Here is a 69,558-nt window from a genome sequence, read left to right as displayed (position 1 = left end):
GAGATCACTTTTTAATTTGACTGATGATTATCGTGTTTATTTTTTTTCCTTATCGAACCAAATAATACTCGCAGTGTTCTTTTAGAGCACTTTATTAATCCACTTTGCTTTTTGCCGTCGGCAATAATCGTTGATATAAATTTTGGGTAGAATTTTGTCCACTTCTCAGCCCATCCGCCTGCCTGTATTACGCAACCGAGGGCCCTTAAAGAGTTAACCATCGTTAAAGTGTTGGCAAGCAATTCCGAGATCTCAATAGTCCACTCACATCAAAACGTTTAGCGTCTGCCCAGCTGCTGTTTCAACAAGGGTTTTTATACCCGTACTCAAAAAAGAGTCAAGGGGTATATTAGATTTGTGGTAAAAGTGGATGTGTGTAACGCAGAGAAGGAAACGTTTCCGACCCCATAAAGTATATATATTCTTGATCAGCATCAATAGCCGAGTCGATATAGCCATGTCTGTCTGTCCGTCTGTCTGTCTGTCCGTCTTGTTGAGCGCCTAGATCTCAGAGACTATAAGAGCTAGGGCAACCAAATTTGGTTTCCAGACTCATGTAATATCACACTGCTACAAGTGTATTTCAAAGTTTCGCCCCGCCCCCTTCCGCCCCCACAAAAACTAAAAACGCATTGTCGTAGAGAATGCCCATATCTACCAGACTGCTGAATCAGATCGGATCATAATTATAGCCAGAATGAAGAAATTAATTTTCAGTTGCTTCCCCTGCCCCCTCCAGCCAACGACCACTCAACGCGACTCAACTTGTATACCCGTACTCAGTCAGTATATAAATTTGTGAGCTTATGATTTTGACACAGGATTACGGTCCAGGTGCAAAATCAGTAAGCGTCAGCTAAAATACAGTGCCAGTCACTTGTCTAGACAAACTAGACTACAGTTACTTGCTTACGTTCTGACTGACAAGTTAAGTGCGAAACTCTCACTCACATACCAGAAAGTTTTGGAACAAAACCTTCCTACGGTCACATGCATTGAAAAGAGGGGTTTTTGGGGGGATGGCGCAGCGTTAGTTTTGGGAGGATCTGGCATTGGTGATGCGGCCGCAAACACAGTAGGACGCGCAAATATTTATACCGAAATGCTAGACACTTTCACGCAGGCAGACGCGACAAATACAATTGGGGTCAACATAATAGCATTGATTGGCAAACTTTTTGTGTCTTCCAAAACCTGAGTCATAGGCTGTTTACATTGGGACTGCGTCATGCTTCTTTGCGTCTTGGCGAAGACGCAGTTTTTTTACATAGGTTAATCATAGGGCCCTAGTGGTGGCAAAAAGTTGCGTCGGTCTCTGATTCATGTGCGTCTATTCGATATATTCGATTGCTTTTGCGCTTAACTGCACATTTTTGCACTTTTCTGCCTATCAGCGCAACTATCACCTCTAAGAACAACAAAAAATTTGTAGTTAAAAAATCAAATTTTGGCGCTAAAATGAATGGTTGTGCAAAAAGGTGAAAATATACATAAAATCATGAAATAAAATACTTGAAACTGATTGTATTATTATCATACGACATTTTTGTGATCCCCTGATGCCATTATGACACTGCTGGAGACGAACTTCGATGGTTTTCATAATTTTAAGAAGAACTCCCACAAGCTCTACAAAGAAATGTCTGAAAATAATAAATAAATATAAGAATAAATTCTCTTTCGTCCATTTTCTTGTCGTCTTGCATAATTCTGTTGATTTCTCAAAATTTGTTTACTTTCCTTGTCATCAAGCACCCAAAACAAAATTCAAGACGCAAATCTGCCAATGTAAACGCCTTTTCTGCTTCATTGCGTCTATTCCGATATCGATAGCAGACGCGCCCAGTGTAAAAAGGCTATTACAGAATGAAATTTCTGCCGAAACTTTGAGAATCTTGACCAAAAAAAAAGACGTCGATGTGAAAAAAAATTAAATTTTTCATCAATCAACCTTATGTAATAAGTATATGAACGCGCTTGGCAAGTTCCGTTTTATTAATGAATCTTTATTGATTTAAAACTTATATTTATACAGAAATCATAAAGGCGAGTTGCCCCCATGCAGGTGTATTGACGTGGGAAACAAAGCCTCGTTACGTAAGGCTCCCACGGTCAATATGCAATATGAGGCGTCGGATTTCGGACGGCGGCGGTAGCTGCGCAATGCCTGTTACGCAAGGTTCTTGGTCTGGATGCAGACGCATCACTTTTGGGCAATGCCAGCGACCGCCGCTGGGCCCGCGTCATATTGCAATTTGTCTCTAGAGTGGTGCTCAAATTGATTAGCCCAAACACACTGCATGAATATACTACACTTAGTAGGCACTTACGTGCCTACTAACAACCGAATTCTTCCATTTAATCAGAAAATCGGAGATAGAGAATCTACGTTTTAGATTTAGATGAAGATAACAAACAGATATAGCAAAAATATTTTATATCAAAAGCTCACATATGTATATTACTGACTGAGTACGGGTATAAAGTTGAGTCGCGGCAACAGAAGCGACTCACAACGTTCCTCCTCGTTTTTATTAAATTCAAAGGGACACATAAGCTATCTGGCCATATATATTTGCAACGAGTAACGTACATTTTATTGATGACCATCAGTGCTTCTAAGTATGTATGATCACCATTTCATGGAGCATAACCCAATGCTAATGAAGTTGGGATTTGGATGAGATGCCGCAGCTATAGCCATATATATAACCATAATCTATAGCCACAGGCAACTGGCAGGCCTTCTGCCCAATGAGGGGGGTCTTGGGCCTCCAACTATGTCGCAGCTCAAACGCCACCTGATGCATGTGCTTGGCGTGTGTCTAATTAAAAATGTCATCAACATGGCTTTATACAAATTTAATGCCTTTTTAAAACACTCGTAAATGAGCATTGCTTTGCATAAATATTGCAAAACTCTGTTCAATTCCATCAAAGGATTGTACCATTTAACATATGTACATATGTCTGTTTAACAAACAAATTAACAAATCATCCAACCTTGAAGTATTGCCAATTTTAGCTAATATTTATGAAGTAAATATGCCAATAAAACTTTCAATTAAACGATTTATAAATCATTCAATAAAGACAAAAACTTAAAAATGTTAAACGCTCAATACAAGTGTATTAACAAGTGACTCATGTTACTCATCTCTGTATACCATTACTTGATTAGATATCATGGACAGACATGTCTATATTGACTTGCCTACTGCAACTGTAACTGCAACTATATTTCCTTGTGTGTGTTACCACTTCCCTTAACTCTTTGAGTACGGGTATAAAAGGATAGAAGTAAATCCAATATTTTGTTAGACAATGTTTTCAAAATCTCTTTCCCAGCGCCGTCAGTGCATGAAATTTATGCTTGTGTGCTTGACCTCTGTGTAATTTCTATACTTTTTTTGTTTGCTATTTTTTGTTTGTTTTCTATTGCTGACAAATTTAAATAGCTGCTTTCGTCAGCTGATTATTTTCTGCAGGTATAGATAATGTTATACCTTTTTTTAATGCAAAAACATCTCACAGGGGAGGTGCTATGATTTTATTTTTTTTCCTTACGAATGTACTGAATTTCCCGTCTTGAATAAATATTTTTCTAAACCCCCTCGGCTGCAACAGAAAGCACCGTTCCGACTTTGACGAAAGTGCTGGGATGTGACGGATGTTAGTCAGCCCCGTTCGACCCAATAAAACGAAAGCTTCTTGCAGCGATAAGCAGTGTAATTTATGGCCCATGCAAGTGAGACAAGTACTCGATTTTTAACTACCCCTTTCCATTACGATTAATGACTCATGTTGATACGATCATTGTAAAGTTTTACACGAACTTAAAATTTGTTAAAGTCAATAATAATAATGGATCACACCCTTAAAAGATTTAGTTGATCTATTCGCAAAAACCATAGAATATCTTTTTCCACAGGGTATATAACTGCAAGCGACAATTCATAAATTAACGTTGCATGTTCGGTTGGTTGAAATTTTCGACAGAGCTGTTCAAAAAGCGAAAACATTTTCAGGTCATTTCTGTGCAAGTGTAAATGGAGCAGTTGGGGTAACAAACTGTGACCGTTAGATATATACTATACACAAATTGGTGTGCACGTACGTATGGGCTGCCTTTCTATACTTTCTTTGCAGCAATTGTTGACTTACAGTTAAAGCAGATATATCCGGGGATCTTTTCTTCAATTGGCACTTATTTTTGTAGATTAACAGACCTAAAATACGATTAACAATGACATCATACCAAAAAATTGCTCATAAACTTACCGGCCACTCCCAGACACATTCGGTAAGTTGAGAATTTCCGTTGATTTGAATCTGACATTTGTACTCGCATGCAGCACAGATCGGTAGAGTTGAAAAGGTTTTCCATGTCACAGCTCATTGAGTGCACAAAAAGCCCAAGCCGCAACAAATCAATTTGACATCTGCTCCAGCAGATCATGAGCAACGGCCCGAATGAATTTTGGAGCAATTGTGGAAAATGGAAAAGTCTATTGAATGGAAAAGGAGACGGAAAATCCGCCGCATCAATGGCCTTCTATCATCATCAGCAGCATCAGCTCTAACGATGCTTCAGGCCCCTGGGGAAATATTACTTTGCCGTAAGTATCTGTTAATTACCATTTAATGTACGGGGCTGGCCTGGACTGTTCTGGGGACGCGTGTCAGTAATGTACCGCCCCCAATAGCCTCGGCTTCTTCCTCCGTCAAGGTCGTTTGGTGCGCCGGGTGCGTTTTCATGATGATCTCATAGTGCACACATGGTCTGTTCTGGGGAAGTTACCTGCTACCAGTTACCGACTACCAGTTTGTTTTGCATTTCAATTGTCCCACAGCACTGTGGGACGTATATTAAACATGGCAACCAAGAAGAAATTTTTCAAACTAAACCTAGTTGTTGTTCGGTTTTTTAGAAACTTGTCAAAACACTTAAGAAAGCAAAAATATTACAGTTGAAGCTTATCACCCACAGTGCAGTTGTCGGATTAAGTGGCCAGTCATTAACTATATTTTCAAGAGGTGTTTGAAAGTTTTGCAAAACTCACAATCGGCATATGACATGGCGTATGATACAGCAATGAGGCACAGACCGGGACCCGCCCCTATTCGCAATCATGACAATGAGTGGATAGGCAGACGCCTGACACAAGCCAAGCGAGCTTTACATATTTTATTTAATTGAGTACTTTTGATAGAAAAAAACCAAACGAAGAAGCCAGCACTAAACAAGTCACGTTGCAGCATTCAGAGGGAATGATGTGCATAATCATGACGACATCGGTGCCATAAGTAATTATGGCTTCTAATCACAAATCAAAACAATAAACGCAAATCAAACAAATGAATTATGTATTGCCGGAGCTGCTCCAAGCACCAAATATCAGCACCGACTGATTTTACTCCTTAAGTACATGTAGAATCGCAATCGATGCCCGATTAGCATTTGCATTAATTAAATTACCGCACGTTTATAGTGATGTATGGTTTAAATATTTGTTTGATATCGAAAATGGGCATTTCAATTCCCCAAAAAGGGTATATTCAATTTGGGTTTGTATTAGTTTGCATTGGGATGTCTTTATTGTGTAATTAGCCATGTTTTTATATGGTTTTATGTGTTGTTTTTATCTAAAAGATTTATCAGATTATTAACTTACCTCGCTACAATAATACCATTAAATATATTAGTAGGCCACACAACCAAAATATGGCTATATATGTATGTATGTATATGTATTGGAAATGGCAAAATTATCTTATCAAATGTCTATCCAAATATTGAACAGTCTACAAGACACACGTTCTCTAGAGATAAGAACGGTCTATCAACGAATTCGCACAAGGCGAATACAGCGCCGTGCCAAGGCCCGGGGTGAAGTCTTAAAACGGCGCCCCAGCAATTTTAAAGTTAAATTGAAATATTTGCGTTCTATTAATTTATCTTAAGCTTAATGTGTATTTAATTTATATATATTTGACATATTTAAATCAAATATTTTCATATTAATTTAAAAATGAAAGTGAAATTTCATACCTCGTGAGATATTGATATAAATTTGTTTTCAAATTCAAGTGTAAATATTACAGGCCTTTTTTATCAAAAATAAGTTTTCCTGTCGATTAGATTAGGCTGCCCAAATAATACTCAGGGTAACCAACAATTCAATCAACTTTTATTGCTAAGTCAAGTAGTGCAAGTAGTAGATGCTTACTTGTTTAAGTAGAACAACCCCATAGGGCATATCACAGTCTCCTATGAAAACCCATCCAGAACTAAGCTTCATCGTGCCCACATGCTTTTGAAGTTGCAATTTAATGCCATTAAGAAGATAGATTGTTATTTGCAAAGGCCCCTCCACCACAAGATGGGGCTGACCAGATGGCAGGCACTTTTCAGAGTGGGAGGGAGCGTCATTGATCGAAACAACACCTCGTTTTCCTAAGCCACTTAACACTTTGACCAGCTGACAGTCCGAATGGCTGACGGCTAGGCAAAGTCGTTAACTTTGACATGTTCATAACAATTGGCCGAAAAAAAGACCTGACGACCAATTACGGGGGCCTCTGGCACTGCAATTTATGTGCACTGCACAGGTTGCCGTTTGCCACTATCAGCCTGATGTACATCTTCCTTTAAAATGATTTCCCCTTAACCTTAAGGCCAACTATAGAAATAGAAGAGTACGACCATGGCCACGGACATGGACACGGATACGGACACGGACACTGGGCAACCGAAAAAGAAAAACCCGTTTAGCATATTGGTAAATGTTTGGTATTTACGAAAACCAACCACTTCCTTTACCGCCCACTTCGGCCAGCCAGCCAACATTCGTCCGAAAAGCGAACTCCCAAAATAAAACTCAAGAAAACAAAACAAAACCCATCGATAGAAAAGACCACAGTGTATGATGATGATGGCTCAGCGACCTCTCTGCATTCGTGTCGACTCGGGCTGGGGCACCAAAAAGCAGAATGTTCAACTTTGTGCAGCTGTGGCCAGGGTACACTTAAGTGGAGTAATGAACTTTTCCTCCGATTGTTGCTGTTGTTTTTTCTGTTGTTTGAGGCCATTACGTCAAATGCGCTGCATGCATGCAACTCCTCCGTGTCCCACTCTGATCTCTCTGATTTTCAACAAATTTACAAATGCAACGAGCAAGTTCACCGGAGAGACAGCCAGAGTGCGAGGCCTGGGCCTCTGATTGCAAGTTTAAGGTTAAGGTTTCGATTTTGTTTTTGGTTTTGGACCAGGCCGTCGAAAACAAGGAAGTAATCTAGTCGCCCACCGTTCGATGATAGTCAGCCATTCCGGTTACACAGGGGGTATATGTGTTTCTCGTTGGTTTCATGCAAGTGGATGCTTTGGAAACATGAACTACTGTTTAAGAGCTGTAGAAATGTTGTACTGGGCGCCGAAAATGTAGGAGAAAACATTGTAATATATATTTATGAATTAACCATTTTAATTTAATAAATGAATTTGAACTATCAAAACTCCCTATTATTTTATACATATTTTACAAACAAAATTATGAACTGTTTTGTCGTTTTTACTCTTCTATCTATAAACCGATTGGGTGTCCTAAACGTTGGCCATCCGTTTGGGCATTGCCACATAAATGGTAACCATAGTGATTGCTTATTGAAAAATTTCACTGGCTAACTAGCCTCCAAAGTGAAGGAGCATCAGACTTCTGAATTTACTGTTAAGAATGCTGCCTAATGCGTTGGCCAGCGAACGGAGCTATAGCCAAAGTGAGCTCGTGTTCTAAGTCTTTTGATTTCGAAGGCATTGAAAAACGCCCGCGCATCTTTGCATATTTCCAGATAGAATTTTCCCATGCAATTTGCCACTAATTGCTGCACGCAGGCCCCGTAATACAAGTGGAAGATCTCTGCAGCAGTGCTTTCTTTCTAGCGCCCAAGCACGAACAGAAGTGACCACATTACGTGGCCCAGGCCCGGGTCTGTGTCCTAATTCTGGTTCAGCAGCGAAACGCTTGGGAAAGGGCTTTGGGCTAAACTTGTTTATTTTTGATCGAAAATATTTCAAATATTTCGATAGGTTTGTACCCTAGTTTTGTTAATAATTTTGACATTAATTTATGATCTAGCTATGAGAACCCGAAGATTGTATGATCACGTTTTTCTTTTTTGAATGTACGGATAAATAAAAGGAAACGAATCGAATGGAAGTTCAATGATTCGCATTACTTAGAATCGAATTTTGATAGCTAATAAATTTAACATGGAGAAAGACTAAATACTAACATAAATACAAAATGTATAGGGAAGCATTTCATATACAAGAAGCAGTGAAAAGTTTATTAATTATGCATTGACTTATTAAATAATAGGTAAATATTTATTTATTAAAACTTCGTTTAATGCGATATGAAATAATATTAAAATTAATTGTATGGGGCGCTAGCTCCGGGGCCTTCGGCTCTAACAGGTTAATAAAATTTAGTCGCTTTATTACTATATCTCCCACTAATGCTTAAGACTCCCATTTTAGCAGAAAACATTAAAGCTAGCAAACAAAACTAAAAGTTTCTTGGATTGCAGACATCACTCTATGCGGTGGCAAAGTCCATGATCCGGTGTCTCGTGTCTCTGCCAGAGCCAGAACTTCGGTGGTCAAAGTTGTCACTGGTCGTGTCCGCCTGGGTCGCCACAGCAAATCAAAGTCCAGGCCAGGCCAGGGGTCTGGACACATGTGACAAGAACCTACCGCGTTGTCCCCGTCGAGTAGCTGCATTTGCTACAGTTGCAGCTATTTTAATGGGTTCTTTCGCTTTTTTGTTGCGACTTGAATACTCACAGGCTGCCGGTGGATAGCCATCAAGGAAGCCAGTTTGGCTTTTGTGGCTGCTTCTGTTTCTCTAACGCTGTCGTTTAAATGGAAATCAACGCGCAGGATGCATAAAGTTTGCCCCGTCTGCGTCTAATGAAAGGGTCAGTTTGCTCCGCTCCGATCCGCCTGGATGCTATGAATTATATGCGCTTTGTTTTCCACGGCGAGCCTTCCTCCAGTTTGGTTCTAGCTGCTGTTGTGGCTACTGCACGCGAATTGTTGCAAACAGCAAATAATAAAGTGAGAAGAACAATGCCAATACAATGTTCAAAGTCAACGAACCTAAAAAGTCCCATATTTCCCTGGTACGACTAGCAGTAGCATAAGCAAGCCAACAGCCACAGCAGGAGTATGGGAAGACTCCATGGTCCAAGTGGAGGCTTTGACTTTGTCCAGCTCGAACATTTTTTCGCTCCATTTCAATTTTTCCAAGCATGACGCAAAATTTGTTGCCAACTTTTCCACACACACACACAGCTGCTGTGGCAGTTGCAGCAGCAGCAGCATTTTCACAACCTTTGCACGTACAGGCAGCTAGCGCGGCAACAACTGCTGCAAAAGCAGCAGCAACAGCAGCAGCAGAAGCAGCAACAACGGCAATGGCCCTCCGTGGCATGCACGTAAAAAGTGCAATGGCCTTAAGTGGAAAAAGCAGTAATAGAAAATAAGCATGGACCAGGCATGGCATGGGGCCAAAGAGAAAAAAAAAAATAAAGAAAAACCAGAGAAGAATTGCAGTCAGGAGAAGAGCAAAGCGAGGCAGCAACAGAGGCTGCAACAGAGACTGCAACTAAGGCAGCAGCTGAGTCTGTGGCAGCAACGAAGGCTCCAACTGACTCCCAGCAACAGCAACAAAAAGTTGCAGATCGTAGGCATGGCTGGCTGGCTGGCTGGCTGGCTGAACGACCTCGCTTGCATCATTAGAAGTGGTGCTCCGCAGACACAACACTGGGAAGAAGCAGCAAGTTCTAGCCGCAGTCCATGGTGCAGACAGATACCAAACCCAAAGTGCTGCTACGTGCCTAGGATTCTGCCTTCTTCAATCGAAATAATAAACCCAACAGTTGGACAATTTTCCAGACGTGAGTTCTATACCATGCAATGTTGTTTGTTATGAAAGCCGTATATAGTATGTAAAAGATGTCACAGCAGCAGCAAGAGCATCATTCAGCATCCCATCCTCATGGAGCCGCTGACAAACCAATTGACCTTTGGCTCTTGGCTCTTGGCCATAAACCCCCCAAAGCCCAGGCCCCTTTGACCGTCAAGGTTCAATGCACTCAATCAAGCAATCAATCAATTGTACCATACCAAAATCATTAGTGCCACAGAAAAATGCCGGCCATGGCTTGACCCACAGCCCACTTAAGGCGAAACTTGTTGGAGTCAAGCTCTGGATGTGGTAGTTGTTGTTGTTGTTGTTTTGGATGAGCTGTTGTTGTATGTGGATGTTGTTGGATGTTGCTGTTGTTTTGGCTGTGTTGGATTTGGGCAATCAAAGCACAAATACCGCCGCCATCTCCAGAACATGCGCCAGGCGAATCGGAGACGAGTCTCCAACTCTGACTATGGCCATGGCATTACTCGTATATAGGTGGCTGGGTTAGAGCCAAAGGCTGGGTATACGCCAACGTCTATACACAAAATGTTCGTGAGAAATTCGCACGCTTTTTTATCGCAATTGTTTACGGCGGCATCTGCAACATACAACAACAGCAATGTTGCTTCTGCTGCTGCTGCTGCTGCTGCTGCCGCTGCTGATGATGAGGCAACGGCAACAGTCGCCGTCTAGGTTGTTGTCAATGGCAACACCAAACAAAGCCCGACCCAAAACCCCTCGGAATGGGCAACGTGACTTACATATTTGCCACCTTCATCTGCATCTTCCTTGGCGTCGCGAAAGCCGCCCTGCGATTGTGGGTGACTCCTGGCATGGCTGATTGCAGTTACCAGCCATTGTTGCCCCTCAAGTTGTGGAAATTAGAATTTCTAATGGTTGTTGTGTCTTGACTTTGACTGTGACTTTGACTCTGACACTACCTTTACCTCTCTCTCTCTCTCTGCCTTTGCCATTGCTGGCCTGCCAGTTGTTGCAGCAGCAATTTGCGCGTGTTAAATGCAAACGCCGCTGCAACATTTAACAGTTAAATGTGCACTTGGATCGGCCAGCTCCAGCTCCAGCTCCAGACGCAGACACAGACGCAGACTGTAGGAGAAGGAAGACAATGAGACAATGACTGCAAGTACCTTTTCGCCTTTGCCTTTGCCTTCTCTGAGTGTGCCAAATTATAGTCAATGATTGAATTAAATTTGCAATTGAAAAGACTTGGACTTGGGCTACGCCACGGGCAATGCAACGCCAATTGCGAAATTGCGAGTGTGGGCGGCGGCTGTTAAGCTTGGTTCGTGGCTGGCAAGAAAAGTGTTGGCCCTACTGCAATTTACAAAGCGCATCATTGTTGATGAGGGTTGTGGTGGCCATATGATGTCATATGCACCCAGCATTTTATACGAGTATGCTCTGTTGTTGCCAGATCGTTGTCTGGCACGTGAATGCCCATTTAATTGCATGCAAATGGAAAAAAAAAATGCTGGAATTAATAGAAATAGAAAAAACATCTTCTTAATAAGTTGTTTACCCATGTAATAGCACTATTCAATGTTGCGGTGGCGGTTTTACACATCTGTGAAAAGTCACAGCTTGCGGAGAGGGCTTCGCCCGGGACTTCTCACCCAACCCACTTGTGGCAAGTGCATCGTTCAAGATTGTATGTGAAGGTAAGTAATAAATTATTAAAGCAAATTAAGCAAACACCAGCGCTGGAATCTATTTTTAGTCGAATGTTTCAACGGCCCAGCAATGAACACATCAACCGGAGTGGGAAGATGAGACACGGAGCGATGGACAGCCGGGCACGTAGGTTATTTTATTGATGACGTCGCCGATTGTGAAATTCTCGTACTCGTACGTGTGGCTAGCGGTAATTAATGCAAACGGAACTGCCATGATTACTGGGGCGCAATTGCACTGAGAATCGAATCAGGTCCAGAGCCAAACGAAGGGCAGACAATGGTCCCAGGCTAATTGGCCTGGGACTGGGCGAGTCTCGAGCTGCCCTAAGCCGCTTATAATGGGCTCATAACTGGCCACACCACCACCAGGTTGCAAAGAGTCTCTCAGCCAAATGCTATCCTGGCCAATAAGACTAACAGGGGCTGGACTGAGCCCTAATGAACCGTCTTTGCAGGTATTATTTTTTATGCTAGGGCCGCGAATTACCATTCGAGTGCGGCATTAAAAGCCGTTCAAGGGACGAGTCCAAAAACCCAGCCATAAAAGACTCTGTACACGAGCACCATAAAAACGTTGAATTGGCCCATTGATCTGGTCCTGATTGGCTGGAGATTCCAGTTGACTCTCGTATTTGAATAAAAGAACGAATGATCAGACACTCTGCGGATTTACCAGAGCAAGTGTAGTTCTCAAACACATTACAGAGCTGACTAAAAATAAAATATCATAAAAAGTTATGAATAAAAAAGTCGAGCAAGTGATTAATGCATAGCTATGTAGGTAAATGGATTAAAAATATAGCTACCTGGAAGAGAACTTTCTTTTAAAATCAATATTTTTAAAATTAATTTTTGTATTACTCTTGTTTAAATTTATATAATTAAAATTGAAAATAAAAACTGCATTAAAATATCTTTTGAACGGCGAGGTCATATGTCCTTGAAACACTTAGAGCTTAAATTTCTCTAGCTAAGCTTTAATGCGTTTTCGCTTTTAATTCTCATCCAGTTATCGCTGCAATTTAATACTCAGGAAATGTCAAAAAAAAAGAAAAGATATTTGAAAATTGCTCTGAAAATAGTGAGAAATAAATGGATTGACTCGTGTTTTTAATTGGAGAAAAACAGGCATTAGATTGTTAAGACATTACCAAATTCCATCCACATCGCTGACTTCGATGTAAATATTGTAACCCAACGCTCTTTTAATCCATATAATCCTGAAAGTATGCAGAATAAATTTTAAATGTTGTTTAGTTTTAATATTAAACCTTAGAATCGTTATTTTGTTATGGGTTTCTTGATAGTAATACGAATTCCACCTTGATTGAAGAATTCGAATACGTAATTAGACAAACTTATGCTTAGAAAACTTCAAGTCATCAATCTTCGAGTTTAAGCAGGCCTCCGAGGGCTTTAAGTGCTCGGTGAGAGGGTGCTGACAGGGGGTCTGCACTGTTTTCTAGAGCTATGTAATTAAATGTGCCCATAGTTTAAGTATAACTAAAAGATTCTAAACGTTGTACAGTCGCCACATGTAATTAATTAGGTTTTGTGCACTTCACATGTCCGAACGGGATCAACCGAAAGTCGAGGGACTGCTGGCTGTAACTGCCGCTCTCCGCTAATTAAAATCGCCAAAAGGACTCTCTTCATCTCCACCTTTAACATGCTGGGCGCTGCTCATAAAAGCGCACATTTCTATAATAAGCATGAAATGCAACGGCTATGGTTCACATCCACAAGGCGAACCCCAACACCGACCCCGACACCGACACCGACCATATGCGAGATGCCCTGCAACGAGGCTAGTTCCCTGGTCCCTGGAACCAAAACTATAAATAACGCCATGTCTCCGACTATGACCAGCCATGTACCATGTACTCCGTATTGATGTGTGTCCTGTCCACTGCTTTTTAAATCAAATGATAATAAATCACCGCCAGATATCATAAAACATGTTGCTCATAATCATCGGTTGGGCCGAAGGGGCAACATCAGGACGGAGGAGCAGCGTACCAGGCCATGACACAAAAAGTTCAGGCCACGAGGCAGCAGCTCCAACTTCAGTTCCTCCGCCGTTTGGTGGGAAATTTGCGCCGTTGCTTAGAAGTGGCCATGGATCTTTGGCTTTGGCATCGGCATCAACATCAGTCTGGCCATGGACCTGAACCTGAACCTGGCTCTGACTTTGGCTCAGGTTCTGAAGCTCCTTTGGTCTTCCTCCTGAGCCATTGCCGTTTCCTAATTTGCATAAATGACAATGAGAGTCATAAAACATGCGTCGTTGTTGTCGTTGCTCGATTGTCTTGCCGCTGCCGCTGCTGCTGGGTTTTTTTTTTTTTAATAAAAAATATTACTGGCTGGCTGCCGCATTTTCATCATCGTGCAACATGTTGTATGTTCTTGTACATTGCATAAATTAGATTTCGCGCTGATCTACACTTTTGCTGGCACGACGAAGAAAGTGCAACCCAAAGCGATTTCGCTCTCTGGCTCTCAGGAAAGAAAGAAGGAAGGAATCAGAAGCAAGAGCAGCAGCAGCAGCAACAGCAACAACAGCAACAGCAGAGATGCTGAAGAATTTATATCGGCAAAATGACGGTCAAAAATGTTAAGGGCCAAAAGCGTGTCTGGAAGTTCAAATACGAGCAACAAGCAGGAAGCAGAGGCAGTCATGGCATGCCACTCAGACGACTTGGAGTCGCCCGGCATGGCGAATAGATGGGATGGGATGGGATGTAGCAGCTAGCTCTGCCTGCTGGCTACTTGTGCGGCATAGCAAGGTGAGGCCTTCGTCTCCAGCTTCGTTTCATGCCACTCCAGCTTCAAGCAATCGTCGCCTCCTCCCCTGGACACCACCCCACTCCACAACACACCACACCACTCCACTCCACTCCCATCCTATTCCTCTCTAGGTCTAACACGTCGTCGTCTGTTTTTGTGGCTAGTGGATGTTGTTGCCCTTTTTGAAATTTATCTAAGCTTCGCTTGACACTTGTCGTCGTTGTCGTCGCATTCGTTGTTGCCGTCATCGGTGCTGCAGCCTGGAAATTTCCGCAATCTCGCGCCTTTAAAGTTCCAGCAGTTATCATTAGAGAACGAGCAGGGGCTTCAATTTTCCACCGATTCAACTTAGCCACACACTCGGTCCATGTGTTGCCTTTGTTCCCCAACCCGAGTGTTATTGTAACCTGCAGGTCTACATCTGAAGGCGATTCTCCTCCCTTTTTCTTATTTTTTTTTTGTTAGTACGAGTAGTTGACGCGCGCCTTTTTTTGCGCTTTCAGCCATAACTGGCAATTGCACGAACTATTTGCTGCATTTACCTTGGCCTTAGGAACTGTCGAGGGCTTTAACGTGAGCCCAGAATCCAGAGGCTGCGCTACATGTATTGAGGCATATCTGTACATCAAATAGGGAGGAATGCACCTAAAACGATAAAGATGATTTTTCTATTTGATTATACTATGAAAATTGGGGAAGCCAACTAAATGATTATCATGTTGATGTGTTCAAAGAGTTTAAATCATTGATATAAATCCTATTGAATTAAAATAGTTGGCATGCTGCCAAATCGATAGCGGATTAGTGGCTGTTCTGACTTTCTACAATTAATTTTCCAAAACGCTGCTATAAGCAGCTTGAAAATATTATTCTTAATTCATTTTTAACTCTTTTAATGCTTAATGTCTTTGTTTTAACTCTTGCAATCCCACAATTTACTGTACTAATGTACGACTCCATCGTCATAAGAATTCCATGGCTGTCGAGATATTTAAAGAAGTTTAACTAGAAGACAATCTGTCTTCCTTCTACCTATAAAACAGAAAATACTAAAAGAAATCAAAAAGAATTCGTAGGGGAATGATTCCTTATCTAATAAGCCCACACCATGAATGACTCTCCTCCGTCCACCCTCTACTTTTGTGCAAATCAATTGATCTCCAGCAACTAGCAGTCCCAGTCTATGGGACTTATCACTACATCTCATGGACACCTTATTTACTTTTAATGAAGTGCTGGATGCTGACTGCGGATGTATCCTTCTGCGAATAGTTTAGGGCGGTAATTGCTTGGCAAAGACTATTGAAACGGCTCTGGAGGCAATCCTCGTCGGCGTCGTAGTCGCTGGCCAATGGAGCTGTCAATTTGTTGCACCACTTAATAAGCAGCCCATAAATGCAATATGTAACGCATTTCCCTCAGTGCCAGTGCCAGTGCCAATTTGAGGAACTCAACTCAATTCAGGGTCTGGCAGATGCGTTGCGGCAATTTGTTGCGCCCAAATGCATGCCGCATGCCACGCCACATAGAAACCAAAACCCACAACCCCCAACCCCCTGTACGAAAACGGAGATGGGGCAAGCCCTTTTTGGGGCCCCTGCAAATCATTGCGCACGCTGCGATGCCGAGATTATCTTGTCCGATTGCGTTTACAAGGCATTGGGGGCCTGGAGCTGGAGCTGGACCTGACCGGACTGCGGCCTGTTCTCTCGCCTGGCCATAAACGCAATTAGAAGAACAATTGTTAGACATGCAAAGCGGGGACGTTGCCAGCGTCCAAGGCCCTTTCTGGGCAGCCTCGATTGCCATCTCTGGCTGTGGTCATGGAGACAGGGATAGGGATTGGGATAGCCGACTGGGATAGGGATAGGGACAGGCTTAGGGACACCGCCTGTGTGCGTGTTTATAACTCAAATGAGCAATTACCTTACAAAGGATTTGGCGAGAGGGCTGTGGTGACTGGACGGACGGACGACGCGTCGTCGTTGTTGTCGTGGCTTTTAATAAACTCCTCACGATGGACACAGCTTGAAGCCCAGATCGGTGCACGGTGTTTCGGTGTACTCAAAGAAAAAAAAAGAAAAATCCCAAAATTGTTGTACCCACATATGCCTATTAGATTAACTTACAATAAAAACATTTTTAAGATAAATTACTAGAATTAGCCATTTAAATTATATCCATTGGGTGTGTTTGAAACCATCTGATTTATATATCCCAAGTTACTTTTTTCATAGGACTTAGACCACTGTGCGGTGCTAAAGTGTCTCGCGCTGGCGTTGACTTGTGAGAAAGCTCGGCCGGCAGCGGGAGAAATATTTTAGAATTTTCACAACACGTCACACGACAGCAGCAGAGGGGGGCGATTGAGGCATGCATGGGTTTTGTTCGGGCCCTTGGCCACGTTGAGGGATTAGGAAATGGAGATGGAGTTTGGGCTGGAGATGGAGTTGGAGTTGGAGCTGGAGCTGAAACTGAAGCTGGAGATGATGCTGGAGAGCCGGCACCCGCACGCTCATGGCTTGTATTTGGCTTGTTAACTGCGCTTGTTTACTTTATGTTAAATTAAGTTGAGAATCGTGCAATGCAAATCAGTGCGCAGCAGTAACAGTCGGAAAAGTCAGAGTCCCCGGAGACGGAGACAGAGACGGAGACAGACGTAGAAGGAGACTGAAGTCCAAGCTGCAGCCGCATACAATTTTCCAACTCTTTTCTAATTGCCAAGACAGAGAAAGAGCGAATGCGAGAGATCGAGCGAGAGCCAGAGGAGAAGAGTTCACTGATTGCTTTGCATACGAAATGAATTAATGTCATTGAGGAAGAAGATGTTCCCGGTTGTCTGTTGCCACCGCCACTGCCACTGCCAGGCCAGGCCGATTCTGCAGTAGCTGCAGACGAACACACAACTCTCGAACTCTGCATCTCTGACAGAGTCTTCTCTTCTTTTTCATACCAGTTAACCGAGTAGTGCCAGGGGATGTTGTTGTTGTGCAAATTTATGTAACAGGCAAAAGAAAAGGATTTATTTCTGAGCACATATCAGTGACAATAGTGGAGTTTATAGAGCTACATATACTCGTCAGTAGTAGATCTCGAAGATTATTGCATATAGACATATAATATATAGACTATTATTTAGGAATTCGTCAAAGTAAATCAAATAAATATATCAGTTAAGGTAAATACATTCCTCCCTTAAAGCTTTGCTAGATATTGCCTTTTCATATTTTTACTTCTTATTCCAAGGGAGTTAATAATCCAGTATCAGGTATCTTATAGTCTTTAGCTTTCTGGTCGAGCTTGTCTGGACTGGTACTAATTTGAATTACAGTCCTACCAGCCATACTCAAGACTGGCTTCCTTTTCATTATCTAAGGGTCTAAGACTTCATTGCTGGCAGTTATCAAATGCAGCACATCAGGCCAGAGACACAAACAGACTCTAAGTCAGAGACACAGTTGGAGCTGTAGTTGTAGTTGGAGTTGGAGTCAGAGACAGATGTCTGCATGACTCCCAGAACAGAACTGCCCTCTCTTTCTCTTTCTTCCCAACTGGAGTTGGAGTTGTAGTCGTAGTCGTCGCCGTCACACACAATAATTAAAATCGTTGCCTTTGCCATGATTGCTCCTACCGCTGAGATAAGTGCAACAGCAACTGCAACTGCAACTTCAGCTTAGATAATGCAAAAGTATTCCGTTCTTATGCAAATTTATGAGTGACTGACTGACTCTGACTCTGACGGGCAACTGCCACTGGGCTGGGGCCGAGTGAATGGCATGCCATTCAACCTTTCTAAATTGTGTTATAGTTTGGCATACCCCCGAGTGATGCTGATGCTGCTGCTGCTTCCAGTCTTTTGTTTGTTGTCTGGTTCAATGATCTGCATCTCCATATTCTCTTCATATGCCAGAACTACTGCGTGTTTGTCACTCAGACACGCCTGTTGCAAATTCTAAAAAATTCTCGTTGAAAGCATAATGGTCGTGCTGAAATCTTTGTTCTACCATCTTTGGTTTCTGCCTTTGCTGGTTATTACAATTGCAACAATTAGATCTGGCTCAGCGTTTAACAAAGCCAACTACTTTGCATATTTGTGATACTGTTCAAGATTAATTTATGCCATCAATAAATGAGTTTGTTTCGCATATAAGGCATTTCATCGGCTATCTACGCTATAAATTATGCAAATGCTGGCAAAAAGAAACAAATTTCTAAAAGCATTTACATTTACATCTGCTTAGGGTTTGCATAAGAGTAAAAGTTATTTATGTGGGGAAACAACACGAAGCAGAGCCACAATGAATAAAAGGGAACATCGTCGTGAGCTATTAGAAATGTGGACAAATTGCAGCCCATAAATAAATCACTTTTAATGGGTTTTTGACAGATTTATGATCGTATCGTAGTGGGTCAAACTAAACAAAATCCCAGAACACTTTTCGGTATAGAATTTGGAGCACCTAAAATATTTCTAAAAGACCCAAAATATATTTTCCCTCTTCCAGTTTCCGTCGTTGCATTTAAAAATAACCAATTTGTTGCATGTGGAGCATGAAAGTGCCACATGTTGCATAATTTCAAACTGCACGCAATTTATCAACGCGCTTCTTTGCTTCCTTTATTAATTTATATTTTTTTGGGCGTTTGGATGAACGACACTGGGGCCTGGGGCAAATCAATTTTGGTATCCACCAGGGAGCGAGGCCCCGAAGACGACATTCCATACAAAAGAAATATGATCGAACAGGCAGCAGGAGCTGGAGGAATAACTTGTCTCTGTGGATCGGATCGGTTCTGGTTGCGTTTTGTAAATTATGCCGAAAAGAAGGTTTGCCCCGATCGAAAAGTCTTATAAATTATTCCCATTCCATCGTGCACGGGAGAACAGCAGTAGCGTGAAAGCGGGCGTTTGCCTCCGGTTAATGATGATACCGGATAACCAGCACTTAAAGGATATTTATGCTGCAATGTGAGCCAGTTCGCAATTCCATTGGTTGCCAATGCCAGGGAGAAAGGAACACTCGAGTCGATGGCCCACTCATCGGCAGAGTTTATTTTTGCCCGATTTGCTGGGTCAGAGGCGCTGAGCCTCAAATTCGATGACGAGGATGACGATGGCTGTGCCTAAGCCTCTCCAGATGCGAATTAAAAGTCCATTAAAAAAATCAACGGGTGGCAGGCTGGGACGTAGTGTGTCTTGGCGTTTGCTCCACTTTCATGAATATGCAAGCCACTAAACGAAAAAAGAAACCCTTACCATACCGAAGATTGGTTGCTCTTTCATATAACTTATGTAAAAATGTTATTTAATAATTCTAAAAATTAATTTGGTAAATATATAAAGTAGATATAGATAAATATATGTTATTCAAGCTATATTTTATGTTCAATAACAGAGAAAAAAAGGCATAATTCAGCTGTACAATTGCACGAGTGAATTCGAACTGTCATTCCTGAATGCATCCAACATCTATTTTATTTTATTATAATAAAAGATCAATGCAATGCAGTAAGGAAAGGTCACTTTATTTCCCATTTAATACAATGATTCCTCCTTTCTGATGACCCAATTTAGGGTAATGTATTTTTACTCAACCTTTTTGGGGAAGAGTATAATTAGAATGACATTAAAAAGTTTATTTGCCATTTCGGCAAATTATTCTCGATGAAAATGATGTTTTGTACAGAGCCAAAAATACAAACAAAATACAAAATACACTTGAGAGCCGAGTAACTGAGAGGAGGGCCTGAGAGTATGTATGGATGGGATGAGGTTGAGCGTGTCTGGCTCGCTGTAAAGTGTTATGCAAATAAGTCGACGCGTTGCCAGAGCGGGCATTGGCGCCGTCAAACAAAGAAAGCGGAGAAAGAAAGAAAGATGCGCGATGCTTATACAAGCCCAATAAAACATTCATATTTTTAGTTTTATTGATACTGCAAACTCGAACGAGATCTCGATATTCAGCGATCTCGGATCTCGGATCTCGCATCTTGGAGATGGTATAAGTAGCCGACGTTAGGCAAACATGGTCGTCACTTTCTTAAGAAGTTTACTCCAGACAAGATGCGTTGTTACCTGGCCCTGCCGCTCCTGCTGCTGGGCTGCAGCCTGGCCTTGGCCCAATACCAATATCAGGTGCCACAGCAGACGCTGTCCCAACAATTTGCCGATGTGGTGGATGTGGAGGATCCAGCCGCTCTGAAGGCTGTGCGCCCGGGAAAGCAGCGTAACCAGTGCACCGCCAAGCAGAATTGCTGTGAGTTGTCAACATTCGGAGCAAGGAGCCAACAAAGGATGTAATTATCTTTGAATTTCTAGTCTGCGGCACTCCCAATGGCAACCGCATTGTGGGCGGCCAGCAGGTGCGCTCCAACAAGTATCCGTGGACTGCACAGCTGGTCAAGGGTCGCCACTACCCGCGTCTCTTCTGCGGTGGCTCCCTGATCAACGATCGGTATGTCCTGACAGCGGCCCACTGCGTCCATGGAAACCGGGACCAGATCACCATTCGCCTGCTGCAGATCGACAGATCCTCCCGGGACCCCGGCATTGTGCGCAAGGTTGTCCAGACCACGATCCATCCCAACTACGATCCCAACCGCATTGTGAACGATGTGGCCTTGCTGAAGCTGGAGTCGCCAGTGCCACTCACAGGCAACATGCGTCCCGTCTGCCTGCCAGATGCCAATCACAACTTTGATGGAAAGACTGTGAGTAGCAAAATCTACTGCAGGATGATCTTTTGGATAAACTTCTCATTGCCTTTCGATTCTTCCTCTTAGGCTATTGTCGCCGGCTGGGGTCTGATTAAGGAGGGTGGCGTCACCTCCAATTACCTGCAGGAGGTGAGTGTGCCCGTCATCAGCAATCAGCAGTGCCGCACCACCCGCTACAAGGACAAGATCGCCGAGGTAATGCTTTGTGCCGGCGTGGTGCAGACGGGTGGCAAGGATGCCTGCCAAGGCGACAGTGGTGGCCCACTGATCGTCAACGAAGGTCGCTACAAACTGGCCGGAGTCGTGTCCTTTGGCTATGGCTGTGCCCAGAAGAACGCTCCCGGCGTCTATGCCAGAGTCAGCAAGTTCCTGGACTGGATACAGAAGAACACCGCCGATGGCTGCTATTGCCAGACCTAAACAGACTTATTCCATTCCATCACTTGCAAACGCCACTCATAAATTATTCTAAATTATTTCAAACTAATGATCATCAAATAAATCGAGCATATATATTCAAGCAATATCTGTTTAAATGTTGAGAAGTTATAATGTGATGCCATGGCAGTACAGCTTTCAGTTCAAGATCCACCATATACTCGTAAGCGTCTCCCAACAATCCTTTGCGAGTACGAATTAAATGCCAGACTCTGCCTTGGATGATTCTTATCGGGAACTTTCCTGGTGGGTGCATGTGCATTGCTCCAGCACAGATTTGGGGGAGAACTCTTTCGGACCCACCCTCGTACTTGTCTCACATGATTAATGCCTCAAAATTGTTGCTGCTGATGGAAATCTTTTTGGCAGCGCTCACATCATAATCGGTCCGGCTTCATTTGGCGGCGTCTGTGGGCATCGCATCCAAGCAACGCTGTCAATCAGCCCCAGAGACCAGGCCACGGACTGGAAGCGGCATAATTTGTTTTGACTCATTTTCATGCGCAGATCATAAATTTCCGAGGGAACTGGGGAACAGGGCCTGAGAGACTGAGACTGAGCCTGAGACTGAGCCTGCGACTAGTAGACTCGTTCGCTCTCCCCCTTGTATCCCTAGAATGATGATGATGATTATGATGATGATGCATGTGGACAGGACAGGAGGAGGGCATCTCGCATCGCCTGCATCTGCATCTGCATAGAGTTGCATTGATTTACTATGTGAACACTTTATGGCTGTTTAAGTTGTTAAATTGAATTAAGATGAAATAAATTCTCTTGCAATTTTTATGTTTGTTAATAAATTTTGCATGCCCTGCGATAATTTGAACAGCTTCTGCCCGCTGATCATAAATTGCGAGCTTTATAGGCCCTCTAAAAATAATGCAGCGTGCAGACAATCGAAATAAATAATTCATACAAGTGCCAGTGGATGTGGATGTGGCTATCTTTGAGTTGGGACATGGACGCACATCCTCACCGGCGCAGCCCACTCTCCCTCTCTGTTGCAATCTGTGGTTGGTTCAGTTTGCTTTTTGGCAGCGCCCAAGGGAGCAACTACAAATGGACTGCACACAAAAAAGCTCTCCGCCAAAGAGACGCATCGTTGCGCACATTGTATGGTGGATCGGAGGATCGGAGGTTCGGTTCGGTTCGGTTCGGATTGGTGTTTGGTGTTTGCATTTTAGATTTTTTCACACCTGAACGTGGCGGTGGGTCCGTTCAAAGCAGCCGCCGCCGGCAATCGCCTCCCAAGGAAATGGCCAACCTGTCCATGTCTTTGGCACTTGATACAAGATTCACTCGCCGTCGCTGTCGCTGTCGCCGTCGCCGTCGCCATCGCAGTTGGACTTGCACTTGGATCTGGAGTTGTAGTCACAGTCGCCTTGCAGTTTATCTAATGCCAGGGCAGCAGCTGTCGGGTCGGTGTCGAGGTCTTACCAAATTTGGCTTTTACTTTGGCTTTGGCGTTGGGTTTTGTCCGGCGAATTTGTCGTGACTTGTTAATGATACATTTCGCCAGTGCAGCTACAGCTACAGCTACAGCTCCAGCTTAAGGTGCAGGGCCTGGCCAGGAAGAGCTCTCTGCCTTGGTCAAGAGTGGGCATGTCGCTTAAATGGTACATGGTGCCATCTTTGGTGCGTCCAAGTCACAAGTACTAAAGTACCTGCAGAGAGTACTACTGAGGATAGGGCCCATGCCCATTCCCAATGCCCAGGCCCAGACCCAGAGTCGACTAAGCCCATGTTAATCATGACTTGGCCGCTTAGGCCCTGGGGCTATCAGTTTTCATTGATTTGAATAGTTTTTCAACTCTTTTTCAATTTGCACACTGCGCCGCAGAAATATGTATGTTCTCGGACCATAGAAGCAGCCGTCAGCAGCATCTTGTTCGCTGCACAATTTACGAGCTCCAACCGCAGAGACGTCCATTCGGTGGACAGACCAAATCTCGACTTGTGATAATTAAACTGCGGCAGCAACAACGCCAACAACCTGAACAAGAGTGAAAACAAAATGATTTAGTGGTCCCAACCTGCAGCCTCTTACATCCCAGGGGCCGTGTCAGAGCTCACTTTTATTTTTGGCTTTGGCCATTTTTAATCTCATTTGTCTTAGTCCCACGGACCAGGCTACTTCTGCCGCGACTGCCTCCTAAATAATGACCCTGTAATTATGTCGGCTTAAGCGGCAGCTGCTTCTCTTAACCAGCCTCCAGATTCACATCCAGCCACAGAACACATTCCACTTTCATTATTCTTTGCATATTAGTACCCATAGTTCTCATAATAACATCAAAGAGACTGCTGCCATGTGGGCTCGCAACAAGTCTGAAAGGAACCCATTAGCCGTTCCGTTTTATAGAACTCTCTTCGCGCACAAATGGAATGCGAGTGCTTTCGGTTTTATGATCATGCTGGAGAGGTGTGAAAAGCTTCTTGAGGTTCAATGTACGCTCAGTTCCAACGAACTTATGCCGCAGGCAAAGACTTGAGACTCTAAATCATATTTTAGCTCCATAAAATGCAATCGTAGTGAATGGTGAGGGTGTGTTCAGGCCGTTAATGTCTAGGCCACTAAAAATAAGTTATTAAAAAATAGACGGAAATTAGATAACAACGAGAGAAGAACAACTGTGGCTAAAAGTTGCTTTGGAAATACATACAAATCTTTTATTCCAAATTCGTGATGCATTCAGTTCTTACATAACTTATTTTCATTTTTCATTGCCTTTTAATTATCGAATATACATATATTTTTCATATATGTATGAACATAATATTAGTACAATTTAGATTATATTTATATATTTACTAATTTCCCCAGAATATTAATATTTTACCTTATATTATTTTTAAATATTTTAAGTTTATTTTTTTGATAAAAGTTTTATTTCAGTCAAAATTCTACTTTCGCCTCCAGCCCATTGAGGTGATCACGTACAGTCCGCGACATCCTCATAAGCATAAATCAATTTTTGTGTGGCTTTAACTTGTTGTTGTTGTTTTTGTGTTGCGTTTTTTTCGGTGAGGAACACGTTCGGTTTTACTTTCGGTTGGGGTCTTTGGCATTTTTGCACGTTGCACATTTATTTTAATTTCTGGCTGATCTCTTAGCAAATAGGCCCCGGCCATAGCCCTAGCCCGGCACGATGCACGATGGGTTGGGTTCGGGTTTGGGGTCTGGTTTATGTAGATAATCTCAGAGATGAGATGGACTGGGGCCGAGGCGAGCCTGTGACTGGACAGGAGTGCGGTGTGGCAGGGACTGGGGATTGCCCGAGCTGCAAACTGCTCATTAGTTTATTAATTAAGTTGTGCAGCGAGTTCGGCATGCAGTCCGGCATCAGCTTCAGTTTCAGCTTCAGTTTCAACTTTAGCTTCAGTTTAGTTCCCAGAGATGGGAGGACGCTGCAGCTGCCACTTGCAGATTTATTTCTGTCCATTATGAAAATTGTCTATGGCAGCGCCGTTTCTGGGCTGCTTCTTCTTAACATTATTATGCTAGTTGCTGTAGTTATTTTAAATTGTTTTGTCTTGCCTAATGATACCCTACACGGCAACAGGGCAGCGGCACTTTAATCGACAGTAGTTGGGCTTTAACGCCCGGCCCTCATCTTTCAGGTCTTAACTCTCCACTTGGCTCGGAGCTGGGTTCGGCTGGGGTGCCGGTTGCCGGTTGCCGGTTTTGGGCTCGAACTTCCAGACTGGAACTAGCGGGAGCCGCTGCTAAGTGGAAGGTGTTGAGAAAATGTACAAAAATTAATCATTTTATAATTGCTAAATTGCCAGCGGCCATTCAATTGCTCAAAAGCAAAAGGCCCTCTCTCTCTCTCTCTTGGGCCTGAGAGCTTTAGGCTCATAAATTAGAAATTTGATGAGGCGCTAAACCAGAATAGAATATGCATTAACAAATGGCCAGCGTGGGCACCAACATCATCATCATCATCATCTTCTTCATGGTCAGGTTCAACAACTTCTTGGGGGCCCATATGCCATATAGGAAAAGCTTGACAAATTAGCTACAAGTTCTGAATTGATAAATGTATTCTTGAATCAATTCGATTGAGCATTCAGACTGTATTTGGGAGAAAGAGAGTTTCCATAAAAGAATTATTATACCAACTAATTTCTGGCCTGAGCCATGACGTCATCTCATCCGACCTTGGCAGTGAAGTGTGTGTGCGAGTGGAGCTAACAAGGAGAGGGAGATGGCAGACAGTTTCAGAGATCTGCCAGAGATCTCTGCGCGAGACCTGACACGCTGTCTACTCGTACATTTTTTTCTCGCTTCACTTTTAATTTTGCACGCGTTCGAGCGGGTTTTTGTGTCCGTTCTGATGAGTTTGTTTAGTTTGAAATATGTTTTCTATACGTGCGTCATGTTTGGACGGCCCTGGCCGCAGTCCTTGGCGGGACAGGCACTATAATTAAAGGTATTGGTAGGCGTTACTATTAACTCAGGCTGCCCATGGAACACGAATGGAGACAGCAGATGGGGATTTTTTCTAGGTGGGACATTGCATAAGTCCTCACAAATCTACAAAGAATCGCCGCTGAAAACAGTTATGCAAGTTTCCTGGTTTTCCGTATTTAAGACATCTTTAAAATTCATAGGAAATAGTCTTAGCCAAGCTTCAGTTTTGGCCAAAACTGGTAGTTAATTACCAACATCAATCGAGAGGCAGCCGACGCGTCGGATGTTGGTCTGCGTCTACAATTTGCGCTTTGCTCCCCAACGCCTTCATCTGCGGCACGGATTTGCTCTGCTCTCTGAATTAATTAGCACTTTTGCTTTAAAATTAATTACTGCAAATAACAAGTTACACTTGGCAGACTCGCACAGCACCGACAGCCAGCTCCCTGCTTGGACTCTGACTCTGACTCTGGTTCTGGCCATCTACAGATGCCCTGCTCCTCGGAATTGGAGTGGAGTCGGAATCGCAGCTTGATGGTTTCGAAAGCGAAAATTTACCAAGAATTCCTTATAACTAGCTATGCAAGATGCGCAAAGAACTGAAATGATTTACATTTTAATTTGTTTATTATGCGCAGTTGTTGCACAAATGGATATGGCCAAATGTGGCACTGGCACAAGGCTAAAGTGGGTCTGCAAATTGGGTTACGATGGTAGTGGATGATCTGTGATTAAATGGATTAATGTTGTACTAAATGGCATCGCATGGAAGTAAGAATATATGTACCATGTATTCGTATTAATTTCAATTCCGTCTGTTATGATTAAGCGACTATCCCAACCTTGGACGAGTTCACATTCGTAATCACAATTATTTATAGAGTTTGTACCCAACCAATTTTCTTTCGCACAACTATCAGAAACTGTGACAGCAGAACATCCATCGCGATTTGCGATTGTATAACCACAAAAGCCACAGAATTCCCTGGGGCCGGTTTCATTTCGGGACAACAAGTGCGGTGAACGCTTACCGCATTAACAATTGTAAATCTTTAGACGGAATTTGTTATGACTTTAATTGTTTGCTTGCCAGACAGCGCAGAAGAAGATGGCAGAACAGAACATAACAGAAAATAACAAAAAAAAAAATCCCAACGGGTTAGCTAAAGGTAAAGGTAAAGGAAAAGGTAAAGGTAAGGAAATCAAATTGCAGAACTCGAGCATTGAGAAAGCACCGTTAATGTGACCCGACGTGCGCGGCAATAGATAAAAATGCCCAGCAAGAGACGACAAAACGAGGCAGGCCTCGAGAACCAACATCTCAAAGACAGTCGGATACCGGGGCTGGGGCTGGGACTGGGACTGGGGCCAGTCAGATAGATAGATACGTAGATAGACAGTCGCTTGTTGCGGGCGGGCCGACCGCAGATACTTCACCTCAGAGCAAACAGAAAGAGCCATGGCATGGCCCATCCATGGTTACAGCCAGAGCAGGAGGCAGCCCATGATGACCTCGTGCAGAAAACTAAGTCACACGAAGTGAACGACCAACGGGGCAGCAACAAAGAGGCGACTGCCAACAATCAGTGACTGAAAAATTGCCAACAAAATGTGGCGGATAGCATGACGATCATCTTGCCAGCGAGTGCGAGTGAGCCAGTCACCCAGTCTCCTAGTCAGTGGGCGAAGGGGCGCGGCGCACACCGCCACAGCCCGTACAGCCAAAAAGAAAACTCCAATACCCGTGGCGACAACAATGCCAAGCCATTGACACAGCTGGGCAACTTTGTTTTTTTGGCCAGCACCGATAAGGCCCCACCTTATAAGGTGGGGAAGAAGTAAAGAAAGAACTGGGAATCGTACATAAACGTTATCTTACGACCATGTCCATGACACTGTCACATGGCCAAAATGCACAGTACAGTTAGCTTCCCCAGTGATTTGCAATGCTGCAACCGTGTAGAATAGTGGGGAATGCCCCCGATTACTTTTCAGTGAGGGACAATTGTACTTTCAGCAGCTAAAAGTATAAATTAACACAGCTACCTTATCGCTATCTCTATCTGTTAAGACCTTAAAGAAAAATCTAGACATTTGCGAGTTGAGTTGTAAATTCAAACTAAATTTTATTCTTAAAATCAGTAGCCTTATATCAGTTTACTAAAGATTGTATGTGGTACAATTGATATTCTATTCTTATCGCTAGACCCATGGACCGGCTACATTTACCGTGGGGGTTGCATGCAACGCATTGCGCAGTTCATTTGATCAGTGGGATCTCCACTTGTGTGTTGCTTGTCGCGTATTTATTACCACATATCTTTGCCCTTTCTTTCAAACGGTCGTAAACTATCGACTTTATCTACTACTACATTTAAATTTACAACTATATAGATTGTGTACAGAATCTTTAGATGTACCTAATCTATCCCAAGTTTTGATTTGATAAAGTTAAGTCATGAATGAGTCAATTTACGGATAGGGCAACGTTCAATGTCATTGCCACTGCTTCGCTTGGTTAAAATTGAGATTAGAATTTCCTGAAAGTGAAAGTGTTATAGAAAAATGCTTATGGGCATGATAATACATCTTAAATGGAAAAGAGAAATGTTTAATGTGGAATGGCAAGCTGTGCGAAATTATAGTACCTATAATTCATACAGAATTTCCTATGGAATATTACTGGCAGTGGCCGTCCTAATCCCTATTTCGATTCCAATGGCCCTGAACCGTATCGTATCAGTTGTCAACTTGAGCGTGTTCCTCCACTGACACTGACCGCCAAAATGGAAATGCGTTACAAATCTGGCTACAAGACAGGCGGCCTGGCCCGGTCTGCTGTCCATTCTGGTAGCTTTTTGGTTGCATCCTCCTCATCGACCTACCGCTTGCCGGCTGGCCTGGCCTGGCCTGGCCGGCCAGTCAGTTGCAATTTCAATCAAGCCACAACACAGAGACCAAGGTTTGAGCGGAGTGGACTAGAGCATCGGCTGGGGCATGCAATTTTTATTGGCAATCTTATGGTTATCAAAATAAATGAAGTGTTACAGCAACAAGTTGCGCGGCGCGGAAGCCAAGCTACGTGCCTCGGCCGCTGCCTTTGGCCGCTGATTGCTTACTGGCCGCCGACTTCCAGCCAGACCTGCAACTTAGGGTTTTATTTTTTTTTTTTTTGCGGAACTGTGGGACTGTGGATTGTGGCGAGGGGCTTGCTAAGCCGCCAGCGGATCTGTGGAAATTTTCAATATACAAATACATGGCATCCGATGCGAAGTTGGGAGGGGGGGGCCGGGCCTGGTGGCGTGGGCTTATTTAACAAACGCTTGCACAAATTGAATATTAAGCCGGCGCTGTCCTGTATCCCCCAGCCGGCTGACCATTTGGCGATGCTGCCACAGATAACAACGATCGAGATAAGCTTGGGCATTGGCCACTAGCCACTAGCCACTAGGCAGCAGGGCGCTTCCTGTGTGCTCTGCAGTTGGCAGCCCGCTGTGGCATTTGTTTTTGTTTGCCACACGCAATCAATGGCCTGCCCCACCACCATGCAACCGGCAATCCACACAGCCTGGACACAGCCGAACTGAAGCATCAGCAATCCACACAGCCTGGACACAGCCGATCTGAAGATTCAGCACTTTGATCATCATTTCGACTAATCGGCCCGCTGTGCAGATCCACAGATCCACAGATGCACAGATCCACAGATGCAAAGATCCACAGATGCAAAGATGCAGATACAGGTAGGATGGGGACTGCAAGTCGAGTATCGTACGAGTGTGCCTGCTTTTGAATTTGTTCTTTGTGCATATGCACGAGTTGTACGCTGCTGTATCTGCAGCTGGGCTGGCTCTCTATCTATGTAGCTGCGATTGTCGCTGGCAGTCACTTGGCCATGTTGTTAGTCATTTGTTATGAAACAACGAAAAGGGTCTGGTGCATGGGAATGGGAATGGGGATGGGGACGTGTATAGAATGGGGGTCTGACCAAGGCCCTGGCCGAGGATCTCCCATGTCGTACGTGCATATGCCTTGCCCGGGCCCTACCCGCTCCTCTCTGTTTGTGCTGCTGTGTGGCATTTCAAGTTGCCATGTGCGGAATTTCTTAACACGTGTCACACTGTTGCATTTGTTCAAAGCCGCTTCGTGGGCCGGGGGAGCTGCGAGTCGTCTGGAATGCTATAATAGATCCCTGGACTGGATCTTGGTTAGCTGAAAAGTCTTTTAACTTTTAATGAGTTGATGACAATGTATTTGTGCATATCGTGCTGGCTCAGTCAAGCTGATGAACCACTGGCCAGGATGCTGGGAATGCTCTGCATATATATGCATATATTTATATTGATTAGCTTTATACAGATATACGTACATACATAAGTATATATGTATAGCTAATATTTTATTTGGCACAAATCTGAACTATTTTATAATTTCTATTATATTTATATTTTTTATATATTTCTGTTTGCGTTCTGTTCTGTCAGTTATGTTTGTGACCCGAAAAGAGTTTTTGAGGATGCACTGAATATCTAATTTTATTTTTAGCATACATTTCTATAGTAACTTCCGAAGTGCAACGATTTCCAATAAATTGTTAGGCCTCACTTTCATGGAACTATTTTTGATTAATACCAGCACCTTCAGCACCTGGGCCAACCGCACCAGTTTGTCCCCCAGTCATTTGCCTCTCAATAGCTTGAGCTGTTTCGACTGGTCTGCTTGCATTTCAAATGGCCCGCCATCTGTTTGCGTAGCAGAGTGCTGCCACGCTATTAAAAATGGATGAAAATAAATTTTAATGTGAGAGCGCTGCCACATCATTGAAAATCGATTCCAAAGTTTAAGGTGGGGGCGCCACTGAGCCGTCAGATATATAACTCATGCCGGCCAGCTTTTGTCAGAGTGAAAATCGGCAAGCTCGATATAATTTCCCATATTTATCGATATAATATTCGATATCAATTCGGGGTCGTTATTTTTTCAAATAAATTTAAACTAAAGTATCAAAGCAGAAACAGCTCCTTGTACCGCTGTTCGATCAATTTCTTGGCCACATCTGAGCCATCCTTGCCCCTCCTGAACCACTATACTCTTGTTATAGCCTCTGTTACACTGGGCGCGCTGGTAGATAGTCGGCATATTCCTTTGAATTCCCGAGATAGCCTTTACAGGAAGTCTCTTTCGAGGTTTGTATTCGGGTGTTTGGACGACAAGCAAAGATACACAAATTTTTGACCAAAAACAGTAAATGTTTACTGTCCACCTACAGTGGCAAGTGATTCTATCCTTAAGTATTATTCTCATGGACATTCATTGGAGATTGTGGGATCAAAATCAATTCATATAATACCACAAGTGCGCAGCATAATGGCAAAACGTCACCTGAAATGCGAATCATAATAATCCAATTCAGTTTGCAAGTATGGTACTTCAAGGATTGTCTGTTGACCACTGGCGGCACTGAAAGATGTACCAACTATTTAAAATGTAGAAACAAATTTGTGTTTATTTTTCAATTTTAGAAACAATTTTCTTTTGACTTGTTGTGCGTTTTATAGGTAACATGAAATAAATATTAATCTATAGTAATAAAGTCGGACAAAAATATCCAAAAACATGAATATGTATTTACTTATATTCCTATAATTTATTTAAAGCACGTTTACAAACTAAGATGCAAATATAAACCATGCTTAAGTGGCTTAAATGTACAGGAGCAATCGTACCAGGCACATCCACTTTGTGCATCAACACCAATGCTTTAAGCGTAGTTTAACATAACATTGATTTATCATTCTCTAATTAGAGTGGCACTCATGCATGACCCGCCATAAAACGGTCATAAAGCCGGCTCCCCATTCCCCCCTCCCAACCGGGTAGATTAATTGGCCTCGTCGTCGTCGTCGTTGGTCCGGTATTTCAGGTGATGAAAGCACATGCACATTAGCTTTAATTAGATGTTTGTATCAGTTTCAAATAATCTACAAAGACTGAAATTCTATATGTTGGTTCCCGGCTAACTGTGGCACAAGTTCAATTAACATTTGTCCGACTAATCTTTCCATGTGATCACTGTTGGTTGCACATCATCGAGGTAATTCCAGATTACTTGACAGTCGTCGTGCTGTGGCTTTCACCACTAGCATGCTTTGAGGTCAGAGGAGCTCCAGCTTTAAGCGCTTATTCCTGCATATATGTATATGAACAGACGACGAGTCTAATAGGGCTACCCAGACATGCACTTAATTATAACCCTGAGGCGCAACTACAAATACATAAACAACGGCTATTAATGCTGGCGAGAGAGCACAAAGAGCGGACAGGTATGCCTGATGAGACGATGTCGCTTTAATGCGACTGCAAGAGGAATTCATACAAATTAGCGGTGAAATAAATTATACGGCGACGTCGCCGGCCCTGGGCCACGACTCCGGCAGCACAGCAAATTAAATTAGGCAGTCCATACGGGTCGGAGTCGAGTGGAAGGCAGAGCAAATGAGGAAAAGCAAAAGGAAAAACCATTGAGGTGGAAATGTTAAGTAAATATAAGCATGGCCACAGGAAAATGATGGTCGAAAATGGTATACGCTTACGGAATAATAAATATTATAAAAGGTGAATCTCATGGGTTCAGCGAAACAGAGTTTTGTAAAATGCACAAGCTGTGGAATAAACCATGAGGACATAACCAATGAGTAATCAGCATAAGCCCACCGTTGCCTGCGGTTGGGGACCTCTCCTTTGACTCCTCTGACTGTCGCCCGCTCTGTCTCTGCGAATGAAAGGTTTTGTAGAGAAAGCGCATTCAGGACCCGCCCCAGCAGCCAAATAGGAATGAGCATCAGCTTAACGCTACCTGACAGTTGACGCGTCTCCCCTACTCTGTTATTTTTTGTTTGGCGAGGGTCCGGACTCTTTTGAAGCACCGAGAAGGGCGATGCTTAAAAACGCGTAAATGGCAGCCAGTCACATGCTAATTTGATGCCCTCATGACTTCCGGCCAGCCCACTGGCAGCCCCATATGCCCGGATAGCTAATCATGCCAGTGCCACTAAAATGTCAGGCCATGAGCCAGGAGAAGTGACGCTAATGAGCTGACATAATCCGAGGGCCAGCCAAGAGGATAGGACGGAGCGACTAACTGTGGCTCTCGCATCACTGGCTGCGCAATTAAAAATATTTAATCATTATTGACACACGCGCGCTTCTCCAACGAAATTCCAGGCCATCATTTCATATTTTCATATTTTTGTCTTTGTTTTTCCATTCTTTTAAAGTATTTTCATTGGTGTTGACAAACTAAGCCGCTTTCACTTGCCTGCCTCGCTTGATCCTCTTTTGTGTGCGGCCCTGCCTGTGAAAGTTTCCCAATTGAGTTTTTAATGCAGAGGCAAAAACAAAAAAAACGAAATCTTTCGGTCAGACTTAACGCCTCATCCGGCGCCCAAAACGACCAGGGAAAGTCTTGACTACAGCCAATGCCAGGGCAACAGCCGCAGAGATGAGGGCACAAATTAAGAGCAGCTTTGTGCCACAAATCAAATACTGGACAACCCACGTCATTGGCATACTAAACGCTTATTTCGTTTATTCATACGCCCCGTTGGCCGACCAGTCGACTCCACTAGACATCCACATCGACATCGAACCCGACTGGGCCGGCCACTCAAATAAAAATGCTCATTACAAGTACGGGCGCGCCAAATTTTTATTGTTGCACACATTTGCGTCTACTCTAGGCTGTAGTCGTCCATTGCCAGTCCTAAACTTATTCATGTTGTACGCATATTTGCCAGCAATTTGTTCAGAAGTACATATATAAGTTAACTGCCTTTGTTTGCCAAACGATGTTCGATGCGTTGCGGAAGGCCAATAGCCTCATTCTTCATACTTTGAATATTTGATTAAGATGCCAGATTTTTTATTACGGGGATAGTCACTGCGATAGGCAGCAAAGGATGCTGCTTTGATGGGATAGATAGAAGAGATACCCATTATAAATAAAACAAGACTCTATTCAGCAGGATTTTAGGGTTCTTTCTGCTTCACAACCATACAGATGTGATGCAATTATTTTCTAGCTTATTCAATTCTCATCTAATTTTATAAAAATCTAATAAAAACTGATATAAGTAGATCCCGACCTATGCTACAATTTGGGACAATACAATTACCTATGACAAAGGAATGGCACTGGCAAAAACCCTTCTCAATTGCCATTTTTGTCATATCGGCAAATGAAAAGTTTTGGCCCATGACCTAAATTTAACTTTGCTTTTCACCTCTCCAGAGCTGCGACGACCTCCGCTGCTCCGTTAATAATTGAGTTGATTCCACCCATTTGCCTTTCACCTTTGGACAGTTCATATCCGTGTTCTGCCATTGGCAAACATTTCCATCGAACATATTTTCAATTATTTCCCAAACCAATTTCCCCTTTTGTATCCCCTGGAAGGGCTGATGAGGCTACTTCCGAAAGGGTTCCGCCTGCTCTGCTCTGTTCTCTTGTGTTCTGTTTGCCCAAAGTATTGTTCCTCTGGCAAAGTGGCCAGCGGGCAGCACTTTGTGTTTGGGCTCAGGTAAATACAATTTTCTGGGCAAACAAGCTTTACGCAATGAATTTTGTTCGGTGCAAGCATAAACGCAAGCATAAAAGTGAGAAGGGTTGTCGGTGCCAGAAATCCGACTAAGAGATACTCGATATTTTTATTTTATTTAGAAACTTTGAATATTTTCTTACCGTAAGGAACATATGATATACAAATGTACTTGCATGGGTGCCATGTGAATTTTATTTAATACAGATCTTCGATCTTTTCGGACTTGTATATTACTCAGGGCTTCGCCCATTCAGACATACATATGTATGTAAATACTTTCGGTCCAGGTCAAAATGTTATTAGAGACAATGAAGTCTTTCCCTTTCCCACGTTTATACATCTATCCAAATGAAATATATCCTGTTCATTCCACGAGTACCTGGCATTTAATGCCCTAGATTTTAGCACTAAGCACGCATGCCTTGCTTTGGACCGACGTTATGCATGGCACACATTTGTACGCCTCTATGTGCGGCATGCACATTAATTGAGCCACTTGGGGCATGGCATAATCAGCACACGCATAATGAGCACAATTAAAGGACAAACATAATTACAAGTGAGTTTGCACACACACACACAAAAGAGCAAAAGACTAAAACCGAAAGAGCAGAATGCCAGTGGTGGTAGAGGGGCCAGAAAGGGGCGAACCACAAAAAGAAAACGCCGCGGCGTAAAGTCCTGTGCAAACTGGGCAAATTCTGCTAGCGCAGGCACAATAGGAGCAGCCAGTGGGCAAGATGAAGTCGGGAACTGAGACCTTCTTATTTACGTATGAAAGTCACACAAAGCGATTCAAGGCCTCGGCGCTCGATTACACACCGGATTGGGGCTGGCTACATGGGTGGACCATGGGCTGGTAAATGCGGTGATAAATGAGTTAAGGTAATGCGCTACATGCGATGATACACCCTGAATACTCGGGCACGCGCGTCTCTAATGAAATCATTTAAATACAACCCACACTAGCAATCAGAGCGCACTCCCACTCCCAGCACCAAAACCCTTGTCTGGACAGAACATCTCTAGTTTGGAGTGTGGACTTGAGTGTGTCTGCTGGGGCTTGGGATTTGTAGCTACCACAAAAACGTGCCAAAGCCTGCTCGGAGTTTACTGTCCGCAGAGAAATGAGGGAGAATTGCAGGTTGAATTGTGACATTTGAGGTTGAAACCGAAGGAATTTCCTACTCAAAATATCTTGTTATCTCGAGTGCATAAGCTAGGGCCAGAGAACAGTTGTCAGGAAATTTTGACAGCCAGTGCCACAATTTTTGTTCGATGAAATAAAGTCCAAGCTGTGAAAATCATTGTTTAAAGAGTTGAATTGAAAGAGACTTTATTAAGATTTATTTCTCTTTGATAAGTTTACCCACACTTGGACTACATTTGTTTAAAAATACTAAAATTATTGAACAGAAAGTTTTTTGGAGCTACGCAAATCACTCTCGTGAATTGGTATCTGATTGCTTTACCCATTGAAAAGCTGTACTAAGTTATAAAGTTATATACATAACTTTCAACAAACTGGAAATTATTTGAAGCTTTACCAAGCTGTCTTTTAAACTGGTCTCATCTTGGCTAAAGTATTCCCCGGCATCTTTTATCCTGTAGCATTTGAACTTACCCACATCTATCATGAAGCTGTAAATCCCACAACCAGCATTAGAAAGAGAGCGAGAGCGAGAGAGAGAGAGGGATATACAAATTTCAACTATTTTACTGCAGGCACAGCTGCGTGGCTGCCGTTAAGGACACTCATCCGGAGCGCTGCTGTTGACTTCGATATATCAAGGCGAATGTCAAGGAGCGTGTTACTTTGTTTAACACCCAGCCAGTATCCACATGCATACACTTGTTCGAGTATATCAGGGCAGAGATGGCATTTCATTTTTTATAGCCAGCAGCACTTACGCACCAACGCGCCAGGGACGAACGATCGAGCGGATGAACGGATGGATGGCCCTCGCTCCGGACCGACAACATTACTGCAGCTGATGGTTTTTCAAACCATCTCTGGGTTGCTCATAAAACAAAAAACAGAGTACGAAACTACGCAATATGCTAACCGGGAGTAGCAGATGGAACCGAAAGGGTTCCATCCCATAAATAATAAACTCCGCCCACTCGCTTTTTATACAGAGATACAGAGAGAGAGAGAGAGAGAAAGACAGACCCGTACCGGCAGCTGCTGTTAATTTGCCGTGTCATTTGCAACACTTTTATGATTCAATTCCCCTTGCAGTGCCTCGTCACATAAAAAGTCAAACGATAGCATACACACTTCTCCTGAAGAGGGCGTGCCAATTAAGCCGAACCGACATAAAAGTTTCAACTCCCGCACTGTCCCATGCAGGACGATCCGATCCAAGCTCCGTGCCTTGGTCCAAAACGAGGGCCAAATATTTGCACCCAGTAAAAAAAAGGAGCACAAAAAAGCGATATGCAAACCAAAAACCGCACAAAAGTTTGGGAACATGGAAAGCGGCAAAATGTTTGAGCAGAAGATAAACGCGACTCGGGGCTACTGCCAGACCGAGCTGCAGGCTAAGCTTCCGTTTCCGGCGACTGCATTTGCATTGTATTTGCAAACTCTGAACATTCCCCTCATCCTTGCTTGCATTGCAAATGTTATCAAGTGGCGTTTAAGTCGACAAAAATAAACTTGAATAAATTCTCCTGCCATTGAATTATGCGACCCTGGGCGGGCATTATGCATCGTGATTTAATTTTAATCAATGCGCTTTAACATTTATTACTATTGTATTTACATTAATCAGGGTTAAGCGGCCTCACTAATGGACATATCATAGCCGTCATCGTTTTAACGTTTAATTATACAAGGGCCCGGCCCCTTTACTCTGTTCATTGTGGCCATAAATCATGTAGCCAAATGGAAAAATGAAACGGCCAACCTGCTGGCAGCACAAATGCAACGCTTTACATGATACTTACATATGTACATGGCTATTCTATTGTGCGTTTTTTTCTTTTTTTGGTCTAGGGATAATTGCCTTTGCAGGTGTAGCTTATCAACTCTTCACTAAAAAATTCGGCGGCTACTCTCAAGTTCTGGCTCATCACTAAATTATTTTCAATTTCGTTTCACAAATGGATGATAAAGTTTAGAACAAGCTTTTGCCATTTGTGAGTAGCTTTCGCTCAGAGCACAATTCTCAATTCCCTGTGGAATTCCTTTGGATTCCTTTTCCCACAAGTCACAGGAACAAAACAAAACTAAAAGACTTAATTAAGAATAATATTTTTGCAAACATTTCTTGAGTTCTAGAAAAGAAATATGCCATAAACTCAACTTTTCTCGGCTTGCTTTCGTTAAGCATATTTTCCTCAGTTGTTGACCACAAATTCTGCTGCCCAAGAGCATTGTAAAGTCGACCCAGAAAATGCCTTTTAATTGATTCTATATTTATATTGTAAAGCTCAACGAGTTGCAACAATTTATAATATCTAATACAAATTTTCATCACTAATCCAATTTATTCTTTCTGTCAGCATCGTCGATATTCACAGTTTCTATACTGGTAGTATCTTCCTGACCACCTAACGTCCTCTTTGGGTCTGGATGGCAGAAGGGGCATGGATTATCATCAATTTTCCGTGCTCTGATGGCCCTTATCGGAACCACCCTATGTTGTTTAAAGAGGCACTGCAGACGATGAGCTATAAAGGCCACGGGGATCAGAAGGAATGCCGCCATTAATACACCTATCCAATAGCCGTTCTGTAAAGATGTACAATATTATCGATAGCCGAATCGAATGAAACCGAAAGCAATGTGAGCATTACTTACTATGGGGTCAACTATGCGTTTGCAAACCAAGTCCAGGCCGCGTTCGTATATGTAGGTCAGAGGCTTGCAGCGACCGATCTTTGTGTGGGCTTCATTGACTATCATTCTGATATATGCATTGATTTGTTCCTCAATCACTGCGGTTAGGTTTTGGCCAAGAGTAGATATATAAGTTGTTCCCTTATTCTGTATAAATTTTTCGGCCTCCACAACTTTTTCTTTCAATATTTTGAGGCTATCGGCAAAGTTGAAGTTCTCGTATAAAATAAGCTTATCCATTAGGTAAAGTTTAGCAGCCATTTTCTTAAAATCCCTACTTAGCGCATTAAAATAGGGCGGCTTAATTGCCTTGAGAGTAAGAAACCCGTGTTCGAAAGCGACAGCGGCAAAAGGATATTTATTCCATGATATCGCTTTTCCCATAGCTCTGAGCTTCTGGCCCATCCCGTCCATATTTAATATGTTGAGGTCTTCGCAAATAATATTCATATATAAGCTGCTATGATACAACCCCATCGGAGAATCCTCCATTTTGGTTAAAACTACTTCCCGGTCCTCCTCCGTCAGTATAAAATCCTTTGATAGATCAAGATCTTTATCGTAACTCCTTGCTGCTGGGGTCACTATCTTCACACGCAGAAAATCGTTGATGTCAAAGATCCTGTTTTCGAGCAGATAATTAAAAAGATAGTTGTCGCCCTCGCACGCCTTGATAACACTCGATACTTTGATTGCCTTGGCTGATTGATTGGAAGCTGGTGTTGTCATATCCACATTGCCGGGGTCAGAAAACATCGTCCGGAGATCTATCTGTGAGTCTAGGTGTTTGAGAAGCGCACTTTGCTTCTGTTTCCTGAGTGGTGCGCATGCGCCTTTGTACGCCACACCACCAATTACAAAATAAAACAACGACACCATCAGAATGACGGATAGCATACAAAATATCAAAGAAATGGATCTGCACGGCCAAATGTGTTCTTAGTTAAGATTGCTAGTTAATAATCTCAGAGCACTCACAATAACAGCAAGTACGACGCTATCCTAGTAGTAAAATATTCACTATCCGATCCGGTGGGCCGTTTTAGCAGACAGCCCATTAGCAAAGCCAAAACCAGTATTATCAGTTGCTAATAGAGAGAAGAATTTTTGGTGATAATTGGAGGCACCATGCATTGTATGTTTGTACATAGATACTCACCAAACCTACGGCTACAGCGATATATAGAACGACATAGTAACGTGTTTCATTAAATTTGTCGTAAAGATCCTCAAACGCCCTGCTCGCACGTATAGTGCCAAGGTGAATGTCACTAATGACCACTTCAATTATTTCATCTATTCTCCTCGACTCTGCGGCAAACAGCTTCCTTCCCTTGCGTATGTCTCGAATTATCGGTGGTGAAACTCGTTCCATCTCGTTCTTAATCTTTTTACTAACATTACGGAGACGTGCTAACCATAGTACTGGTCTTTCTGAATATTTTTCAAACGCAGTCAAATCTGCTATCATAGCTTTTGGTTCCGGCATCTAGTAGAGAGCAATTGCAAAGGTTCCGTTATGTTGGTATTGGTATGTACTTACCTCGTCCAAGTGAAGGCATTTGGATGTGTCGAAAAAATTAATTTCTGTGGTATGCAGAAACTTTATGCATTCTAAACTGCCACAGAGCACCGCCGCCGCGTAGTCAGCGTCGCGCTTTACACTTCGGAGAGCTGAAAACGAAATGCAGTGGGAGCGAACATACCAAAACAAGTAGTAGCGTTAAATATTCAAGCAGTATACTCTACTCTACTCAGTATAATCTATCTATCTAATAAAAACGAGAAAGAACGTGTGAGTCGCTTCTGGGGACGCTACTCTACTTATACCCGTACTCAGTATATACATTTTTGAGCTTATGATTATTTTGAATTTTAAAATTAAAAAAAAAAAGTTTACATTTTACATTTTTACATCTGTTATCTGCATCTACATCTACAATGTGCATGCCCTCCACAACAAATCATCGATAGCACCATACCAACTGAAGTATCTGGTCATTGCAGATTCATCGTCGTGCGACCACTCAATTCGCTTTAGCGATTAAATACAAAAACAAAAAAATGTATATACTGACTGAGTACGGGTATAAGTAGAGTCGCGTCCCCAGAAGCGTGTGAGTCGCTTCTCGTTTTAAAGTAAAAATTTCAACAAATTTCAATACAACCAATTGTAAGATACTTAAGTTATGTAACAAAAAGAAGTGCTACCTATGAAAAAAGCTTAAACAAAAAGTACCAGATCTAAAAAATTCTTCAAAACAAAGTTCTGCACTGGAAAAAAAATAAATCATCACTAAGCTTGTTTGAAGCCATAAATCTATCAAAAAAGTTGGTCTGGTTCGAAGCGGTGATATCGTGTCGGCTAATGTTATCTACGATTCTGCCTTTTCGATTTACTCGTATCTTCTAAAATTGTGGATGTAATTTGACACGTCAATAGGCTGCTTTCTGCCTGTTACATATGTACATCCTCACGTGATTCTCTTTGGTTACCGGGTATAAATATAATTATAAACTTACTATTTCTTAGTGTATAGGCATCCTTCATTGAGGTTTCTTGCCATTGTTCGACCAATTTAAAAGCCTTGGCTGCCTCACCAAGATTGCGAAAAATCCTGGCTAGTTCCGCGACAGCATTACCTTCCGCGACCTCGTTTAAGTCCTTAAACAAATGTTTGGGTGCATCTGTGGTAGATGAGATCAAATATTAGAGTAGAGTAGTGATGAATTGAATTCGATTATACCCATGATAGTAGAGATCAGATGTGTCTCCAGCTCCTCATAGTTTACCACAAACAAATGATGAATATGATCGCCGACATCCTTCAAGAAGTTACACGTGTCCACGCTACCCATTTCAAGGGTCTTCTGAGTGTTCATTATACCGCGTTCTAGCATACCATTTGAGAGGAAAGCCAGGCCCATGCTAGCACTGTGAAAGAAATTAATTCATTCCAATTTTGGAGAGATCAGAACCATAACCTACGCTATAAATGGAAGGAATAGCATCAAGCAGGTGCCCCAAACACAAATTTTCCTCTTATGTTCACCCGAATGGCAAGCTGGACATCCCAGCTTACAACGATGGCAACAGAAGCAGAAATACAAGACACTGTTTCATGCACAAAAAAATAGATTGTCATTGATGGTCTTGTAAAGAGATACACCATGATGTACTCACCCTGCAAAGGGTGCCAGGACAGCGAGAGCAACCATGAAGATTGTCCATACCCACATAAGCCAGAATGAGTTCAACCAACCCGCCCAATCGTCCTTTATAACCATCGGTCCCAACCTCATGTTATCTTTACCCAAGTCCTTTATGTAGCCTGGATAAATTATTTGATCATTTCACTGTTAACTCTAAATCAACAAAACACTTACCTCTTGGGATGGACGGATCAAGGGGAAACATTTTGTCAAAAAATTTTCGCGAAAGTTTGAAAACAACATCCACCCACAATTTTGTGATATTCTCTCTCTGGGAGTAGTTTGTCGAAGGCACGTACTGTGAGAATTCAACTTCGGCAAAGTGGAGAGAACCCAACTCCTCGTGAGTTGTGCCGTGTCCCGAATATCCTTTGCGCCAATATGAGGGAGGGGGATCATCTTTTGAGCTAGGACTGGCGGTAGTTTCATCAACTCTTGTGACCAGCACAATCAGAAATAAAGCCGCAAAGAGACTGCCGATTGTCGAAGTCCTCTCTATATTTGACTCTCTACGCTTTCTGGCACAATTATCAATGGTTTTAATCACTGACTGCTTAGATTCCGTAATTGTACAATCGGCCATTCTGTCTAGGATTCTGCGGAGAACCTAAAAATGACTTCGTTCAACCATAAAGAAAAGGTTCATGCTCGTATTTAACACTCACCTAGTTTATAAACATATAATCCTAGGATTTAATTAACACTAAATTTTTGCACACTGTGAATTTAACAAAAATTTCCAACTGGTATTGAAATTTTTTCAAAGTATTGTATACTAAATAATTTTTTTCGTTTAAAATTTATTTGAATCAAATCTTAGTATGAGAGTTAAGTCAGAAACTACGGAAATACCAAAAGTGTTCTGTCAGTTTTTTCTCATAGCCTCCTACCTTTCCTTGTTTGCAATGTTTGCAAAATAAACTGGAATAAATTCTCGTGCCATTGAATTATGCGACCCTGGGCGGGCATTATACATCGTGATATATTACTATTATATATTTACATTAATCAGCGTTAAGCGGCCTCACTAATTGACATATCATAGGCGTCATCGTTTTAACGTTTAATTATACAAGGGCCCGGCTTCTTTACTCCTTTAATCTGTTCACTGTGGCCATAAATCATGTAGCCAAATGGAAAAATGAAACGGCCAACCTGCTGGCAGCACAAATGCAGCGCTTAACATGACACTTACATACATCGCTATTCTATTGTGAGTTTTTTTCTTTTTTTGTTCTAGGGATAATTGCTTTTGCAGGTGTAGCTTGTCAATTCTTCACTAAACAATTCGGCGGCTACTCTCGAATTCTGTTTGGCTCATCATTAAATTATTTTCAACTTCGTTTCACAAATGAATGATAAAGCTTAGAACAAGCTTTTGCCATTTGTGAGTAGCTTTCGCTCAGAGCACAATTCTCAATTCCCTGTGGACAGCCTTTGGATTCCTTTTCCCACAAGTCACAGGAACAAAACAAAACTCCCAACGACCCAATTAAGAATAATATTTTTGCAATGGTTTCTGGAATTCTAAACAAGAAAAATTCCATAAACTCTTTAACTTTTCTCGGCTTGCTTTCATTACGCATATTTTCCTCAGTTGTTTGCCACAATAGTTGACCAGAAATTCTAATGCCCAAGAGCATTGACAAGTCGGCCCAGAAAATGTCTTTTATTTGAATCTATATTTATATATTTTAAAGCAAAACGTGTTGCAGCATTTTTGAAATCATTTGTGGAATTTTTAAGCCGCTCAGAACTGCCACCAAAGTAAAAACGAAAAAAAAGATTAATGCAAAAAAAATTATGCCAAACGAGCGTTTTTTGTGTACAAGGAGCTCACGGTGTATGAGTGATGCTTCCTTCTGACCAAAAAGTGGGAAACTGAGAGAAAGTGTGTGCCGGGCCGATGGAGTTGAATAAATTACGGTTGGCACGCTGATGAACTGCATCCTTGTGCCGCTTGCTACCGTTCAAACAACGCCACAATTGGCAATTAAGTTTTGTTGCTGAAACTCTCCAGAAAACTGACCAAAGTGTGCTTCTTTGCAATTTTAATAAGCTGTCAGGTGCCATACAAGGTGAATGACGGCCATTAAAACTGGCAAAAGATTTTAAGCCTATTTATTTAGTTGAAATGACGGCACTTTATATAGACCGCTTTTGATGGCCGCCGAGGACCATAATAATTTATATTTATATATATTGTTAATAGCCCTGTTTAATATTGGAAAAGGTGTCGATCGAAATTAAACTTTGGGGTTTTCTTTGATCGAACTAATATGTCTATCTACAAAATTCCGACCCACTTTCTTACATGTAGCATGAATATCTTATATATAAACATGTTCTAAAAAAGTATCCTAAAAGAGTCCTGCTTAAAGAAGGAATGCAGCTTTAACTTTCGTTTATTTATAAGAACTAAATCCAATTACATGCGATTCTCTGATTGTTTTACTTTGCAGCTGGCCGTGACATATCCAACAAAGGTGTTATATCTCCATCCCTTACTGAGAATGCAGCCGTTGAATGAAAATAGTCTCGCTGACAGCTCACTAGATTGCCGGGGGCAAGCGCTATGATGTCAGGTGGATCGATATACATACGTATATGCAATACATATGCATGTATGTACATGTAAGTAAATTATACAGAAGCCCTATTTGGCCACCCAATGCAATCATCACTGCACGGCGAAGACGGGAAGACACGAGGGTCCCAGGCACACAGGTAATATCTTTATGCCGGCTCCGTGACGATGCTCCGTATGGATGAGGTAAAAAATTAATATAAATTCCGACACTTCAGCAAAAGGAAAACACTCGCTTCTGATTTCCTCTGGTGACTGACATGCATTAAACATTGGCACCTTCGTGCTGGGGCTGGCTTGGCTGCAGCAAGTTAATCAACTTTACGCACTCGCATTATACGGGAAAAAGTTTAATTAAAAGCTTAATTAATGAACAAAATAAGCGGCACAGGATGGGATGAATGTGAATGGCTGTAAGGACATGGCGTGTGGCCTGTCAACCCTTCGGCGCTACTGCCACGCACATGCTAGCAATTAAAATTAAAATTTTATGCTAAACCAAGTAGCAAGCCAAGGCAGCAAGGCGAATCATTCGCATTCACCGCATCAGGGACATACTAAAATACTAATCTTAGATTTTATGAATACCTTTGCATAGTACCATTAATTAATATTAATAAGGCATTTGCATGCAATTATACGTGTAAAACTTTGCAACGATTATCCCAACAAATATACAAAATTTAAGAGCGTTTTACAGATTTAGACGAGCATATACGATAGAAGTTTGCTGTTTGACCCCAATCATTGATGAAATCATTTCTCCTATACCTTTTTTTTTCCGAATGCTCCACGGGGAATTGCCACATCACAGTGTATTTATCTGCTAAATAAATTCTCGAAATTCCTGCATCTTGTGTGGGTATGTATGTATATGTATCTGGGCTTAAGTCTGTCAGCATTGGGATAGACAAAAAACCAAACGCAAAGAAAACGAAATAGAGAACAGCAGTTGGAGAAAACTTCAAGGCCTGCACTGCTCGTACTTTGACATTTTTGTGTACATTTGCACGGATATTGAGTCCGACCTGAAATTGAGCTGGATCAGTATCGGTATCAGGAGCTCCTGCATCTGTTCACCTCGGAGACATGCACCCAACGGGCCCCCCTGTCCTGTGTTTTCCCGTTTCATTTCGGCAAAAGTTTTTGCCCACAAACACAACTAGCTACTCGTATACTCGGTAGAACAAAGCTAATTTTCCTGCCTGTTCCTGAGGTCAGGCTTGGGTCTTTCATACTCGGTACTCGAATAGATTAAGGGTGTATTAGTTATATGTGTAAGAAGGCTGGGTCGCGCACACAAGTGCAGACCTCCCAGAGAGAGCTGAGATCAGAGAGAGTAAAGAGGAGATCGCGAGAACGTCAGCCGACGCCGCTCAGAGGCCTCTCGCCATTCCGTGGTCAGTCGTCGTTTTCGTCAGTCGTAAATAAAATCAGTCGTACTTAAATCAGATGTCTTTCGCTTATAAAAACATATCTAGCAAAGCTGTATACATTACTTATATATCTTCTTAATAAACATACATTTAAATACAACCTTTCACATATGTATGTATTATAAGTATTAATTACTTAAATAACATTTTCCGCCATTTGATGTTTTTGTGTCGTATTTTGTCCATTTCCTCTCGCTGGATGTGTGTTATCCCAAACCTTATTATTTGGATTATTTGGTGATTTTCTGAGAAGGAAAAGATTTCGTTTTTTGTTGTGCAAATCTGGAATTATTGCATTGCGGCTGACTGAGCTGACTGTAGCACAGCGCTCAGTGGATTCATATCTTGAGAGCATATCTGCATTCAAGAGAGTGGACAATTTAAAGCCCCATGAATAATCGAGATCGGTTCCGATTCAACTGCCATTTTTAGGTACCTTTGATTATGGTGTTATGAGTCATAACTTGGTTTGCTAACAGAGTAGCTGCAAAAATAGAGATAGCCTTATGGGAAATGCCTGCAGTCAGAGCGAGATAAATATATGCGGCCCGTTGGCTTCTAGTTGAGCTGGCAGCAGCGCTGCGGCAGAATTGATCGGCTATTTTACTTTGCGGATACAATTTTGCTGGCTTGGTGGCTGTGTATGGTGAAAAACATAATTTTTTCTCAAGTAGTGCCTCAGTTGTGCGAATGAAAGCCAGTAGACGTGTCTAGAGACTGCTACGAACACTAATTTTGCAATTTGTCTCTAATGCTATTTCTCTATACGCAGTAAATGTATTCAAAGACTAGTGTCCAATCAACATTAACAACAGAACTCATCCGCAAGATAAATGATCTGGTAATCCATTTTTTTTTTTTAAATATCGGTTATCATTATTTAAATAATTAACTGAAATTTAATAAAGTTCGCCTTTTGGTATTTTTTAGGTCATACTTTTTCGGCTAGTCTGGTAACACTTGAATTAACATTGCCAGCAATTGTGAAATATAATTCATTTGTCTCGCTTTTATTAATAAAAATTATATAAAGTAAATACGTCATCAGAACATATTTAACGACATGGAGGACACCAATGACAAGGTAAATGATTTGATTGCAATCAATATAAACACTTCTAAAGAAAACCGGGCCGACTATCCACCATTGCAGCAGGCGCAGCAAAAGGAGAACGAGCTTGGGAAGATCCCCTCTCAGGAGTTGAAAACCGACGATCTTGCAAGTCACCAAGACCAACGTGATAAAAAACTAAAGATTGACATGCAACAGGAGAAGATTATCGTAGATGAGCCCAAGATGGTAGACAAATCGACGCAGCTGACCGTGCAAAAGCTTCAACAGCAAATCGAGGAGCTTGAGAACAACCGTAAGCTGTTACTGAATCGACTTGCAGAAGTAAAATCACACAATGTAAAGATTCAGAAGAAAGATAACGAGGTTCAGCCTCAAAACTCTCAAGTGGACCAGACTGCTACTGAAGTTAATCAAATTCTAAAACAGTTGGAACAGCAGATCTCCAAAACTGCGACCCTAGAAGATAATCTTGAAGAGCAGGACAAATCCAATAAATTAATCATTGAGGAACTAGGACAGCAAATTGCAGAGCTTGAGGAAGACCATAGACTTTTTCGTAGTGAGCTCGATGAGAAGGAACATGCATACCTAGAGGAAATAGACGATCTGCAGGAAGAAGTTGATGATCTTTATATTAATATTACCTGTTCCATTTGCCAATCTCCCTGGACATCTGATGGGGAACATCGCCTAGTTTCGTTGTACTGTGGACATCTATTTGGGAAAGAATGCGTTCAGCGGCTCGCCGAATGCCCAACTTGCGGATCGGAAATTCGTTCAACAGGTGTGCGGCCCATCTTTGGTCGCAACATCTTGCCAGCTAATTAGGTTTTCCGGCATACTACTTTATAACCGTTTAGTCAATAAGTACAACTTGAGTCGTGAAGAAACCTACAACAATGCATTATTATGATAAACTGGAAGAAGTTTAATCAAAATATGTTATGTTTTTTTTTTGCCCAGTCGTTTGCCCATGTTACTTTCATTATAATTTTTACATTTCCTTACCTATCGGCAAAATAAAAGCACAAGATACACGATTCTGTTCATCTCTTCCATTTATTTACAGGAAAATTTTGCCATGAATATTCTTTAATTAATTAACTGAAATTTAATGTAGTTCGCCCTTTGGTATTTTTCAGTTGATATTTTGTACGCTGGTCTGGTAACACTTGAAAATAAAATTGCCAGCAATTGTGAAATAAAAATCATTTGTCTCGCTTTTATTAACAAATACTCGCATTAAATAAAGTAAACTCGTCATCAGAACATATTTAAAGATATGGGGGATACCAATGATAAGGTAAATGATTTGATTGCAATCAATGTAAACACTTCTAAAGAAAACCAGTCCGTCGCACTGCCATTGCAGCTGGCGCAGAACAACAACTCGCAAATGGAAGACGCTACAACTGAAATTGTTGGAATTAACTATCTGTTGGAAAAGGAGAAGCGCAATCAGGCGACTTTGCTTGAAAAATTGAAAACGCACGACCAATCGACACAAGTGACCATCCAGAATCTTCAGCAGAAACTCTATGAGCTTCAGAAGGGCCGTGAGCTGTTGCTTAATCAACTTGTGGAAAAGGAACTTTCATACAAAATCGACACGGAAGAGCTGAAGGCAGTTCTAGATGATCCTGGTGACGACCATACTTGCATTATCTGTCTATCTCCTTGGGAATCGACTGGGCCTCATCGTGTAGCCTCGCTGCCCTGTGGACATCTATATGGGATGTCCTGCATAAGACTATCTGTACGCCGAACGGAATTCTGCCCGAAGTGCAGAGTCCCAGCACGTTATTTTGATATACGCTTCGTCTTGCCCGATATTCGCCCAGAATAAATAATACGTTTTGCTGGGTTCTATTTAAATTGTCAATTTGGCAAACCTTTTGTTATGATTAAAAGATTATTATAATAAAGAACTTAAAATTCAAATGCGATTATCTATTCAAACAGGTGCGAGTGTATGCATACATATGTACATATGTATGTGTGTACACACTCAAGATGTTTAGGTATATGAATTGGCAGAAACGTTAGTCAACACTTTCGCCGCCTTTTTTTTGTTGTGTTTTTTTGTAGCAAATTTACAGTTGGTGTGATAAGCCTTTTGTTGATTCGCGCATCTATCTTTTTAAACGCTTAAAGCTCTTACGCATTGCTAACGGGGAAGGATCGAAAATAAAAATTGTAAGCCAAAGAATTTTGATTAAATTAAATTAAATAAATAAATAAATAATAAATCTGCATTGAATGGTGGTAAGGGGTTAATGACTTCTCCTTTAGAAATGGAATTCTAGCAATAATGCATTATTTATTTGCGCCATCAACTAGTCAATACTACATTTAAGATTACAATACTTCAGTCTATTTTTCACACATTGAAAAATTGCGCACCCAAGACGATGAAACTGATAAGTAATTTCAGCATCACAAGGAACTTGTGTCGGGAAATAAATGGAATAATCAATTTTCAGTTTTCGTTCTAGCCAAATCGTGTCAATGTTTTCTAACTTGCCTCCCTTCACAACACATATTTTTCTTGGGTATGTAAATATTTTATTTCATTTTTCCTTTTCTTTCTTCTTATGTTTTGATATGCAAATGATATGTGTGGTAGAAAAGGGCAGCCCGATTATAATATACATGCTTAAATCTACTTGATTCCAACAATCATGCACATGGACGAGTACATATACATACATACATACGTACATACATACGTAGATATGCGTAGTTTTTGGAAACCCCTTTGAACCTCAAGCCGCAAAACATGGAACGGTAAACTCTGTTTTCGGATTTGGCAGCTCGAAAATTGTATAAAAATGCTACTCGCAAACATTAAAGCCTAACGGAATGGGGCTCCACGAATGGGCATGAGAGGGAGAGAAAGAATACCGAGTATAATAAATAAACTCTGGAGGAATTCCAATTCCTTGGGGCGTTCATCAAAGCAAAATCTATATCAATCATACGCACACAAACGCATCCACAATCGTATCTGTATCTATTTGATGGCGAATTGAAACATTGTATAAAATATTGGCCTGGCAAACCCATGAATGGTCATGGCCCCTACGCCCACAATCCAACAAACTACCCACTCGGCAAATTGCCCTTAAAAATAAAACACACACTTGAGGCTGGGCCAAATAAAAAGTGGATTAAATTCAAGGGAAGTTCGCAGAAGCTATTTCTGGGACCACAAAAATAGCAATTGTGCTATCGTTTTCTGGTGACCCAACTTTAAAAATGTTTCGGCAGACAAAAGGGAAACAGTGGAGCGTGACATTGCTGGAAACGTATGCGGCGGAAAATGAAGTCATTATTTCAAGGTAAGTCACGTGGTCGCGATGCTGGCAACCGCCCTTGAGTCCCAGCTCCCTCCGCAGCCCCATTCTCACTCTGGCCAAAAATCAAAGTCACACTTCACCGCTCCCGCAGTCACGGTTGTGTTTCTTACCCTTTCGAGCTGACGGTCTTTCCCCGTCTCTCCTCTTTGGCAAAGTGTCAACGGCAGTCGTGCGTCTCCATCTCGGCCACAGCAATGCATCGTGTCCTCTGGATGCCCGACTCTTGACTGCTGTCTCGCACAGTAAAAGAAGCAATAGAAAACAGCAGTATCGATGGTGGGTCGAATTCTGTGTACTCCAGTCGGAATTTAGAGCAATAGGTTTTCATATATGGTATGATCTAATATTCCTAATTCTCGGATATGGTCTAAACCCTGCATGAAAGATTTTTACTCCAGGAAAATATGACTTTTCATTGGACATTGTCCTGGCATTAGACTTGTAAGAGCGAACTATCTCTATGGGATTCATTTGCATAAAGCGGGAACTTGACCTATAATACGAGTATATACTCGTATGATTACAGGGTACGACAACGTGCCACAGAATAATCTTCCCTTTGGCTTCCTGTCTGCTCTTTGCTGCCACCAAGACCGGGCTGACAATGACATTTACACTTCAGCTGCTGCTTTGCCTAAACTTATGGTAGATGATGGATGAAGGAACGCCACGTTGACGCTTCTTTTGCTCGGTTTAGCATAACTTTTTCAGCATTTAGCTCATTAAGCATACAACAGTTATTATCATCATTAACCTGACAATATAGAAGGGATTGTTCGGGAAAGGAACTTGATGAGGGTTGTCATACGGCCCCTGGCTTTTCGTTGGTTCATTTCAGTTTCATGTATACTTTCATTGCTTTGAAGGGAAAAGACTTTTGGTATTTTCAATGGTCAATTAGTTGAATCCTCATTTTAGGTAGAGAAACTTGGCGCAGAGACCGCCAAATGAAAATTTTAATAATGCAAATCCTTTGCTGTACCTGGCGGCTTGTTGCATGCAACCCGCAGATGCAGCCACCTGGCTACCTCTCTTGTCCACACTGTGCAGGCCGCCTTTGGCCATGTGCCATCATCGGCTTGTCGTTTTCAGTTTTAACGTCTGCCCGGGCCTCGACACAACAATGCCCCAAAAAACCGACCAACCAAGCCTCCAACAACGAGCGCAGACTTAATTGAATTGTGTTTACTCCATGGGACAGAGCCTCAGCCCCAGTCAGCGGAGTTACGATGTTATTTTGGGGCACCTATTTTTCTGGCGCATCCTCAACAGGGCAACAGGCCTTCATCAAAAAACCATTTAAGACTGAACATCATTTTCCATTTTGATTATAATAATTTTAAGTTAAATATTCAGGAGTGATGTTTCTTTTGGTATCTATGAAAACATACATTAAAAAATACCCCTGAATCCAAATGGAAATCGAGCAAATCCATTGAAAGTTTCGGATATTGGATTATTAAATTAATTACAAAGTTCTAACTACAAACAATGCAGCGTGAGGCACATTGTGGCAAAGTTTTGAGCAGACTTTCTGAATATTAAATGCGGGAATTCAAGATTCAACAAAAGCGAAAAGTTGTTAAGCTAATTGTTAGAATAATTAGCCTAATTAGCGGGCAGGTAAGCTTCCAGGTACCCAAATCAGTTCAGACATCGGTCCTCAGCTCCACTAATAGCTTTGCTTTTCTCCTAGTGGGAACCGATTGTCTGGTCTATCCGCTTGTTTCAATTACAGACTTTTTTATGCTCGTATTTATGGGGACAAAGTGTATCGCAATCCTAGTTGCCTAATGCGTCAAGTGGCCGCAGGATATTTCCTCCTCCCGGAGGACTTACCACTCTGTGTAGAGTAATTTTAAGCGCGTGCGAAATGCAAAAGTTTTGCCAAGTGCGCAGTGCGCCGATAAAAAGTTTCGATTATAATGGAAATTTTATGGCTTGCAGCAGAGACGGTCCTGGCTGGGGAAATGGAATGCTTGATTCTGAGGGAGCATAAATCGAGGACAGAATGCCGCAATTTATTTGAAAGCCAAAAGAAATTGTTTTAAATTGTTATTTAACAGGGGTTGTACTGGGAAACCAGAAATTACTTTAAATTTGTGATAAACAAATGTAGATGTAATCGCACACAAGTTCTTGTAAAGTTTACAAGACTTTGTAAATAACATAATTTCCCATTTATCGTATTAGAAATTGTTTCCAGCTTAGAAATGAGTTAAGCGCATAAATTAAACTTGATTGAACTATAACAATCAAAGAAAGGTTATTTATTTCTAAAGAAAAGGTAGGATATTGCCTTTATATATTAATTTTTCCTATCTTTGAATGTGGACTTACTCTGCATTCAAAGGCCTTCTATTTTTTCTATATTTTTACCAATCAATGAACCAATGCAAGTTTCTACTTCTAAATAAAATCACTCATACTCCACGGAGCACAACAAACAGCAGCCTTAGTTAACTCAAACATTACACTCAAATTTCAGCGTAACAGAAAACGGCTAACATCACTCAAATCACTCAAACCTAACAGCCTCAGCCTCAAATCCCTTTAATGATGAACAACGACCGTTGTTATGGCATGGTACGAGTATATGACAAACAATCGCTTCATTGTTTGAACATAAAGTTCATTTTGTGCTTAGTTTTTGTGCCACAAATGGAACGTGATCATTAATTTAACTGCTCTTTTACCTTTAGCAAAGAACAATAAAGAATAGTTGTTCGAAATACTTTGTCGACTTTCGATTTATGGCCCTGCAATTGCCCCGCGAATAATGCCATCGTATACAGAAATATACAACCAAAATGTCTCAATTTACTCGCTTGCTGTAAATTAAAGCTCAGACATATATGAATGTATATATCCCACTAAAAATAAATTTAGTTGGTGCCGAAATTTAGTTAGGTGGTAGCCACGCCTCCATATGGAAACCCATTAACTACTACGCTACTCAACATAATGACAAAACTTTTACACGTGCAACGGACAAAGTTTTGTGGCAATCATTTTAATTTTTATGATCTACAGTAGCAAAAAAACTAAAGCCTTACACAGTTGTGTTATGTCCCGTCCGATTCCTCCTTCTGCGTGGGGTCCTAGCATGTCTCCTTGGATTCGTATTGGTGTCCCTTTCTCGGAGTTTGTGTTTCCCTCCCTATATATCCCTCTCCTTGAGCGCCACCAAACATATCTTTCTCTAAGGGGAAAGGGACTCGAACAACTCACTCTCTCTCCATCTGTGTCTCTGCGTGGCATTAGTTTTAATGCCGCTCTGACAGGTTTATGAGCCTGTGTGTGCGAGTGTGTTCAATAGCTGGGACACCGCATGCGCCACATACTCCACGTGCGATTGCTCACATTTGAAGTGTTAAGACCACCTTTGTAGGTACATTACGTCGCTCACTTCAAATGGAATGTTTTCTCATGCGCTAAAATTAAGCGCGACTTTATCAATTTTTTTTGCATGCCTTCATGCATTCATTATTTACGCATTTAATTTGTCTGAAAAGGCAAAACACTTAAAAACAGCAATCATCCGTCGCACAGTGGTTGGTTGATAGCTTGAAAATCGTGGGTTTAATTTGAACACTTAAACTTTTTTAACTTTTTCAAAATAAAATACTTTGGACTACTAAATAATAATTATTAAATACTAAAGTTTAATTTTTTTTAAGGTGCAAATGTTGTTTTCTTCGCATGGGAACTTTAGAAATTAACGTTTTTTATGATATCTCTGAGCCAAGATGTTCTATGGCCATCATAAAAAACACATCAGAAAACAATTTGTATGAATACACATGTGAAAATCAATAAAAGTCGCACGATTCGTGTATACAAATATATTCCACAACTGGCATATGAAATGGCAACTTGTCAAAGGAAAGAGAAACATATTTATGTATAGGAGATATGGAGAGACCCGATATGAAACAGGAAAGGGAAGTTAGGCAAAGAGGAAGCGGCATTTAAACACTTTCCGGTCCAAAAAGAAGCGGGGCTTAATGAAGCGCAAAATGGGCCCAACAATAAGTCCAAATGTGTCTCCAAAATGTTTTTTGGCAATCTAATCAATAAAAGTGGATATACATATGTATGTATGTATATTTGAATACCGATGAAAGGCAGGAAGTTCAAAGCTCAATGAAATGCATTGATATGTGAAATAATTTGACGTTTGATTTTTAGATTAAATTAAACGGGCGCAGGAAGCTGCTCTAAATATTTCCATACCCCTTGAAGTGGGTGGAAAAATGGTGACAGATTCGATTGATGAATGAAATAAGTGAAATGGTTTCCAGGCGAAATTAATAACCATTTAATCTAAAACTAGTGAGAGAATAAAAAACTTATAATTCTGTGAGAGCTGTGATTAATATAAATTATACTTAAGTCCTTCCATATCGTCACCACCTGAAAGAAGAAGCTTATCCACTGTCAATTGCGATTTTCAAGTTGATTGATACAGCTAAGGCATAAAAAATAGCACCATGACACTTAATTTTCTATTTTAACGGATTTTGTTTAAACAGTGGTATTAATGAACGGATTTAGAATGTATGTATTTTCATTTGTCCAAAGTCACGACCCACTCGGTCCTACGCTTCCTTTTTTCTGGCTGGTTTTTCCCCAAGTTTTAAAGGTCTGTTGAACAATCTTTGCACTTCAAGTTCGACTTAATCGATACTCGATTGAATGAGAGTGGACAGGACTGAACTACTGCTTTGAATTGCTGATAAACGCTGGAATATAAATTCCAAGCCATGACCGTAAAAATCAAAAGCTTTGCTGTAAAAATGTGTTTATATCCTTACTGAACATACAGCATCGATACAAATCATTGCAATGCGCTGCATTTGCCATTTTTGCTGCTGACGGCAAACCCAATTTATGTGATTTTTATTTGCTCGAGCTTTTCTTTTTTGGCAATGCACTTAGCTTACCCTGTAGCCTCTGCTGGCCTAGCGTCGGCACTCGACTGGCAAGTGGATCAAGCAGAGCAGAGCAGCGTGCAGCCAAGGGGAGAGATGCGAAAGGATGCAGCTCTGGGGCATGAGTATTTGTGCAGTAAATGAGCCGTGCAGCCGAGTCGGGGAAACGGATGCTGAATGCTACTTGACTTTTATGGCTCTCCGGGAGAATCACCTGCAGTCCTTGCGCTTCATTAGCCATTAATTTGGGGCGGGCTGTACACAAAAACCACTCAATGTCTGGGCGTGGACGACATGGAACGGCAGCTTATGGCGGAACTAGCATTAAATTTTGGCATGTCTGCTATGCTCGAATTAACCTCGCGAAGAAATCTCATCGAATAAGCAGAAATGTCGGTGTGACTTGGCCAATATGTGCAGCGGAAAGTTCCATCGCATCTGGCTGGTCAAGCAGAAACTGTGTAGACAGCTGCAAGAGCGAAGCCACAGTGGGGCAGTATCAAAATAGAAAAGGAAGTACCTATGTATGAACATATCTAGAAACAAAATCGACTCAGAGGTGTGAGATATGGGATGTTAGTTCTAGGAAGATATTATAATACATAGTTCGTATAATAATTGTAGGTGTCGGGTTTCCCGCGATATTCAGTCGTCTAATCCTTAATTTATAGCCAAAATTAAATCATCACCATTGTTAGTTATTGGCACTACACACTGTACACAAACATTGTTCTCGCATATGATTACGCACGGCAGTGGCAGTTCTTTCGTCTGTCTATACCTCCGTCTTCGCTTTGTTGTTGCAGTTACAGCATCTAAGCTGGTCTTTCGCTTTCTAAATGACTTTCGTGCTTAGCTTATCATCTGACCGAGCTGCTTTCTTTCTATCGCTTTCTCTCGCTCTCTTCTAAGATGTTCTGCCTAGGGCAAGGGCAATTCGGGCCGTCCGACCTGCAGTTAGTCTCGCGCTCATCGACAGGTACATAACATAATTACCTACATACATACATGCGCCTACTTTCGCTTTCCATCAATAAATTGAGTATTTTAAATCGAACCACCAGCCTTAAATAATCAACAGCTATTAAAAAGGCTAAGTAGCTTTACAGTAGGTTTTTGCAGGTAATGGTTTAATAAAAAGAGTAACGTAGTTTAATATTCAACTATTTATTTATTATTTTTTTAATCTTTTCTTCCGACTTGTCACAACAAACGAGCTGAGAGAGAGAGAGAGAAACCAGCAAAAAGCCAGCAGATCAGTAATACACGCACACATTGCTGTATACAATAGTTGTCCCGCTCTAACCCTTTAGTACACATTGATTCCCTGATCGTTTTGCACATTCAGGAACACACATGCAATACTATAAAGCGTATGTATTGTATGATGCAATAGTTAGAATTATTGCGTCAGAAATTTCTACTGCGTTGATTTTGCTACATCAACTGTTCTTGCTACTGCAAAGGCAACAATAACGAATAATACATATATCAAATAATAATGATGTAGTTCTTTGGCTCTTCGTAGACAATGAATATACATATGAATTAATTCTACATCACCATTTCTGCAAATTACACTACAAAAATAAATAAATCAATAAGTGTTGACTAATGTTCCTGCACATTCATATAGGCATACATATGTATGTATGTTCTTCATTTTAATAATCTTTTAATCATAACAAAAGGTTTGCCAAATTGACAATTTAAATAGAACCCAGCAAAACGTATTATTTATTCTGGGCGAATATCGGGCAAGACGAAATAACGTGCTGGAACTCTGCACTTCGGGCAGAATTCCGTTCGGCGTACAGATAGTCTTATGCAGGACATCCCATATAGATGTCCACAGGGCAGCGAGGCTACACGATGAGGCCCAGTCGATTCCCAAGGAGATAGACAGATAATGCAAGTATGGTCGTCACCAGGATCATCTAGAACTGCCTTCAGCTCTTCCGTGTCGATTTTGTATGAAAGTTCCTTTTCCACAAGTTGATTAAGCAACAGCTCACGGCCCTTCTGAAGCTCATAGAGTTTCTGCTGAAGATTCTGGATGGTCACTTGTGTCGATTGGTCGTGCGTTTTCAATTTTTCAAGCAAAGTCGCCTGATTGCGCTTCTCCTTTTCCAACAGAAAGTTAATTCCAAAAATTTCAGTTGTAGCGTCTTCCATTTGCGAGTTGTTCTGCGCCAGCTGCAATGGCAGTGCGACGGACCGGTTTTCTTTAGAAGTGTTTACATTGATTGCAATCAAATCATTTACCTTATCATTGGTATCCCCCATATCTTTAAATATGTTCTGATGACGAGTTTACTTTATTTAATGCGAGTATTTGTTAATAAAAGCGAGACAAATGATTTTTATTTCACAATTGCTGGCAATTTTATTTTCAAGTGTTACCAGACCAGCGTACAAAATATCAACTGAAAAATACCAAAGGGCGAACTACATTAAATTTCAGTTAATTATTTAAAGAATATTCATGAATTCAAGAATTTTCCTGTAAATAAATGGATGAGATGAACAGAATCGTGTATCTTGTGCTTTTATTTTGCCGATAGGAAAGGAAATGTAAAAATTATAATGAAAGTAACATGGGCAAACGACTGGGCAAAAAAAAACATTACATATTTTGATTAAACCTCTTCCAGTTTATCATAATAATGCATTGTTGTAGGTTTCTTCACGACTCAAGTTGTACTTATTGACTAGACGGTTATAAAGTAGTATGCCAGAAAACCTAATTAGCTGGCAAGATGTTGCGACCAAAGATGGGCCGCACACCTGTTGAACGAATTTCCGATCCGCAAGTTGGGCATTCGGCGAGTCGCTGAACGCATTCTTTCCCAAATAGATGTCCACAGTACAACGAAACTAGGCGATGTTCCCCATCAGATGTCCAGGGAGATTGGCAAATGGAACAGGTAATATTAATATAAAGATCATCAACTTCTTCCTGCAGATCGTCTATTTCCTCTAGGTATGCATGTTCCTTCTCATCGAGCTCACTACGAAAAAGTCTATGGTCTTCCTCAAGCTCTGCAATTTGCTGTCCTAGTTCCTCAATGATTAATTTAGTGGATTTGTCCAGCTCTTCAAGATTATCTTCTAGGGTCGCAGTTTTGGAGATCTGCTGTTCCAACTGTTTTAGAATTTGATTAACTTCAGTAGCAGTCTGGTCCACTTGAGAGTTTTGAGGCTGAACCTCGTTATCTTTCTTCTGAATCTTTACATTGTGTGATTTAACTTCTGCGACTTCTGCAAGTCGATTCAGTAACAGCTTACGGTTGTTCTCAAGCACCTCGATTTGCTGTTGAAGCTTTTGCACGGTCAGCTGCGTGGATTTGTCTACCATCTTGGGCTCATCTACGATAATCTTCTCCTGTTGCATGTCAATCTTTAGTTTTTTATCACGTTGGTCTTGGTGACTTGCAAGATCGTCGGTTTTTAACTCCTGAGAGGGGATCTTCCCAAGCTCGTTCTCCTTTTGCTGCGCCTGCTGCAATGGTGGATAGTCGGCCCGGTTTTCTTTAGAAGTGTTTATATTGATTGCAATCAAATCATTTACCTTGTCATTGGTGTCCTCCATGTCGTTAAATATGTTCTGATGACGAATTTACTTTTTTTAATGCAAGTATTTATTAATAAAAGCGGGATAAATGGTTTTTATTTCACAATTGTTAGAAAGCTACTTTAAAACGCTAAGAACTTGTGTTGGGTAGTTCATGAACGAACTAACAAAAAAGAGCTAGTCGCTGTTCTGAACTGAAAAAGTTTATCTAAAATTTAGATACTAAATAGTTATTTTTTGTTCATCGTTCGTTGTTGTTTGCTGTTTTTACTCTAGTATGTCAAATAAAATTATTCTAATAAATAAATCTAAATATAATACCAATAATAATAAGAACGAAAGAAATTAATCAGCAAATTAAACTTTGTTTACCCAGCCCTGCATTAAAACATCACAAATTTTTGGTGTGGATTCACTGTAAATTTAAAAACAATTAGTCTTCTGTCAATCATGTTGATTTCAAAATTAAATGTATTCACGTGAACACAATGAAGTGCAAATACGATTGAAAGTTGGTAAGAGCTGGTTAGGAGACCGCTGGCTATTTGCTTTAAGTTTCCACAACAGTTTTTGAAAGATCTATCAAAAAGTTCGAAACTCGAAGATGAGTCGATCGAAAGGACAACTGGGCGATATCTGCCTTGAGGCTCAACGACGGAAACATCGACTTCTTTATGATAACTGTATACTGTACGACTGCGACCAAGTCGCCAGCTCATATGTAGTTCTGTCTCAAACCACTTTCCATCTTTCAGAAGCCGCAACCAAACGCCCAGGAAAACGCACAGCGATCATCTCTTGGCAAACGAATCAAAACAAGGCAAAGGTTCGGGTAAGTTATAAGCAATTGGAATACTTTATTTGAATATCTATGCACTGGCTGCTTGGGCGTGTGTGTCCCATACATGTGGGTGGCTGGGCCTGGGCTAATGTCTATACTTAGGATCTACATACACAACTACTTTGACTTGCGCTGTCGCCGCTGGCTCCGGGAGCGCAGCATCTTGTTCTCGTCGGCGCACTTCGTAGTGATCGCTGTGCGAACCTCACGCGGTGTCATGTCCAGAGTATTGGTCATCAGATAGACAAGGTCCGCCACCTTGAGCGGATCCAGTTGCTGTTTGCTGGGACGAGCGCAGTCCCGGAAGGCCGGTGACGGTTTGCCGGATAGCGTGTGGTGGGCAAGAGTGTCGCGGTCAAAGATCTCGCAGAGCAATTTTCTGGTTATGGAGGGACCAGTCATGTCCCAGTTAATGGCACTCAGACTGCTGCGCGACACTTGAGTGCCGTTTGGACCAATCATTACCATCGGCGAGCTCGGATGCTGATCGAACTCAAAGTCGGGGCACATACGCTTTGCATTTGGGGTGGACGTCACGGGCTTCTTGATGCGCTTGCGTTTTGTGCTGTTCTCACTGTCGGGCACGTAGTCTTCATCATCGTCATCGATTCCTAAATCCTCGTCATTGGTCCTGGGTGTGGATGTGTTGTGTTCCTCAGTCCCATCGCGGAACATCTCAAAGTGGGACGTACGTTGCGCATCATCCCGGTCCATTGCCTGAACCTTCTCAATCTCGATGGTGAGCAGATCCAGGGCCTTGCGCTTGTTCCGCTCCCATTGCTGCAGCAACTTGAGTTTCACCTCATTCACCGCCTTGATGGTGCTCTTCATCAGGATCTCCTGGTCTGCATCTGACGAGGCTGTCTCCCCATCGATGGCCAAGTCGTCATCAAACTGTTCCTCCTCGCCTTGTTGGGTCCTCAGCAGTCTCTCGGCAGCCAGCGTCAGGGTAGCCAATGTGCTCAGTTTTCCAATATCGGACAGCTCGATATCGTGCATGGTGTTGTCCACAAAAGTATCGGTCTCGGCATCTTTCAGGCGGCGCATCTTCCCGTCGTCACTCTCCTCCTCGGTTAAGGAGTCGTCTGTCCGCAGACGAGCGATGATTTCCTCCACACTTTTCTGCTCTGGCGACAGCTGCACCGTCATTGGGTCATAGGGCAGCAGGGTGAGAGCAAATTCCAGTCGTTGGCGGCGATTCATCTAAAATGGAAAGATTCGTTAGTTGAGTTATCCATTCGAGGCGTCCTATATCTCTTACTCTGTACTGTTTGGTGGCCAATTGTGAACTGTATTCTAGCTAATAAGTGACTCCTTTATATATGATGCCGAGCGCACCCTTCGCCTTGACAGGTAGATCGCAAAGGGTAATAACTTGACATATGCTTTCTCTTGCAGATGGCGAGGCGTCCGAACTACGGACCTGCAGGTCGGATTTCATCCGCCTACCTGCCGGTGCATCGCCAAGCAGCTGCACAACGAATACAGATGGTCTCGACCACAAGAAGCAGCCCTGCAACCCAACCAAAACCATTGCTAACCAGCCGATTGCCGACGAACTCGTTGCATATCCATGCAGCAAGCCATGTAGCTACACACCGAGTGACGACAATATGCAGCCTTCTAACGAAGCCTCAAATTCAACGCATGGCGTGGCTCCCCAGAACGCCAGTGCTCAAACACAGCCGATCCTCAAATATCTCGCAGTTTGCCCTTGTGGCTGCCCATTACGCGGAGAAGATCCCAATGATATACAGCAGCCTTATAACGAATCCTCCAATTCAAGCCAAACCGTTGCTAGGCAGGACCCCATCATTCAAACACAGCCGATCCCTACAAATTTTGCAGAATGTCCATGTGGCTGCATATCAAGCATAGAAGGTCCAACCCCCACGAATGATCCCATGCCCAACGACTTTAAAGACGTAGCAGATCAGAATTCACAGTCAAAGTCACATACGGACTCTCCGTCCGGAAAGGACTCCACTCGAAGCGGATCTGGATCATCAAGCTTCGAAGACAAGGCGGAAAGATACCAAGGGAATAACGCAACTCAGGACACAAGCCAGCAAAATTTAGCTAGTGCCACAGATTTTTTCATCAAAACTGGATCGCCAAGCTTCGAAGACAAGCTAAAAACACATCCAGAGATTAGCAAAGATACTGGAGAAAGTCCCAAAGATTCCTCCACCCAAACTAACATAGCAAGTCCCAGCCATTCTTTCGCCCAAACTGAAACCGTTACACCTCGCGAGAGCAAAACTCTAAAAGATGTGGCCGTAGAAATCAATAAAAAAGAAACTGATATAGAGATTGAGCATCAAAATGCACAAAACAAATCGGAAATTGTGGTTCATTCAAGCAAAGATTTGGTTTTGTTACCAACAAATCAAGACAAGGAGGACAAAGACCACGCAGTTTCATTGGAGAAATACCATAAGGAGACACAGAATAAAGATTCATCATCACTCCTGCAGCAGGAAAACAGTGACCAGACGGGCAGTCTTCAGATTTCCAAAGACGACAATGACCAGACAGCGAGTCCAAAGGGAAAATGCGATAAAGAGACACAGTATGAAGATTCATACACATCAGAAGGTAATCAGAATGTGGAGAAGTGTGCCAATTGCTCCCGCGTTCCTGAACTACTTCAGAAGATATTCGAAATGGAGCAGAAGATGAACCAACAGGAATGTTCCCTTAGACAACTGCAATGCTCCGTGAGATCATCGAAAGTGCAGTCCAATACTGATCAGTCTACCCAATGGGAATATGCGAAAATTTGCGGCGAGAAAAATGAGAGTTCTAGGCCATCTAGTTCTGGTCAAAAATCGAAGAACCAACCGTTTCAAATTTCTGTGGAGGTTTGTCATGATGCAAATTCCAAGAGGAGTACAACCCCAGCTCGATATGAAACAGACAACTGCCAGAAGCTGAAGAAAGAGCAATTCTGTACTCAGTCGACGGAGAATTTAAAGGAACAAGCATGCAATACTTTACTGGAAAAATTAATTCAAATGTTTGCAAAACCAAAAGACCAAGAATTAGACTGTACTTGTGAGGATTTGGGATCATCCCGCGATGGTGCTACCACATCTCGATTGGACAAAGACAATCGTCAGAACTCCAGCACAAAAGTCATTCCCACTGAGTCCCAACAGAATTTGAACGATGAGGTGTGCGAGTCCCTGATAGAGCAATTTATGCATATGTTTATGAAGCCCACAACCCACAGAGAAGATTGCCCATGTCCGGTCCAAAAAATACACAAGAGAAACACAAAAGATTTTCCATCGAACTCGACAATTCCGCAAGAGGGAAACAAAGTCAAGACTCGTGACAGGTTCACTCAGGCAGGCGACGAGATGATGGAAATAGATGGCAAATATAAGAGTCAGAGCGCAGAAATATTGATGGACGAATCTCAGAGCATTGATTCAAGCCAAACTTTAGGACAAACTTCCCTGGAAAGCCGCGAGTCAAGCTTGTGCCAATTCTGCCGAGACAAAGAGCTTCCCGTGCTGGATCATATGGTCGGCGAGGTAAATGATTTAATTGGCAGTCGACGCCTCAGTCGTATTGTAATGACTGTACTGCTGCGGGCGGACAATCTTTACCATGTGAACATCCGTGAAATGGGCACCGGCTGTGTGGTAGGCTGCCTGCTGGTAAACGATGCGGCCATCGAAGAGGCCATCAGTCTAGGCTTGTTTGAGCAAATCCTAACATTTTGTGTGACAGATGTGCGTAGCACGATTAAGCCCAAGGATGGTCCCTTTGCCATACACTTTGAGCTCATAGAACAACGCGAGCGTGGAGGCGGCTGGGATGAGGAGACCGCCAACACCGAGAAAGTCTTGGAATTTGCAACTCAAGTGCTGGGTCTGAACATTGGATATGTTAGTCGACTTTTCTCCCTAACTTATGCCATCAAATTGGACAAGCAAGCGCCTGATTGCAGCTTGAGGCAAATATCACAATCGCTTATTGCACCTTCTGCTTGCCGAGCTCATACGAATAGAGACACAGCAGAATATTTCACATCTAGATTGATATTAATCGACAATGGAGCGACTTATTCAATGCGTAGCCACTCAGATGCAGAACGCAGAGAAGGCTTAGGTTCGTCATCGAGCATGTTTCTGCGCATAGTAACCGGTAGGGCGGATCGTGAGGAACATTCCTAACAGGTTCAATTGATAGCTGATAGCTACATTTTCAAATATTTTATTAATAATTAACACTTTCAAATTGTATAAATATTTAATTTGATTAAACAAATAATTTAGGGGCCACATCTGCGTTTGTTTTTACTATTTCCTTACTCTACTCTAGTAAGATATTGTTTGTTGCTTTCGAAAACTAAGAGATTTGGAAGAAACATACCCATACATACCATTACGCTTTTTTTGTAGGTACGGGTATAATATTATTAGACTTATAGGGGTTTACTATATGTTGGGTGCACTTAACAGTTGCAGCCGTACGTATTGGGTTTATCCATGCAATTAGCAACGGGCCAGTCGCAGGTACCAACGCTTTTACAATTGGGCGATTTAACAGACGGCGCACTGATCCTAGCCTTGTGGGCGAGACGGTTATAGTGACAACGATGGGTTGTAGCTAGGCTTGGACATAAAGTAGCCGTACATCTGTGCGTATTGGGTTAATCCGTGCAATCCGACGCAGGTACTACACAATTGGAAATGTCCCATCGAGTGACTCCTCGGGCTACGAACGATCGATTCAGGTAATAGCGAGTGCTCTATCCATACCTCTCTGGCGTATAAAACGGAGCGCTGCCGTGAAGAAATTATCAGTTAGCAACGAGCGAAGCCAACGACAACACCAAAGAGATCAACTATTAAAGGAGAACCGTGGAACATCATGAGCAACATTAGCAACGACAGTGGACTGGATGACTCTGCCATCTGCGGAGCTGTGGCCCATCCCAGTGGTCCGGCAGCGACTCGTCTCTCCTGGTTCCTGGCCGAGGTGGATGAGGGATCGATGAAGAACGGCCAGCCGAACGGTCAGCCACGACTGTGCGTCCTCCACTCTATGGAGCTGCTGGAGTCGGATGTTTCCGACAAGTATATGACCCGCTTTGTGGAGTTCCGGGTTAACGGCATGGTGCTAGAGGCCAAACTCATCCTCGCCGCCGATGAGCGCCGGCTGGTGGATGCGGCCTTGGTATCGATGAGCAAGGAGCAGCGAGAGGAGTCTAATGCCAAGCAGCTCCTGGTGCAGTACACGGAGAACGAAGAGGCTGGCGATCGTCTGGTCCAGAAGTTGGTGTCCCCCAACAACGTGGCCTGGCTAAGCACGAAGCCAGAGCTAAAGTGCAATCCGCTGGTCAGTCTCGGTCCCGGATGTATTGCTCATGTACTGTACTCCTATGATCAGCGGGACTACATGGAGAAGGTGCTACTCCACCTGAAGGCTCGCTGCTTTGATCACGCCTTCGATGAGCAGCTGGACCTGCCGGTGACCATGGACGATGACACCTGGCTGCTGGTGCAGTATAGCCCCGAGCCAGAGACCGTGGTCTACCAGGTAATACAGTTCAGCCAGACGGTGTGGCGGCAGGAGAACCTCTTCAAAGACGTCATCGCCTATGTCCAATTGCCGGGGAGCGAACTGGTGCTGCAGGCCGTCGTCATTAGCTATGGCCAAGATCAAAAGGTGCAGCTGGCCAAGTACGAGGATCTGCGCTGCTTTTCCATGGACTTAGAATTCCCGCTGCCTGAAGATCTGGAGCAACAACTGGAGCAGGGCAGTGGCACCGCCGCGCTGTTCTCCCGCACCAGCATTTACCAAAGAGCCGAGGAGCGGGATGCCACTGGAGAGCACAAGCAGCTAAGGCGCAGTCTGGAGCAGATGGGTGAGAAGGCCCAGAGCGAGGCCCAAATGATCATCGATGCCTTCGACATGGTCGATAACATCAACAAGAATCTTCAAAGCCGCCTAAGTGGCGACGTCCGACTGGAGATGGCTGCCGCATCTGGAGACGAACTTCATTAGTCAGAATGCTTAACATCCCTCTTCCACACCTCGCCACATTTAAGTCATTATAAAAAGTTAAAAACTTGAGTTGTTTAGGTGTAAGCTTTTAGAGTAATTTTTTATCTAATAATGTATACAAATATATTAAAAAAAGCAATACAAAAATTCTAGTAAATATAATGTTAACATTGTGGTCTTCAGTGATCACGTCTTAATAAATATTTTCTTTTGCTCAAAGAACCAAAATAAATGTAAAAACAAAAATTCAAACGATTTGGTTACCTTTTTGGGAATGAATTAATATAACTTATTTAAATTAACACTAGCTTAAACAAATGCAAAAATTCGTATAATTAAATTTAAAAAAAAATTACAAAAAGTATAGTAAAACAAGTGAATAAACTACAGCTATGTTTAGAAGATATCCTTTAAAGCGTTTTATAGGAGTTAAATATGTAAGTCTAATTATAAGAAATTATCCTTAAGATGTGACTAGAAATGATATGTAATTAAAAAATGTTCTAATAAATATACAAAAAAATGTAAAGAGTAAGTAAAAGTTCCATATGAGCAGGCACCGCATATGACCTTCTAGTTTAAAACCCGCATTTCGGGTGTATACACTTGAAACATGAATTGACCGTAAATCTGTTTTTAAAATGATTTATAAAGTATTAATTGAGACCACTTCTCAGAATAAATGATTCGATTTGTGGCTTCACCAACGTACTTAAGTTAAATATATTTAAGCTTCATTAACCTGCCAATAAAAATATTTAAGTCATAACGCCAAAAAAGAAAAACTGGTTCGGATATTAATATGTTTTACAATCGAAAAGCGATCTAAAATTCTATGATTAAAAAATGTTCAGACGCTTACAATTTAGAAACTCAGATGACTGCAAAAATTATTCAGTTCAGCGAATTCTGAAAAAAATTTAAAAAAAATTTTGTTAGGCTTAAAAATGTTTGTGAAGGCATAAATGAATTCCTTACATCCTTACCGTCGATATGTTGGCAAAAATAATATCTGAGCCTATTTCTATCAATTCGTGTCAGTGATTTCCTCGATGGTCAAGGCCGATCGGTCCGTTTCCGACCATGAAGGAAAATCGCACATTTCGGATGGGCCTCCGTGAGGAGAGACATACGAGTAGATCGTAATGGGCTGCACCACCATGAATGGTGGTTGTGGCGGGCTCGGTAACAAAACTCGGCGGTTTGGGTCCACTGCAGGTGGCTTGAAATAGGGCGGAGAACTTATTAGAAAGAAAATATGTCCTTGCTGCACCATTGTTGGATCCAAATAAAGGTCTGGCGATTGGAAAAAGAGCTGAGGCATGCGGTTACCTGAGGTCATCACCTGATTTTGCCCTCGAGCTGGGTTTAGAATTGTGTCAAGCTTCCGGTTATTACCATTATTATCGCAAATTATGTTAAAGCGAGGTAATTTCATTCGTTGTAAAAAGCTGAGCTGCCAGGGCCGGAATTGACCAGGTGGCAGCGGATGTACTGATTTCGCAGGCACCAACAACTCTTTGCACATTTCCTCAACATAAACACTGAATGTGTGTGTGCTCCAGTCTATTTTCTGTATGTAACACTTCTTCATATGCCCAGGCCTTTGGTCAAGCTCCACTAGACAATGGGCGCCAACCTTGAAATCGTAGTCGCCGATATATAGCTGGAACCTTACCGCCTCCTTTTTCATCACAAGATAAGAGGTGAGCTCAACATTTCGATAGCTATCTGGGGATAGGGACTTGGCAACAGAATAGGAAAATGGCGCGATGTTTTCATCCATATATCTGAGCGTGCACGACAATGGTCCTCGTCCAAATCTCATTAGATACTCTTGCCAACGTTCTCGATTGTGGAAATCGCAGAGCTCTTTGTCGTTCATTAGGCAGTTGGTGAGCTCTGGTGAGTCCAGGTCGAAACTGCGTCCATTTCTGCAGAAAAGGCGAACAACAGTGCCATTTCGACTAAGTTCCAGCGAGGTGCCTTCGCGGAATGTGCCCGGATTCAGCATCTTCTCAGCTGCCAGGCTCACATCCGGCAGCCTAAAACACATCTGGTAAAGCATTGTAAATGTGATGGATTGGCAAATGGCTGCCTCCTCAATGTGCTCCATCGGGTAGACAGCATCGAAATGGCCATACCGGTCGATGAACACACTAAAGTTCTCCTTGTAATTGTCGCTAAATGTCACTGGCGTGCCCAGTTTCATTGGCTCATGCACAATCGCATTCCGGCCGTACATAAGGCAAAGGGCGCGTAGTTCTATCATCGTACCCCGCGTTTTCGGCTTCTCTAACTTCAACAGATAGTCGTTGAAATTGCCCTTTATGTTTCTCCTGAATAGGCGTCGCTTGTCCATCATAAAGCGTACACAGTCCTCTCGCACCTCTTGGTGAAGATTTTGTGTGTCATACATCTGCTCGGCGATGACTCGGAATAGGCTGCAACCGCCCTTAATGATCAGCTGGCGATACAAATTGTGATCTGCCAAATATTGATCGATCGGATCGCCACGCCCAAGTGTTTTGCCCGGGCCTGTAAGTTTGAGGTGATTCCATGACATGGCTTGATCAGCGTAGCAGAACTGAATGTAAGAGAAGAGGGTTTGATGCAAATGAATCACTCATTCATTATAGCAAGCACTTTGATCTACTTTGATTTATTTTACTTAATACACAATAAACATACCAATAAAGAAGGGAAACAATTACCTCTCGGCAGACACTTTACAAATCAGAAAAACGTGCTTAAGCTTTGTTGTTGCTATTAGTGGTGATAGTTGCGCTATCACGCAGAAAAGTGCTGTAAAGCGCCAAAAAATCGATGGTACAATATGGCAGCGCTGGGAACATCGAGCTTAAATTGGTCACACTATCGGTATTATATTTTAGTAGTTTTTTGTTAGGAATAAAGTTTTAAATGCTAAATATATGATTATAAATATGCATATATGCACAAGTATCTGTGTGTATGAAGATCCATATAGATAACTTTGGGTTAGATACAATCGATAGTTTCTAATGCGAATATCAATCAATGCAAGAATAACTCTTTGGAATAGCTTCCCATCAGAGTATTTATCATATTACCTTTACTATGATTAGAACAAGGATTAGCTTGTTTTTAAATGCCTAAAACTATTTTAAAATCTATCGATTGCCACTTAGATAGCCGTAAAAAATTCATATACCTTCTCTAATTTTGCATGTCTGAATGAAAGAACCAAAAACCAAAAAGAAAAATATAGAAATGTCCGAACAAGACGAATTAAATACCGTGTCCGACGATGAAATGATGTCCAACAATGAAAATAAATTAACTGAAGGAACATCGGCCGAGCCAGATATAAGTGACGAATCTGATAATGAACCAATTGCCAAACCTAAAGGGAAAAAAGCTCTCAAACGTAAGGGAAAAACTCCTGAGCCACAAGTCGAACCAATTGCCGCACCTGAAGAGGGGTGCATTTGCGCACGTGCCAACTATCAAATTAAATGCCTGAAATGTAAGAAATGTTTTGTGGGTCGCATATTTGAAAAGTGCCCCGTGCACACAAGGGCTGAGAAATTAATGGACGCTGAGTTCTGTCTTTATTGCGGCCAAGAAGCCCTAATAAAGCGCAGCGAAGAAGCAGACTATTCGGGCTCCGATTGCGATGAAGAGTTTGATGACATGGATTCAACGAGTGATGGGACGGACTCTGGGAGCGATGAGTCGGACTCTGAGAGCGATAGGACACTCATTGACATCCCATCCTCAGACTCTGAAGGGGATGACCAATCCTGAAAACTTGCACAGGAGACTTTATACACATGCGCAAGCTTCCGAAGTACTACAGCAACAACAACAACCTCAACAAACCCCTAAGACGACGATAACCAAGATCCAGAACAATATCAGTAGAATAGCAGCATTCCTTATAACTTCAACTAATTTTCAACTAATTAAACGCATTCTCCTCTTTATGAAACTTTAAAAATTAAACCTTCAAATGCACATGTGTCACAAGCTGTCAAGAAAATAAATATGTAAAAT

General features: G+C 42.1%; 9 protein-coding genes and 1 long non-coding RNA gene across 16 annotated transcripts in view; 5 read left to right on the top strand and 5 right to left on the bottom strand.

Moving 5' to 3' along the window:
* The window catches only part of LOC111075257 (L-asparaginase-like), a 1,450-nt gene extending 1,430 nt beyond the window's left edge, over positions 1-20 (top strand). Inside the window, exon 4 of the mRNA XM_022368421.2 lies at positions 1-20. This exon is cut by the window's left edge and continues 268 nt beyond it. The gene's annotated coding sequence lies outside the window, so the exon portion shown is untranslated.
* A 20,487-nt stretch (positions 21-20,507) lies between these two features.
* On the top strand, positions 20,508-21,689 carry LOC111075255 (trypsin-1). The gene is made up of 3 exons (XM_022368417.2): positions 20,508-20,715; positions 20,778-21,169; positions 21,242-21,689. Exons 1-3 carry the CDS (start codon positions 20,523-20,525, stop codon positions 21,593-21,595), a joined length of 939 nt encoding a protein of 312 aa, XP_022224109.1. The 5' UTR covers positions 20,508-20,522; the 3' UTR covers positions 21,596-21,689.
* A 16,349-nt stretch (positions 21,690-38,038) lies between these two features.
* Positions 38,039-42,514, bottom strand: LOC111075273 (prominin-like protein). Of its 2 annotated transcripts, none has more exons than XM_022368443.2 (11): positions 42,356-42,514; positions 41,865-42,307; positions 41,662-41,809; positions 41,467-41,592; positions 41,225-41,412; positions 41,001-41,165; positions 40,021-40,151; positions 39,637-39,966; positions 39,456-39,565; positions 38,439-39,396; positions 38,039-38,369 (listed from the first exon to the last, which is right to left on the bottom strand). In XM_022368443.2, the coding sequence occupies exons 2-11, from the start codon at positions 42,271-42,273 to the stop codon at positions 38,115-38,117; spliced, it is 2,820 nt and encodes a 939-aa protein (XP_022224135.2). In that variant the 5' UTR covers positions 42,274-42,307; positions 42,356-42,514; the 3' UTR covers positions 38,039-38,114. The 2 variants fall into 2 exon arrangements, with proteins under 2 accessions (XP_022224135.2, XP_022224134.2); XM_022368442.2 differs by having other exon boundaries at positions 41,865-42,297.
* A 4,161-nt stretch (positions 42,515-46,675) lies between these two features.
* On the top strand, positions 46,676-48,717 carry LOC111075256 (E3 ubiquitin-protein ligase BRE1-like). Of its 3 annotated transcripts, none has more exons than XM_022368420.2 (3): positions 46,676-46,797; positions 46,870-48,091; positions 48,161-48,717. In XM_022368420.2, exons 1-2 carry the CDS (start codon positions 46,777-46,779, stop codon positions 47,614-47,616), a joined length of 768 nt encoding a protein of 255 aa, XP_022224112.2. In that variant the 5' UTR covers positions 46,676-46,776; the 3' UTR covers positions 47,617-48,091; positions 48,161-48,717. The 3 variants fall into 3 exon arrangements, with proteins under 3 accessions (XP_022224112.2, XP_022224110.2, XP_022224111.2); XM_022368418.2 differs by having other exon boundaries at positions 46,677-46,797; positions 46,867-48,091; XM_022368419.2 differs by having other exon boundaries at positions 46,677-46,797; positions 46,867-48,091; positions 48,140-48,717.
* Positions 48,718-56,818: 8,101 nt separating this feature from the next.
* On the bottom strand, positions 56,819-57,498 carry LOC121404425. Its single transcript, XM_041593856.1, has 2 exons — positions 57,347-57,498; positions 56,819-57,277 (listed from the first exon to the last, which is right to left on the bottom strand). The coding sequence occupies exons 1-2, from the start codon at positions 57,365-57,367 to the stop codon at positions 56,819-56,821; spliced, it is 480 nt and encodes a 159-aa protein (XP_041449790.1). The 5' UTR covers positions 57,368-57,498.
* A 103-nt stretch (positions 57,499-57,601) lies between these two features.
* Positions 57,602-58,904, bottom strand: LOC111075270 (E3 ubiquitin-protein ligase BRE1-like). Of its 2 annotated transcripts, none has more exons than XM_022368437.2 (2): positions 58,653-58,904; positions 57,602-58,580 (listed from the first exon to the last, which is right to left on the bottom strand). In XM_022368437.2, exons 1-2 carry the CDS (start codon positions 58,671-58,673, stop codon positions 57,825-57,827), a joined length of 777 nt encoding a protein of 258 aa, XP_022224129.2. In that variant the 5' UTR covers positions 58,674-58,904; the 3' UTR covers positions 57,602-57,824. The 2 variants fall into 2 exon arrangements, with proteins under 2 accessions (XP_022224129.2, XP_022224127.2); XM_022368435.2 differs by having other exon boundaries at positions 57,602-58,583; positions 58,653-58,903.
* A 36-nt stretch (positions 58,905-58,940) lies between these two features.
* Positions 58,941-59,465, top strand: LOC121404442. The gene is made up of 2 exons (XR_005967994.1): positions 58,941-59,170; positions 59,411-59,465. It is a non-coding gene; the product is annotated as an uncharacterized LOC121404442 (long non-coding RNA).
* A 111-nt stretch (positions 59,466-59,576) lies between these two features.
* LOC111075268 (early boundary activity protein 1) lies at positions 59,577-60,699 on the bottom strand. Its single transcript, XM_022368434.2, has one exon. The coding sequence runs from the start codon at positions 60,697-60,699 to the stop codon at positions 59,614-59,616; it is 1,086 nt and encodes a 361-aa protein (XP_022224126.2). The 3' UTR covers positions 59,577-59,613.
* A 3,558-nt stretch (positions 60,700-64,257) lies between these two features.
* On the top strand, positions 64,258-65,626 carry LOC111075267 (early boundary activity protein 3). The gene has a single exon (XM_022368432.2). It carries the CDS (start codon positions 64,384-64,386, stop codon positions 65,518-65,520), a length of 1,137 nt encoding a protein of 378 aa, XP_022224124.1. The 5' UTR covers positions 64,258-64,383; the 3' UTR covers positions 65,521-65,626.
* A 684-nt stretch (positions 65,627-66,310) lies between these two features.
* Positions 66,311-68,305, bottom strand: LOC111075258 (protein ovarian tumor locus). Of its 3 annotated transcripts, none has more exons than XM_022368424.2 (3): positions 68,235-68,305; positions 66,499-68,107; positions 66,311-66,429 (listed from the first exon to the last, which is right to left on the bottom strand). In XM_022368424.2, the coding sequence occupies exon 2, from the start codon at positions 68,084-68,086 to the stop codon at positions 66,548-66,550; it is 1,539 nt and encodes a 512-aa protein (XP_022224116.2). In that variant the 5' UTR covers positions 68,087-68,107; positions 68,235-68,305; the 3' UTR covers positions 66,311-66,429; positions 66,499-66,547. The 3 variants fall into 3 exon arrangements, with proteins under 3 accessions (XP_022224116.2, XP_022224114.2, XP_022224115.2); XM_022368422.2 differs by having other exon boundaries at positions 68,212-68,283; XM_022368423.2 differs by having other exon boundaries at positions 66,507-68,107; positions 68,212-68,283.
* Between the last annotated feature and the right edge of the window lie 1,253 nt (positions 68,306-69,558).

This window comes from Drosophila obscura, unplaced genomic scaffold (assembly GCF_018151105.1).
Source record: "Drosophila obscura isolate BZ-5 IFL unplaced genomic scaffold, ASM1815110v1 contig_200, whole genome shotgun sequence".
Lineage (NCBI taxonomy): Eukaryota > Metazoa > Arthropoda > Insecta > Diptera > Drosophilidae > Drosophila > Drosophila obscura.
The sequence above is the reverse complement of the archived record's forward strand: the minus strand, read 5'-3'. Positions and strand labels throughout refer to the sequence as shown.

Excerpts from the sequence above, each read along its gene's own strand:
- LOC111075255 (XM_022368417.2), top strand. The coding sequence starts at position 20,523 with ATGCGTTGTTACCTGGCCCTGCCGCTCCTGCTGCTGGGCTGCAGCCTG. Across the intron at positions 20,716-20,777 it reads CACCGCCAAGCAGAATTGCT|TCTGCGGCACTCCCAATGGC; the intron begins GTGAGTTGTCAA and ends TTGAATTTCTAG. Across the intron at positions 21,170-21,241 it reads ACAACTTTGATGGAAAGACT|GCTATTGTCGCCGGCTGGGG; the intron begins GTGAGTAGCAAA and ends TCTTCCTCTTAG.
- LOC111075273 (XM_022368443.2), bottom strand. The coding sequence starts at position 42,273 with ATGGCCGATTGTACAATTACGGAATCTAAGCAGTCAGTGATTAAAACC. Across the intron at positions 41,593-41,661 it reads GTCCTGGCACCCTTTGCAGG|TGTCTTGTATTTCTGCTTCT; the intron begins GTGAGTACATCA and ends TGCATGAAACAG. Across the intron at positions 39,967-40,020 it reads AATGCCTTCACTTGGACGAG|ATGCCGGAACCAAAAGCTAT; the intron begins GTAAGTACATAC and ends GCTCTCTACTAG.
- LOC111075256 (XM_022368418.2), top strand. The coding sequence starts at position 46,777 with ATGGAGGACACCAATGACAAG. Across the intron at positions 46,798-46,866 it reads TGGAGGACACCAATGACAAG|CAGGCGCAGCAAAAGGAGAA; the intron begins GTAAATGATTTG and ends CCACCATTGCAG.
- LOC121404425 (XM_041593856.1), bottom strand. The coding sequence starts at position 57,367 with ATGGGGGATACCAATGATAAG. Across the intron at positions 57,278-57,346 it reads TGGGGGATACCAATGATAAG|CTGGCGCAGAACAACTCGCA; the intron begins GTAAATGATTTG and ends CTGCCATTGCAG.
- LOC111075270 (XM_022368435.2), bottom strand. The coding sequence starts at position 58,673 with ATGGAGGACACCAATGACAAG. Across the intron at positions 58,584-58,652 it reads TGGAGGACACCAATGACAAG|CAGGCGCAGCAAAAGGAGAA; the intron begins GTAAATGATTTG and ends CCACCATTGCAG.
- LOC111075268 (XM_022368434.2), bottom strand. The coding sequence starts at position 60,699 with ATGAATCGCCGCCAACGACTGGAATTTGCTCTCACCCTGCTGCCCTAT.
- LOC111075267 (XM_022368432.2), top strand. The coding sequence starts at position 64,384 with ATGAGCAACATTAGCAACGACAGTGGACTGGATGACTCTGCCATCTGC.
- LOC111075258 (XM_022368424.2), bottom strand. The coding sequence starts at position 68,086 with ATGTCATGGAATCACCTCAAACTTACAGGCCCGGGCAAAACACTTGGG.